Here is a 72,089-nt window from a genome sequence, read left to right on the forward strand (position 1 = left end):
TCCTAGCAGTAGCGCGCATGACCATTTGGATCGCGCGCCTCAAGTTGGTCCACGAAGGGACATCTGTTCCTGATCGGGATCTGATCGTTTACTTTAAACATTTGCTTAAAGTAAAGATCAGATGCGATTGGAAGAGGTTGCCTAGAGTGGAATTTGACAAGAGGTGGGTGCACAGCACTAGTTTGTGCATCCGTCGAGGAGCCAAGTTTCAATACGTGTTCCCTCCTTAGGCATGGCATGGGCGGTGCTGGGTCCTACGGAACCCATCCCGCCTAGGTTAGCATTATAAGTTCAGTAAAGTAACTCTTGACTGGTGGTACAAATGAGATCCTGTTCCTGATTTTATTTTTTGGTATTAGAGAACCTCTGAGTCTGCCCAACCCCCCTGCTCCTCATCTTTATTTTCTGATGCTCCCGGTCATCCCCCTACTCAGAGGTCACCTTCCTACCCCCTCCATCCGTTGCTTTATTTTCTCCCACCTCCATTAAGGCGACTTCCCCAAACCCCATTAGGGATGCTCTGCTTGTTTTCGGTTCCCCGGAAAACAGTGGGGGATCTAGCCACATAGAATAGTACAGGGGGGTCTTACTAACAACACATTAGTAGTTTTTTCCTTATTTTTTAAATGAACATTTTCATTAGTTTGTTCCCACTCCACGAACATTTTATGCCAATTAATTCAAGAACTCTTTCTAATGAAATCGAACTTTATTTTCTCACACATACACACACACACACAAAAAAAAAAAAAAAAAAAAAAAAATGCACACACAACATACAGAAATGAATATACAAATTGTACATAGTTAAATTTTACATTGAACGCTGGGGTTATTAGTTAGATTAGGATCCACAGAGTGATTGAGGTATTTTGGTAAATGTTGCCAGTCAAGAGTAAGACTTCAAAGTCTCATCTGTTACATAGTCAAAAAGACCCTGTACCCTCCCCCTCCCAATTTCTTGTAGGGCCTTGTGCCTAATTTTGTTGAATTGAATTTTTTGTACGTTTTTTTTTTATGTTCAATTTTTTCTTTCTCAATAAAATATATAAACAAGATCAAAGTGTAGTATCTGTTCTCTCAGTTACTAAACTTGACCCACCACCGGGCTTTCGGGCTAGGTTAAGGTGTTTTTTCGTACTAACCTTTGTTAGTTAGGACCGACCCCCTCCTTTGGGGAGTCAGGACCTAGAGGACCGACTCCACATTTGTGGGAGCTTGGACCCGGAAACCGATCCCCTCTTTTGGGAGACTGGAATCTCGGGACCAACACCACTATCGCTGGTAGTTGAGACCTTCTTTTTTCATTTGTTGTTTTTGCATGTTGTTTTTTCTTCGTTTCGGTCTCACTTCTCGAGACTGGGATGGTCTAATTTCTCAACACTTAATTGCCTGAGCAGCACTCTGACCTGCCAGGCCCAAACTTTGTCTATCTTCGCTGCTCTCCCAGTGGATCGAGCAGACAGGGTTCTCTTTCTCGCTTCTGTTGGGGTAAGTTAGTGGGTAGGGTGACGTGGGGTAGGGCGGGTGCTTCGTTTCTGCTCCCCTCTGTGGGCAGGGATGCCTATCCCCTCTCTCTCTTAATTGCGACGCGGCACTCTGACCCGCGCGCACCCACTGCGTCTTTCTTCTCTGCTCTCCCCCCTCAGGGGGGGATCTGAGCTGCTAACCCGACATCCCCGTGAGGGGAAGTCAAAAACTCTAATTTCTTCAAAGTCCGCTCCTCCCCCTCCTCCCCCTCCATTCCCCTGGGTTTTCTTTTCCCCCACTACACTTTGATCCGCGCCAGCGGCCAGTGCAACCGCCACGATGCCAGGCAGGAGGGGTACGTCACCCCAAATGCGCAGCATTTCAACTGCTAACGACTCCCTATGTGAGGGAGCTGATGCATCTCCCGGCGAGACGGCGCCAGGAAACAAGGTAGGGCCCCGGCGCGCGGCGACCTTGGAAGAAAGCGGGAGGGTAGGGCCGCAGCCCGCGGCGACCCCCCAAAAAGCACCTGCAACCGCTCCCCACGAGGGCAACCCAGCGGAAAAAGCTGCCGTTAACTCACTAGCTGGGGAAAGTGCAGAACCCAGCCAACCAGCTGCACCCCAGGACGGCAGAACCAAGGGAGGAAGACCGGGGAACCCATCCCCCGCTCCCCCAAAGGGCGACTCCCCAACAGAAAAGGAGGAAAACAGCACCGCGGACCAAACCGAGGCGCTGGATGAAGACGTAATAGCCTCCATCTGCTCACTATTCGGCGGGGAAGACAGTGATTGGCCCCCCAACACTCCCCAAGAGGACCAAATACGGAAAAGGGGTGGCTCTCCGGCCAGTGGTAACAAAAGCAAGTTGGAAGGAGAGACACCCTTGACAGTACCCACCAAGGCTCCAGCTGGGAACACGGCACCAGAAGGGGAGACACCTCCGTCCCCCAAGGGGACAGCCACCCAGCAAAGGAAGAAAATAAGAAAGGGGAGCGGCCCGGAGAGCAAACCAAGCCAGGACGAAACAACGCCTAAGACACAATGGCCTACTTTGCCTGGTAACGGCCCCGTTCCGAAACCAAAAATGCCCATGACCATGGAGAGCCCCACAACACCAGCTACGCACCCCAACCCGAGTCCAGCTGACACCCACCAGGATGGAGGACCGGCATGGGGCCCCAAAGAGCAGCAAGGGAAGTTGACGCCCGAAGACTACAGAGCACTCTTCGACTCCACTTACAAGGAGTATACCCAGGGGAACAACATCCAACCCCTCCCGGGTCAAGTGGAAGTTCTGGAGAAAAGAGTGCTCTCGCTGATAACTTCAGACACCAAGACAAGGGGTCTGACGGGCGTCAACAAGGACACCATGATGAACGTGTTGCTGGAGCAGAACATTCCCGCCAACTACATCTGTAGAAGGAGTTACGCACAGTGGGATGTTCTGCTCCCCACCTCCGAAGACGCAGTCAGGCTGTCCAGGACCTGCCATCAGAGCAGGAACATAAAGCTCCAACCCATCTATATGAACAAGAGGAGAGCAAATGTTTCTGCTCTAAACGTCCCCTGCTATATGGAGGCCAAACAACTGGGGGCTATCCTAAGCCAGTATGGAGACGTAGAGGAAGTCACCCCGGTCCGCGGATTAAGAAACATCATGACCGGGGACTACAAAGTACAGATGGTCCTGGACAAGGCTGGATTCTACGCCATCCCAGCCACACTCAAGTTCGGAGAGTGGACACTCTCCCTTATAGTGGAAGGGAGGAGGCCTCATTGCTGGCTGTGTACACAACAAGGGCATATGGCGAAGGACTGTCCAAAGAGGAATGGAGGGAAGAAGCCCACAAAAGCGGCGGGAACAAGCGTGACAACAAATCAAGCCGCTGCTCCCGCGCCGGCCGCAAATCCTCCAGAGGCACCGACAGGCTGGGTGACGGTCGTAAAGAAAGGCAAGATCAACAAACAGCCATCCTTGCAGACAGTCACCCAAGACCAAGAACAACCGAAGAGCGAGACGGAGAAAATGAACACACAGACACCCTCCTCCTCAAACAAGAGGAAACTACCAGAATCTGAGGAGGAGGCTGCGTCAGAGGCAGAGGAAGAGACAACAACAGTCTCTATGGCCCTGAGCGCAACAGAGATCAGGAGGGCCAGGAGGAGGAAAAGCCGCAAGACACTCGCAAACCCTCCTACCCCCACTGAGACTGAGAAGGACTCCCTCGCAACAACAACACAGGATGAGCCCCCTGTGATCCCAACACCCCAGCAACCCGAACAACCTTCCCCCTCTCCTATAAAGGCCCCAAGAAACTCTTCCCGCCCCTCATCCCGTGACAGGAGCCAAAAAGAAGAAAATGAGCAAGCTACCCCCTCCCCAAGCGCTCAGCCTCCCCATCAACCAAAAGAGGTCCCCTCCCCCACTCCCAAAGTCCGCACTGAACGGACCAAAAAGCTCCCCTTCCTGCCAGGAAGCAGGATTTGTGAAACAGACCCTCTCCAACCGGCTCCGGACCTTAAAGGACAACAGAAGGTCCGGTACAATAAACTCAAAAACTTTGAAAAAGTCGGTGGAGACCTAGTAACAGACCCCACTAAATTCAAGGACGCTCCCTTGTTGACCACTTTCGTTAGGGTCAACAAGGACGGTAGGACTGGAGGAATGTGGGCAATGATTAAGGCAGCGAAGAATGCGATCCCAGGCCAGCAGCTGGTGGATAGGGACCATCCTTCACTGACCAACATTTTCTTTAAATGTGAGGGTAGAATCCCCATGTATGTACACCCATCGCTATACAGGGCACTCAAACTAACCTTCCCCCTGGACGTGGGGGGCGTGGCCAAGGATGGATCACCTTCATCGGATTTACTTACCGGCAGCCTTGGCCAGGCCTGCCATGTCCTCACTGCCCAGGATTTCAGACCCGTCTGTGACAGTGCTTGAGGTAAGTGATCATGTCTTTGAACTTGGCTACATTGAATGTGAGGGGCATCAGGTGTCGAAGCAAGGCCTCGCGCGTTGTGAGAGACTTGGTGTCCCTCAAGGTAGATATTGCCGCTATCCAGGAGACCCACTTTGTTTGTGACGCGGATTGTCAGGTGCTGGTAAACGATTACGATGTCTACTCAGCATATGGCAATACCTATAGTCGTGGAATCTCCTTGCTAGTGAGTCGCACCCTGTCAGCGTCGGTGAATGTTATTCACGCAGGCGAGGACGGGCGGGCGCTTGTTGTTGATGTTGCTGTTAATTGTAGTGTTTTTCGGATTGTTGCTGTTTATGCTCCCAATGCTGCTGTAGAGAGGGCAACCTTTTTTCGACGGTTGGAGGGCTTCTTAGTGGATCCGGAACGGTTAGTTTTAATGGGGGATTGGAATGCAATCCTTGATCCCAAAATAGATAAGGTCGGGGGGACTAGCGGGTCGGCGTGGTGTGACAGCAGTCTGTCTGACCTGATGGCCTCGTGCGATCTCGTCGACAGATTTCGTCTGGATCATCCGGGGCGGGAGATGTGGACGTGGCATCCTGTAGTGCCTTCCCATCCAAGCACTTACTTGGATCGGATGTTAGTTAGAAGAGGCGATGTAGACTTCCTATCTTGCCCCACGTTCCACTTGCTAGGACACTCGGACCATAAACTTGTTATGGCCCGTTTGAGCTTAAGCGCTAGGCCTAAACTGGCCGGATACTGGAAGTTCAACAGCACCTTGTTGGAGCTGGAGGACTACCGGTTGAAGGTCACTGAGCTAATTCAGCGGGCTTTAGTGGGGGCGGTTACAGGGAGTAAGTGGTGGGTTAGTCTCAAGGCCAAAATTAGGCGCTTCTCTGTCCAGTATAGCCAACGCCTCGCGATAGATAAGGCTAAGGCAAAGAAGCGTTTAGAGGATAAGCTGACCCGGGCGGTGGAGGGGGGGGACCCCCTAGAGTTAGCACTAGCTAAACAAGATCTCAACCGCTTGGCTAGCGAGCGGTATGAAGGTCAAGTAGTTAGGGCTAGGTTAAAGAAAGTTTCTAACGAGGCTGTGAATGTTGACGCTGTTGAGCGTAAGGCTGCTTTAAGGCGCGGTTCGGATGGGTACATTCGTAAAGTACATAACCTGGAAGGACACCCCTTAGTATCGACTCGGGAGATCTGCGAGGGGTTTCGGGAGCATCTATCGGTGCGCTTCACCCAACTACCCGGACTCAGGGTTGATGAGTTTGGCAGCTATTTGGCTGACTCGCCCCGCTTCACGGCGGCTCGGGCGGCTAGCTGTGATGGTCTTATTACTGAACATGAGGTCATTACTGCGTTGAAGCAGGTCGGCTATAACAAATCCCCGGGGCTTGATGGTTTACCCTACGAGTTTTACTTGAGGCTGTCGCCCATGTTGGTCCCTATTCTGAAGGATATGTTCAACCATTGGTTTGCCCAGGGTTCCATCCCTGGACAGGTGACCAAGGGTGTGATCACATTGCTGAGGAAAGGTCAACGGCATGGTGGGAGGGAAAACTTTGATGATTTTAGGCCCTTGACTCTGCTAAACACAGAGTTAAAGATTTTGGCAAAGATTCTTGCGAATCGCTTGCAGGTTGTCATCACTGACTTGATCGAACCGGACCAGACTTATGCTGTGAAGGGGAGATCGATTCAAGACAATTTGCACTTGATACGCTCGATCATAGAGGGGACAGAAGACGACGCCGAAGCCGCGCTGATCAGTTTGGATCAGTCCAAGGCATTCGATAGGGTCGACCATCGGTTCCTAGGATCTGTGCTAGAGGCCGCCGGATTTAATCCGGGCTTCCGCAAGTGGATCTTTGTTCTGTATGACAGGCCGACGGTAGCGGTGCAGATCAACGGTAAGCTGTCGGAGTCATTCGCTGTCTCTCGGTCGGTGCGACAGGGTTGTCCGCTGTCGCCTCTGTTGTATGTCCTGGCGTTGGAACCCCTCCTTCGCAAGTTAAGGGACGAGGCGGCTACACCAGTCCTGCGCGGAATAGCTCTCCCTGGAGGCACACGAGCCAGGGTTTCCGCGTTCGCCGATGACGTCACCGTGTTCGTGTCTTGCCTCATGGACGTTCAAGCGGTGGTCGAGGCGCTCGCTCGATACGAAGAAGTAACAGGGGCCATCTTCAACCGTAGCAAGTCTGTTGGCCTGCGGTTGGGGGCCTGGACCGGGGTAAACTCGCTTCCAGGTATTTTCAGCTGGACCGATGGACCGGTCCGCATTCTCGGTGTCTGGTTTGGACCGGGACTTCAGCTGGAAAAGAATTGGTCGGAAGTACAGTCTAAGGTCAAATCGTCAGTAAAGACTTGGATTGGAAGGAAATTGTCCTTGAAGGGTCGGGCGGAGGCGTGTGCTACATACGTCTTTCCGCTCATCCTTTACCGTTTGTCTGTACTTCCTCTCCCTGCAGAACGACTAACCCGCTTACAAGGGCGCCTCGATTCACTTTTGTGGAACGAGGGTAAGCATTATGTCTGCAGAGAGGTCTGTGTTCAAAATCCGAGCGAGGGAGGCCTGGGTCAGCCCAGTCTCTTGTGTCATAGAAACGCCGAGAGATTGGCTTTCCTGGGTCGTTCGCTTGAAGGAGACGCTCCTTGGGTCCCTGTGGTTGAGAACTCGTTTCCCAATCTCAAACCCAACCCTTCGGTAGAAGGTCGTCGTAGACCGAAGGGGGAGTCCAAGTTCTTCTCCGAATGCCGAACCGCTCTTAGAGCTTTGCCGGGGACCAATGTCCTCGATCAGCCAAGGAAGAAACTGTATCGGGATTTAGTGGAGGGGACCGCGAAGGATCCACTTTGTAGGCGGATGGGATGGTCGATGGAGGTTGTCCGTTCTCAATGGCGTTGGGCGCCGGGACGGGAGATTCTGAATAACTCGGAATTCTCCCTGACTTGGCGACTGGTCCGAAATGCGCTGCCCCTCTTCGACGTACTTTTCCGGTATAAAGAACATACCAGCCGCTTCTGTCCGTGCTGTGACGAATGCGAGCCCGAAACAATCGAGCACGCATTTTTTAGTTGCAGCCGGATACAGCCCCTATTAAGGTACGTCGAGGGGGTAACAGCTCGCATCGATGCCGAGTGTCTGCTCGATCTCGACGTAGGAACTTTTGTGTACAACATGGAGCCGCCGTTCCCCAGGGAGGAAAGTTTGGTTTTCCTGGCGATCCTAGCAGTAGCGCGCATGACCATTTGGATCGCGCGCCTCAAGTTGGTCCACGAAGGGACATCTGTTCCTGATCGGGATCTGATCGTTTACTTTAAACATTTGCTTAAAGTAAAGATCAGATGCGATTGGAAGAGGTTGCCTAGAGTGGAATTTGACAAGAGGTGGGTGCACAGCACTAGTTTGTGCATCCGTCGAGGAGCCAAGTTTCAATACGTGTTCCCTCCTTAGGCATGGCATGGGCGGTGCTGGGTCCTACGGAACCCATCCCGCCTAGGTTAGCATTATAAGTTCAGTAAAGTAACTCTTGACTGGTGGTACAAATGAGATCCTGTTCCTGATTTTATTTTTTGGTATTAGAGAACCTCTGAGTCTGCCCAACCCCCCTGCTCCTCATCTTTATTTTCTGATGCTCCCGGTCATCCCCCTACTCAGAGGTCACCTTCCTACCCCCTCCATCCGTTGCTTTATTTTCTCCCACCTCCATTAAGGCGACTTCCCCAAACCCCATTAGGGATGCTCTGCTTGTTTTCGGTTCCCCGGAAAACAGTGGGGGATCTAGCCACATAGAATAGTACAGGGGGGTCTTACTAACAACACATTAGTAGTTTTTTCCTTATTTTTTTTTTTTTTTTTTTTTTTTTTTTTTTTTTTTAAATGAACATTTTCATTAGTTTTTTCCCACTCCACGAACATTTTATGCCAATTAATTCAAGAACTCTTTCTAATGAAATCGAACTTTATTTTCTCACACATACACACACACACACACAAAAAAAAAAAAAAAAAAAAAAAAAAAAAAAAAAAATGCACACACAACATACAGAAATGAATATACAAATTGTACATAGTTAAATTTTACATTGAACGCTGGGGTTATTAGTTAGATTAGGATCCACAGAGTGATTGAGGTATTTTGGTAAATGTTGCCAGTCAAGAGTAAGACTTCAAAGTCTCATCTCTTACATAGTCAAAAAGACCCTGTACCCTCCCCCTCCCAATTTCTTGTAGGGCCTTGTGCCTAATTTTGTTGAATTGAATTTTTTGTACGTTTTTTTTTTTTTATGTTCAATTTTTTCTTTCTCAATAAAATATATAAACAAGATCAAAGTGTAGTATCTGTTCCTTAGATGCTGCACTTCATTTTCTTGTTCTCTTTCGGTGGAGGAGAAATCCTTCACGACTGAGACAATTTTTATTTTTGTACCTTTTCTCCACGTTAAAAAACGACCCTGGTGTCTAATTCTGTCCCGTGGGGAGGCATAGTAAATAGGTACATTAGACTATTAGTTTACAAATTACAACTATTTAAGTGAAGCTACCTTTGCAAAATTTCAAAATGAAAAGAATCAGAATTTTATGTGTTAAAGCATTGATTTCTGATGGTAAAAAATACTTGGGATTTATTATTTGAACTTTACACCATCAAAAACAATGGTTAAGAGGTGCTAATTTTAAATAAGGCTGAATGGTCAGATTGCCCAAATTGGATAATTATTTTGAAAAACATCAAAATGAGTCACAAACTCATGTTGATCAATTGTAAATTGAAGCTATGTGAAATAATAAAGAAGTTAAAGATAATCACCATTTTGCATGGACATTTGTCAGTGAGAAAGCTGTGTTTAAAATCGGGTACTAATCAAAAATAACGCATTGACAATTCAGAGTATTGTTTGCAGCAACTGTTTCAATAACACAAAAAGGAGTTTTTGCATCAGTTTATGACAAGGGATGAAATGAGGATCCAGCACTTCATTCTAAAGACAAATTAACAGTTTGGTGTAAGATATCAGCAACTGAAAGCCATCCCAGGTGATTAAAGATATAAATATGAACCGGTTTTGGCCTCTATATTTTGGGATGCACAAGATATCTTGTCCAATTATTTTGAGAAAAGCACATCAATAGCAAATAAGGAAGATATCTTTCCAAGATGGACACAATAGAAGATAAACGTTTCATCAAGACAATGCACTATGTCACAAGTTGATCACAATGATGGTAAAATTATATGAATTGCTTCTACGCCCGCTCCCCAGATTTAGCCCCCAGCAACTACTGGCTGTTTGCAGAAATAAAAGAAATCGTTACAGAAATTTGACTCCAATGAAGGAACTGAGGCAGATTTAAGGCCAAAGAGAAATTGTTCTACAAAAAAGGGCATCAAATTGTCAAACTGGAGCATTGGAATCAGTGTATCACCCAAAAAGAAGACCATATTGATGAATAAAGTCAAACTTTGCTTAAAAATGGTGTTTTTTTCATTAGGGTTCAGAACTTAGTGATGTGTTATAATTCATATAATAAAAATCAAAACATGATTCTGTGCATGTACAACTTTGCTGAAAACAAACAGAAATATTTTAGTGTTTTTATGTTAAAGTTTATTAAAATAAAAAGGGGAGACTATTCACATTGTAAAAGCTATCATTTTTAACAACGTTGTTTAATTTGAGTTTTTTTTTTATGTTTTTCATTTACTTTGATAATTTGGTAATTGATTGAAAAGTCCAAATGTTTGTCATCGAGGTAGTTGGGAGTATTATTTTAAAATTGAAAAGTTCAAACTTATTTCCATCGTTTTGCTTTGTCGATTCGATCAATGATACGGTCACCATACATTTTTAGAGACGGTGGTAGATCATATGCTGCACCCATCAGTAACTCAAAGGGCATCCAAACTCGTGAAGGACCAAGAAATTTATTATCTGGTCCTGTCTGTAACATGTCCGTAACTACAATATTTACTTCTGCTGCAATAATATTTGTGGAGGGCGTTTGTAACTGAAGATTATTTGCTGCATCAAAATCAAATGGATCTTTATCACATTGTTTCCGGAGTTCTGCTTCCTGGAAAAAAAAAAAATTAATTAAGGTATAGCATTCAGAAACAATCTTTTTTAAAAAGAAATTTTATTTCACTAATATGGTGTTGTTCCAAAAGTAAAACCTCCTATTATTTTTAATTCAAAAAGTTGAAGAGCTATGAAGACAGGAGTGGTATCATAAAAACAAGCAACCTATTGTGCTCCAGAATTTATTTTTCTACATAGTCACCACCTTTCTTAATGCACTTTTGCCAATGATGAACAATGGTTGTGCATGGACATCTGGAGTGCGCTTTGTCATATGAGTGCTGTCCCAAAAGTAAAGCCTCCTATTTTTTTTTTAACTCAAAATGTTGAAGAGCTATGAAGCTACTAAGACAGGAATGGTACCATTAAAATGAACAACCTTTTATGTTCCAGAATTTATTTTTCTACATAGTTATCACCATTTTCAATCCATTTCTGCCAGGAATTCCATGACACATCTCTGCTTTTGACGCATGTTCAGGACAAGGGTTGCTTTCTTAGAGTCTCACACCATCAATATCTGCAATAGAGAGATGAAACTTTCAGGTCATCATTATAACAATGTAATTTGCAATTCCCATCTAATCCATTCAGGCAGAATAAAACAACAGGAGGCATTACTTTTGGAGTGCCGTTTATATGTTCCTATTTTTACTGGTGTCTTCTCGTGCATTTTCCCCCTTTATATATTATTCAGTTATCTACGTGTTTGAAGCAAACCAATATCCACAGAATTCATGGGTTGAATAAAATTATTTTTATGATTTTATATTTTTCATATGTGGCAAGAAGCATTTGATTTAGATGATTCAAAATTTCTTTTGAAATTGGTTTGCATTTCATTTAGCAAATACCCTTTATTAGAGAAATGACTAAAACAAATACATTGGTAACATAAACTCCTGACTCCTGACAAGCCAATAAATTATCACAATTGCACTAGTAATCTATTATATATCTACCATATAAAGACAAGTCAGTATGATATGGACCAAGATTGTTGTATTTGCTACAGAGATTAACATTTAAAGTAGCTTCATAATTCAGTTGTTAATGTAAAAAGTTATTATTCTTGATATTTTATGATGATTAATAAACGTTATCAACACACAGAAATTAAAATTATACATTTTTATTTTTAATACTCATATTGTGAAAGTATATAGTTCATAGACTCTGCTAACAAACATTTTTTTCTTACCTATCTCATATACTGTGTGAATGGCAGAAGGATGGTATGTATGTTATAAAAATCATTTTTAGATATCTGAGGTTTATTCAACCTAAATGTGACAAAGAAAACTGAAAAGCATCCAATATTTTTTCTCTTTGTTTTCTTAAGGGAGAGGGGGGACTTTTTGTTTATAAGTTGAAAAGATTTTGTGTGTATGAATGTTATGAACCTATATGTTAATTTGATAATTAAACATCAACTTATTACTTTCTTTTAATCAAATGTTTGGGTCTAATCAGAAATAATTTTTTAAATCCTACTTATAAATTATTATGATTAGATTATGTATATTTTTTAATTTTAAAAGAAGACCAGCATGTTTTTTGTTGCAGTGTTCAAGTGTTTTTTAATGAAGGAAATTTAAAGAATTGAATTAAAAAAATGAAAATGCCCGAAACAATAAAATATTAAAATCCTTGTGTCATTATTAATAATTATCTATTTTTTGTAAAGATTACCATCTATAAAAACGAAGAGAAATGCTATAAATCACAATTATTAAATTATTATTGAAAGATTATGAAAATCTCTACAAAAAAAAAAAAAGATGAATTACTAGATGCTGAATTTTAATTGGTCCAAATTGATAGGACATTTTTTCACATAATTTTACAAAGAATCAACAATTTAAAAAAAAAAATGACTCACTTCTAGATTTTGCAAAAAATAAAAACCAACAAAACATTCATAGCAAGTTAGGAATAACTTTCCAAAAGATTTCAAAAGAAAAATTACTTACCTTGAGAATTTGACAGAAATTGATTAACTCCAAAGAAACATGTTTCCAATATTCCGGTGAAAATTTAACTCTTTTCAACAGGATTTCTTTTGTTTTGACACACACAGCCATACAATCACACCATTTCATTCTACAGATTGCCATCTGACCTTGAATTTGAGCCATGTATCCACGAGGAATACCTTTAATTAAATTATCCCCTGAATAAAGTTTATGAGCAAGAACTTCAAATTCTGCCAGGCCTATTTGCCATGACAAACCACTTCCTTGGCAAACCAAAGCATCAGGAGAAGCACCAACATAGCCATATAACATACTACTTTCATGTGGAATCCAAAATCCAGTGTCATTTATCTTAAAACCCGTTAATAATTCATAGGCTTCCCTCACAATTTTACCAAGTCCACTTTGGTTTTCTGATGCATCATCATCTTGCTTATAGATTTCCTCGCCTGACACTAAAGAAACAAGAAAATCATAAGGCTTCCCTTTACCAAAGCCAAGAGCTTCTCCAAATTTGGAAACAGTCAAAGAAACTTTCTTGCGGGCCTCAAACCATTCTGCTGATCTTGGTTTTACTTTTATTTCCATTTTGAAAATTAGCAAAAATACTTTTTATTCTGAAAGAAAAGAGATTAAAAAAAATAATCAGTCAGAAAAATATGAAGAAAATGAAAGAAAATGTTTTACCTCAGATTTACATTCAGAGAAAGAACTGCAATATCAACAACATGGCTGTTAAATTAAACTATCATAAGCCGAGTTTAAATTGTGAATATGGTAACTGTAGGGAGTTTCCCTTCAACATCTCATATATTTTGGAGATTATTCTGATAAAATTTCGATGCAAAAAAATTAACTGTTTGTCTTCATAATTTTTTACAATTCTTTTTCTTATGTCATTAAGTTTGGTTTTTTTTTTTTCATAATTTTTTACAATTCTTTTTCTTATGTCATTAACAGTTTTTTTTTTTTATAATTTTTTACAATTCTTTTTCTTATGTCATTAACAGTTTTTTTTTTTATATAATTTTTTACAATTCTTTTTCTTATGTCATTAAGTTTTTTTTTCATAATTTTTTACAATTCTTTTTCTTATGTCATTAACAGTTTGTTTTTTTTTATAATTTTTTACAATTCTTTTTCTTATGTCATTAACAGTTTTTTTTTTATAATTTTTTACAATTCTTTTTCTTATGTCATTAAGTTTTTTTTTTATAATTTTTTACAATTCTTTTTCTTATGTCATTAAGTTTTTTTTTTATAATTTTTTACAATTCTTTTTCTTATGTCATTAACAGTTTGTTTTTTTTTATAATTTTTTACAATTCTTTTTCTTATGTCATTAAGTTTTTTTTTTATAATTTTTTACAATTCTTTTTCTTATGTCATTAAGTTTTTTTTTCATAATTTTTTACAATTCTTTTTCTTATGTCATTAACAGTTTGTTTTTTTTTATAATTTTTTACAATTCTTTTTCTTATGTCATTAAGTTTTTTTTTCATAATTTTTTACAATTCTTTTTCTTATGTCATTAAGTTTTTTTTTCATAATTTTTTACAATTCTTTTTCTTATGTCATTAACAGTTTGTTTTTTTTTATAATTTTTTACAATTCTTTTTCTTATGTCATTAAGTTTTTTTTTTATAATTTTTTACAATTCTTTTTCTTATGTCATTAAGTTTTTTTTTCATAATTTTTTACAATTCTTTTTCTTATGTCATTAACAGTTTGTTTTTTTTTATAAGTTTTTACAATTCTTTTTCTTATGTCATTAAGTTTTTTTTTCATAATTTTTTACAATTCTTTTTCTTATGTCATTAAGTTTTTTTTTCATAATTTTTTACAATTCTTTTTCTTATGTCATTAACAGTTTTTTTTTTATAATTTTTTACAATTCTTTTTCTTATGTCATTAAGTTTTTTTTTTATAATTTTTTACAATTCTTTTTCTTATGTCATTAACAGTTTGTTTTTTTTTATAATTTTTTACAATTCTTTTTCTTATGTCATTAAGTTTTTTTTTTATAATTTTTTACAATTCTTTTTCTTATGTCATTAAGTTTTTTTTTCATAATTTTTTACAATTCTTTTTCTTATGTCATTAACAGTTTGTTTTTTTTTATAATTTTTTACAATTCTTTTTCTTATGTCATTAAGTTTTTTTTTCATAATTTTTTACAATTCTTTTTCTTATGTCATTAAGTTTTTTTTTCATAATTTTTTACAATTCTTTTTCTTATGTCATTAACAGTTTGTTTTTTTTTATAATTTTTTACAATTCTTTTTCTTATGTCATTAAGTTTTTTTTTTATAATTTTTTACAATTCTTTTTCTTATGTCATTAAGTTTTTTTTCATAATTTTTTACAATTCTTTTTCTTATGTCATTAACAGTTTGTTTTTTTTTATAATTTTTTACAATTCTTTTTCTTATGTCATTAAGTTTTTTTTTTATAATTTTTTACAATTCTTTTTCTTATGTCATTAACAGTTTGTTTTTTTTTATAATTTTTTACAATTCTTTTTCTTATGTCATTAAGTTTTTTTTTTATAATTTTTTACAATTCTTTTTCTTATGTCATTAAGTTTTTTTTTCATAATTTTTTACAATTCTTTTTCTTATGTCATTAACAGTTTGTTTTTTTTTATAATTTTTTACAATTCTTTTTCTTATGTCATTAAGTTTTTTTTTCATAATTTTTTACAATTCTTTTTCTTATGTCATTAAGTTTTTTTTTCATAATTTTTTACAATTCTTTTTCTTATGTCATTAACAGTTTGTTTTTTTTTATAATTTTTTACAATTCTTTTTCTTATGTCATTAAGTTTTTTTTTTATAATTTTTTACAATTCTTTTTCTTATGTCATTAAGTTTTTTTTTCATAATTTTTTACAATTCTTTTTCTTATGTCATTAAGTTTTTTTTTCATAATTTTTTACAATTCTTTTTCTTATGTCATTAAGTTTTTTTTTTATAATTTTTTACAATTCTTTTTCTTATGTCATTAAGTTTTTTTTTCATAATTTTTTACAATTCTTTTTCTTATGTCATTAAGTTTTTTTTTCATAATTTTTTACAATTCTTTTTCTTATGTCATTAAGTTTTTTTTTTATAATTTTTTACAATTCTTTTTCTTATGTCATTAAGTTTTTTTTAAATAATTTTTTACAATTCTTTTTCTTATGTCATTAAGTTTTTTTTTATAATTTTTTACAATTCTTTTTCTTATGTCATTAAGTTTTTTTTTTATAATTTTTTACAATTCTTTTTCTTATGTCATTAACAGTTTGTTTTTTTTTATAATTTTTTACAATTCTTTTTCTTATGTCATTAAGTTTTTTTTTTATAATTTTTTACAATTCTTTTTCTTATGTCATTAACAGTTTGTTTTTTTTTATAATTTTTTACAATTCTTTTTCTTATGTCATTAAGTTTTTTTTTATAATTTTTTACAATTCTTTTTCTTATGTCATTAAGTTTTTTTTTTATAATTTTTTACAATTCTTTTTCTTATGTCATTAACAGTTTGTTTTTTTTTATAATTTTTTACAATTCTTTTTCTTATGTCATTAAGTTTTTTTTTTATAATTTTTTACAATTCTTTTTCTTATGTCATTAACAGTTTGTTTTTTTTTATAATTTTTTACAATTCTTTTTCTTATGTCATTAAGTTTTTTTTTTATAATTTTTTACAATTCTTTTTCTTATGTCATTAAGTTTTTTTTTCATAATTTTTTACAATTCTTTTTCTTATGTCATTAACAGTTTGTTTTTTTTTATAATTTTTTACAATTCTTTTTCTTATGTCATTAAGTTTTTTTTTTATAATTTTTTACAATTCTTTTTCTTATGTCATTAAGTTTTTTTTTCATAATTTTTTACAATTCTTTTTCTTATGTCATTAAGTTTTTTTTTCATAATTTTTTACAATTCTTTTTCTTATGTCATTAACAGTTTTTTTTTTTATAATTTTTTACAATTCTTTTTCTTATGTCATTAAGTTTTTTTTTCATAATTTTTTACAATTCTTTTTCTTATGTCATTAAGTTTTTTTTTCATAATTTTTTACAATTCTTTTTCTTATGTCATTAAGTTTTTTTTTCATAATTTTTTACAATTCTTTTTCTTATGTCATTAACAGTTTGTTTTTTTTTATAATTTTTTACAATTCTTTTTCTTATGTCATTAAGTTTTTTTTTTATAATTTTTTACAATTCTTTTTCTTATGTCATTAAGTTTTTTTTTCATAATTTTTTACAATTCTTTTTCTTATGTCATTAACAGTTTGTTTTTTTTTATAATTTTTTACAATTCTTTTTCTTATGTCATTAAGTTTTTTTTTTATAATTTTTTACAATTCTTTTTCTTATGTCATTAAGTTTTTTTTTCATAATTTTTTACAATTCTTTTTCTTATGTCATTAACAGTTTGTTTTTTTTTATAATTTTTTACAATTCTTTTTCTTATGTCATTAAGTTTTTTTTTATAATTTTTTACAATTCTTTTTCTTATGTCATTAAGTTTTTTTTTCATAATTTTTTACAATTCTTTTTCTTATGTCATTAAGTTTTTTTTTCATAATTTTTTACAATTCTTTTTCTTATGTCATTAACAGTTTTTTTTTTATAATTTTTTACAATTCTTTTTCTTATGTCATTAAGTTTTTTTTTTCATAATTTTTTACAATTCTTTTTCTTATGTCATTAAGTTTTTTTTTCATAATTTTTTACAATTCTTTTTCTTATGACATTAAGTTTTTTTTTCATAATTTTTTACAATTCGTTTTCTTATGTCATTAACAGTTTGTTTTTTTTTATAATTTTTTACAATTCTTTTTCTTATGTCATTAAGTTTTTTTTTTATAATTTTTTACAATTCTTTTTCTTATGTCATTAAGTTTTTTTTTCATAATTTTTTACAATTCTTTTTCTTATGTCATTAACAGTTTGTTTTTTTTTATAATTTTTTACAATTCTTTTTCTTATGTCATTAAGTTTTTTTTTATAATTTTTTACAATTCTTTTTCTTATGTCATTAAGTTTTTTTTTCATAATTTTTTACAATTCTTTTTCTTATGTCATTAAGTTTTTTTTTCATAATTTTTTACAATTCTTTTTCTTATGTCATTAACAGTTTGTTTTTTTTTATAATTTTTTACAATTCTTTTTCTTATGTCATTAAGTTTTTTTTTTCATAATTTTTTACAATTCTTTTTCTTATGTCATTAAGTTTTTTTTTCATAATTTTTTACAATTCTTTTTCTTATGACATTAAGTTTTTTTTTCATAATTTTTTACAATTCTTTTTCTTATGTCATTAAGTTTTTTTTTCATAATTTTTTACAATTCTTTTTCTTATGTCATTAACAGTTTGTTTTTTTTTATAATTTTTTACAATTCTTTTTCGTATGTCATTAAGTTTTTTTTTTATAATTTTTTACAATTCTTTTTCTTATGTCATTAAGTTTTTTTTTTATAATTTTTTACAATTCTTTTTCTTATGTCATTAAGTTTTTTTTTCATAATTTTTTACAATTCTTTTTCTTATGTCATTAAGTTTTTTTTTCATAATTTTTTACAATTCTTTTTCTTATGTCATTAACAGTTTGTTTTTTTTTATAATTTTTTACAATTCTTTTTCTTATGTCATTAAGTTTTTTTTTATAATTTTTTACAATTCTTTTTCTTATGTCATTAAGTTTTTTTTTCATAATTTTTTACAATTCTTTTTCTTATGTCATTAAGTTTTTTTTTCATAATTTTTTACAATTCTTTTTCTTATGTCATTAAGTTTTTTTTTCATAATTTTTTACAATTCTTTTTCTTATGTCATTAACAGTTTTTTTTTTTTATAATTTTTTACAATTCTTTTTCTTATGTCATTAAGTTTTTTTTTTCATAATTTTTTACAATTCTTTTTCTTATGTCATTAAGTTTTTTTTTCATAATTTTTTACAATTCTTTTTCTTATGACATTAAGTTTTTTTTTCATAATTTTTTACAATTCTTTTTCTTATGTCATTAAGTTTTTTTTTCATAATTTTTTACAATTCTTTTTCTTATGTCATTAACAGTTTGTTTTTTTTTATAATTTTTTACAATTCTTTTTCGTATGTCATTAAGTTTTTTTTTTATAATTTTTTACAATTCTTTTTCTTATGTCATTAAGTTTTTTTTTTATAATTTTTTACAATTCTTTTTCTTATGTCATTAAGTTTTTTTTTCATAATTTTTTACAATTCTTTTTCTTATGTCATTAAGTTTTTTTTTCATAATTTTTTACAATTCTTTTTCTTATGTCATTAACAGTTTGTTTTTTTTTATAATTTTTTACAATTCTTTTTCTTATGTCATTAAGTTTTTTTTTATAATTTTTTACAATTCTTTTTCTTATGTCATTAAGTTTTTTTTTCATAATTTTTTACAATTCTTTTTCTTATGTCATTAAGTTTTTTTTTCATAATTTTTTACAATTCTTTTTCTTATGTCATTAAGTTTTTTTTTCATAATTTTTTACAATTTTTTTCTTATGTCATTAAGTTTTTTTTTCATAATTTTTTACAATTCTTTTTCTTATGTCATTAACAGTTTGTTTTTTTTTATAATTTTTTACAATTCTTTTTCTTATGTCATTAAGTTTTTTTTTTATAATTTTTTACAATTCTTTTTCTTATGTCATTAAGTTTTTTTTTTATAATTTTTTACAATTCTTTTTCTTATGTCATTAAGTTTTTTTTTCATAATTTTTTACAATTCTTTTTCTTATGTCATTAACAGTTTTTTTTTTATAATTTTTTACAATTCTTTTTCTTATGTCATTAAGTTTTTTTTTCATAATTTTTTACAATTCTTTTTCTTATGTCATTAAGTTTTTTTTTTATAATTTTTTACAATTCTTTTTCTTATGTCATTAAGTTTTTTTTTCATAATTTTTTACAATTCTTTTTCTTATGTCATTAAGTTTTTTTTTCATAATTTTTTACAATTCTTTTTCTTATGTCATTAAGTTTTTTTTTCATAATTTTTTACAATTCTTTTTCTTATGACATTAAGTTTTTTTTATATTTTTTACAATTCTTTTTCTCATGTCATTAACAGATTTTTATATTTTTTACAATTCTTTTTCTTATGTCATTAACAGTTTTTTTTATAATTTTTTACAATTCTTTTTCTTATGTCATTTACAGTTTTTTTTATAATTTTTTACAATTCTTTTTCTTATGTCATTAACAGTTTTTTTTATAATTTTTAACAATTCTTTTTCTTATGTCATTAACAGTTTGTTTTTTTCATATTATTTTACAATTCTTTTTTTTATGTCATTAACAGTTTTTTTAATAATTTTTAACAATTCTTTTTCTTATGTCATTAACAGTTTTTTTTTAATAATTTTTAACAATTCTTTTTTTTATGTCATTAACAGTTTTTTTTATAATTTTTAACAATTCTTTTTCTTATGTCATTAACAGTTTGTTTTTTTTCATATTTTTTTACAATTCTTTTTCTTATGTCATTAACAGTTTTTTTTTTATAATTTTTTACAATTCTTTTTCTTATGTCATTAACAGTTTTTTTTTATAATTTCTTACAATTCTTTTTCTTATGTCATTAACAGTTTGTTTTTTTTCATATTTTTTTACAATTCTTTTTCTTATGTCATTAACAGTTTTTTTTTTTAATAATATTTTACAATTCTTTTTCTTATGTCATTAACAGTTTTTTTTTTCATATTTTTTTACAATTCTTTTTCTTATGTCATTAACAGTTTTTTTTATAATTTTTTACAATTCTTTTTCTTATGTCATTAACAGTTTTTTTTTTTAATAATATTTTACAATTCTTTTTCTTATGTCATTAACAGTTTGTTTTTTTTCATATTTTTTTACAATTCTTTTTCTTATGTCATTAACAGTTTTTTTTTTATAATTTTTTACAATTCTTTTTCTTATGTCATTAACAGTTTTTTTTTATAATTTCTTACAATTCTTTTTCTTATGTCATTAACAGTTTTTTTTTTCATATTTTTTTACAATTCTTTTTCTTATGTCATTAACAGTTTTTTTTCATAATTTTTTACAATTTTTTTCTTATGTCATTAAGTTTTTTTTTCATAATTTTTTACAATTCTTTTTCTTATGTCATTAACAGTTTGTTTTTTTTTCATATTTTTTTACAATTCTTTTTCTTATGTCATTAACAGTTTTTTTTTTAATAATATTTTACAATTCTTTTTCTTATGTCATTAACAGTTTTTTTTTCAGGTTACTTCATGTAAGGTTGTTATTTTTTGGTGACAAGCAAATTTTTTTGCTTAAAAAAGAATGTTGCTGTTTTTCAAATTAAGCATGCACAATATTGTCTATCACTATGCATATAAAAAATAATTGTCTATCACTATGCATATAAAAAATATTGTCTATCACTATGCATATAAAAAATATTGTCTATCACTATGCATATAAAAAATAATTGTCTATCACTATGCATATAAAAAAATATTGTCTATCACTATACATATCAAAATATATTGTCTATCACTATGCATATAAAAAAAAAATTTTCTATCACTATGCATATAAAAACTAATTGTCTATCACTATGCATATAAAAAAATATTGTCTATCACTATGCATATAAAAAATAATTGTCTATCACTATGCATATAAAAAATAATTGTCTATCACTATGCATATAAAAAATAATTGTCTATCACTATGCATATAAAAAATAATTGTCTATCACTATGCATATAAAAAATAATTGTCTATCACTATGCATATAAAAAATAATTGTCTATCACTATGCATATAAAAAATAATTGTCTATCACTATGCATATAAAAAATAATTGTCTATCACTATGCATATAAAAAATAATTGTCTATCACTATGCATATAAAAATATTGTCTATCACTATGCATATAAAAAATAATTGTCTATCACTATGCATATAAAAAATATTGTCTATCACTATGCATATAAAAAATATTGTCTATCATTATGCATATAAAAAATATTGTCTATCACTATGCATATAAAAAATAATTGTCTATCATTATGCATATAAAAAATATTGTCTATCACTATGCATATAAAAAATATTGTCTATCACTATGCATATAAAAAATAATTGTCTATCACTATGCATATAAAAAATATTGTCTATCATTATGCATATAAAAAATAATTGTCTATCACTATGCATATAAAAAATATTGTCTATCACTATGCATATAAAAAATAATTGTCTATCACTATGCATATAAAAAATATTGTCTATCACTATGCATATAAAAAATATTGTCTATCACTATGCATATAAAAAATAATTGTCTATCACTATGCATATAAAAAATAATTGTCTATCACTATGCATATAAAAAATATTGTCTATCACTATGCATATAAAAAATATTGTCTATCACTATGCATATAAAAAATATTGTCTATCACTATGCATATAAAAAATAATTGTCTATCACTATGCATATAAAAAATATTGTCTATCACTATGCATATAAAAAATATTGTCTATCACTATGCATATAAAAAATATTGTCTATCATTATGCATATAAAAAATATTGTCTATCACTATGCATATAAAAAATAATTGTCTATCACTATGCATATAAAAAATGATTGTCTATCACTATGCATATAAACAATAATTGTCTATCACTATGCATATAAAAAATATTGTCTATCATTATGCATATAAAAAATAATTGTCTATCACTATGCATATAAAAAATATTGTCTATCACTATGCATATAAAAAATATTGTCTATCACTATGCATATAAAAAATAATTGTCTATCACTATGCATATAAAAAATAATTGTCTATCACTATGCATATAAAAAATAATTGTCTATCACTATGCATATAAAAAATATTGTCTATCACTATGCATATAAAAAATATTGTCTATCATTATGCATATAAAAAATAATTGTCTATCACTATGCATATAAAAAATATTGTCTATCACTATGCATATAAAAAATATTGTCTATCATTATGCATATAAAAAATATTGTCTATCACTATGCATATAAAAAATATTGTCTATCACTATGCATATAAAAAATATTGTCTATCACTATGCATATAAAAAATAATTGTCTATCACTATGCATATAAAAAATATTGTCTATCACTCTGCATATAAAAAATATTGTCTATCACTATGCATATAAAAAATATTGTCTATCATTATGCATATAAAAAATATTGTCTATCACTATGCATATAAAAAATAATTGTCTATCACTATGCATATAAAAAATAATTGTCTATCACTATGCATATAAAAAATATTGTCTATCACTATGCATATAAAAAATATTGTCTATCATTATGCATATAAAAAATATTGTCTATCACTATGCATATAAAAAATATTGTCTATCACTATGCATATAAAAAATATTGTCTATCATTATGCATATAAAAAATATTGTCTATCACTATGCATATAAAAAATAATTGTCTATCACTATGCATATAAAAAATATTGTCTATCACTATGCATATAAAAAATATTGTCTATCACTATGCATATAAAAAATATTGTCTATCATTATGCATATAAAAAATATTGTCTATCACTATGCATATAAAAAATAATTGTCTATCACTATGCATATAAAAAATGATTGTCTATCACTATGCATATAAACAATAATTGTCTATCACTATGCATATAAAAAATATTGTCTATCATTATGCATATAAAAAATAATTGTCTATCACTATGCATATAAAAAATATTGTCTATCACTATGCATATAAAAAATATTGTCTATCACTATGCATATAAAAAATATTGTCTATCACTATGCATATAAAAAATAATTGTCTATCACTATGCATATAAAAAATATTGTCTATCACTATGCATATAAAAAATATTGTCTATCACTATGCATATAAAAAATATTGTCTATCACTATGCATATAAAAAATATTGTCTATCATTATGCATATAAAAAATAATTGTCTATCACTATGCATATAAAAAATATTGTCTATCACTATGCATATAAAAAATATTGTCTATCATTATGCATATAAAAAATATTGTCTATCACTATGCATATAAAAAATATTGTCTATCACTCTGCATATAAAATATTGTCTATCACTATGCATATAAAAAATAATTGTCTATCACTATGCATATAAAAAATATTGTCTATCACTATGCATATAAAAAATATTGTCTATCACTATGCATATAAAAAATATTGTCTATCATTATGCATATAAAAAATATTGTCTATCACTATGCATATAAAAAATAATTGTCTATCACTATGCATATAAAAAATGATTGTCTATCACTATGCATATAAACAATAATTGTCTATCACTATGCATATAAAAAATATTGTCTATCATTATGCATATAAAAAATAATTGTCTATCACTATGCATATAAAAAATATTGTCTATCACTATGCATATAAAAAATATTGTCTATCACTCTGCATATAAAATATTGTCTATCACTATGCATATAAAAAATATTGTCTATCACTATGCATATAAAAAATATTGTCTATCACTATGCATATAAAATATTGTCTATCACTATGCATATAAAAAATATTGTCTATCACTATGCATATAAAAAATATTGTCTATCACTATGCATATAAAAAATATTGTCTATCACTATGCATATAAAAAATATTGTCTATCACTATGCATATAAAAAATATTGTCTATCACTATGCATATAAAAAATAATTCTATCACTATGCATATAAAAAATATTGTCTATCACTATGCATATAAAAAATATTGTCTATCACTATGCATATAAAAAATATTGTCTATCATTATGCATATAAAAAATAATTGTCTATCACTATGCATATAAAAAATATTGTCTATCACTATGCATATATAAAATATTGTCTATCACTATGCATATAAAAAATAATTGTCTATCACTATGCATATAAAAAATATTGTCTATCACTATGCATATAAAAAATATTGTCTATCACTATGCATATAAAAAATATTGTCTATCACTATGCATATAAAAAATAATTCTATCACTATGCATATAAAAAATATTGTCTATCACTATGCATATAAAAAATATTGTCTATCACTATGCATATAAAAAATATTGTCTATCACTATGCATATAAAAAATAATTCTATCACTATGCATATAAAAAATATTGTCTATCACTATGCATATAAAAAATATTGTCTATCACTATGCATATAAAAAATAATTCTATCACTATGCATATAAAAAATATTGTCTATCACTATGCATATAAAAAATAATTGTCTATCACTATGCATATAAAAAATATTGTCTATCACTATGCATATAAAAAATATTGTCTATCACTATGCATATAAAAAATATTGTCTATCACTATGCATATAAAAAATATTGTCTATCACTATGCATATAAAAAATAATTCTATCACTATGCATATAAAAAATATTGTCTATCACTATGCATATAAAAAATATTGTCTATCACTATGCATATAAAAAATATTGTCTATCACTATGCATATAAAAAATATTGTCTATCACTATGCATATAAAAAATATTGTCTATCACTATGCATATAAAAAATAATTCTATCACTATGCATATAAAAAATATTGTCTATCACTATGCATATAAAAAATATTGTCTATCACTATGCATATAAAAAATATTGTCTATCACTATGCATATAAAAATATTGTCTATCACTATGCATATAAAAAATATTGTCTATCACTATGCATATAAAAAATAATTCTATCACTATGCATATAAAAAATATTGTCTATCACTATGCATATAAAAAATATTGTCTATCACTATGCATATAAAAAATATTGTCTATCACTATGCATATAAAAAATAATTCTATCACTATGCATATAAAAAATATTGTCTATCACTATGCATATAAAAAATATTGTCTATCACTATGCATATAAAAAATATTGTCTATCACTATGCATATAAAAAATAATTCTATCTAAAAGAAAAGGACAACTGATTAGTATGAGCTTAATATATAATTGTTTGTTGTTTTTCATAAAAAAATATCCACATTTCACAACCACATTGTTGGCTTTAATGGTGATCCTATCACCAAGTATTTAGTTTCTACGCAAAAAGTTAACATTTCTATTATATTGTCAATCGGGATACACGTGCATTCCTACAACAAAGTTTCTGAAGTCAGCTTATTCTATACCACAATTGATACTTTCGTGAACAGACTCACTGCATCTCAACTCACAATCTGGTTGGAATGAATGAGAGCATTGTTGATTATTTCCACAAAGTGAACTGAATTCTTAGCATATGATGGAGGTTTGTCTGTGATTATATCTACCAGGAATTGGTTCAATTGATGGCATGCTGAACCTTGGATGCTGACAATGAGCCTTAATGCAATATTATAACTGGTAGCTTGCTGTAATGCTGAATTAGCTGTTTGAATTTTGCAGGTAGTATTAGATCATTGATCTTACTGAGGATCTGTGACAGCTTCCTTTTTGTTTTCAAAGGCGGATTCTTACTGTAGACACCAGATCCTATTAGATTTGCCAATTTCTTGGAATATTTTGCTTTATCCATTAACACTGGTAGCATTATGATATTATCATCATTGCATAGTGACTTGATAGTCAATACACTTTCCATTTTTTAAATTTTGAAGGCTTTGAATTCTCAGGTGCTTTTTACTTTAGCTCATCTCCTTGTGCCTTGCATTTATATCCAAGGCTGTCTCCTCTATTGAAGCTATCATATCTAAGTATGGAGTCTGCTGGAGTGTTGCGATGAAGTTGAGACCTTTGATTAGCCCTGACTCCTCAGAGGGAGTTAGCTGAAGTTTATTTTTGTTGATAATGACTCTTGTTGGCAAATGGTGGACATGGAGTCTTACATTCTTGCTTTTCAGATTTTCCAATTTCTTTATTTGGTGAAATTTGATCTTCTTAAGTTTTTTCTTATATGATATATCCAATTATTTGTGAATGAAGATTTTGTCATCAGTGAGTGATATATTTTCCAGGAAGGAGGCGAAGTCATTTCACATTTTGGTTTGTAATTGATGCTTCTTCCATCAGCTATTGCGGAGTATGTCTTGGACGACGTTATGCCCTACTTGTCGTGATCCTTTGTGTTTTCCTGGAACTGACTGGTAGTTTCAAGGTTCAGTCTGGTAGCACTAGCTTAAGATCATAGCATCTTAAGAATGTGAGGCAGTTAGTCATTCTTGTCAGTTTTTGGTAGAGTTTTTCAAAGTATTTCCATTTTCGTATTTAAAAAAAAAGAAGTCATGACTAACAAATGTGTATATGAGATCCCATGTAAATTTGGAAAACTATACAAAGGTGAAACATGTCGTCCACTAAAAGTATGGTGAGAAGAACATTAAAAAGCCGTAGTGCGGGGAGAGATTGAAAAGTCAAGTATGGCTGATCCATACACAGAGGGAAAAAGGAAACTATCTACCTTTATGGGATGAAGTAAAAATCATAGACAAAAAAAGAACAGTGGAGAGTAAAATGACTCATATGTTGCGTGATAATTAAGTAGACATAGTATAGAAGTTAACACAAAATATGATGACATCCAGAAACAAAGTTTAAAGCTCCTAAAGTTCATACTAGAATTGTCCACAACCTGTAGCGTAATGAGCAAAGTACTTGGTAAAATTCAGTCGTACGTTACACTCTTCCAGTTCAGTCGTACGTTACACTCTTCTGGAGATTGAAGGTTCAAAATACAATTGCGTATTACTTAAGATTTCTATCCAGTAATGGCTGACAGAATGAGAGTATGCTACCCTATGGATTAAATAAAGTTCTGTGCAAAATTCTGTGCAGGTCCCGAGTTTGACAAAAAGATTCTTAAGTTCAATAAGATACACCTGAAGAAGATCGTAGGTTACATCGATCGAAACATTGTGAAAATAACACTCAACATGAAAACAGTAGTCTGGAGAATCCAAATGATATGAATTATGAATATTATTTTTTTTACTTAAAAAACATTACAAAACAATTATATATACATATTTACTTAAAATTATATATACATATTTACTTAAAAAACATTACAAAACAATTATATATACATATTTACTTAAAATTATATATACATATTTACTTAAAAAACATTACAAAACAATTATATATACATATTTACTTAAAAAAAACATTACAAAACAATTATATATACATATTTACTTAAAAAAACATTACAAAACAATTATATATACATATTTACTTAAAAAACATTACAAAACAATTATATATACATATTTACTTAAAAAACATTACAAAACAATTATATATACATATTTACTTAAAAAACATTACAAAACAATTATATATACATATTTACTTAAAATTATATATACATATTTACTTAAAAAACATTACAAAACAATTATATATACATATTTACTTAAAAAACATTACAAAACAATTATATATACAAGCTAAACAGAACAGCTTCTTTACATTTTTTTCTGTATCAACTGTATGTATAAAAAAAATAAAGCAAAAAAAATATTTGAATCAAGTAAAGAGACGTCTTTAATGTTTGAAAAATTCATCAGTATTTTTGGAAGGTAACAAAATAAAAGAAATAAACTAAAAAGAAAAAAATTGATTGTAACTGGCAGTTAGAAGCAGGAATACGGCTGATAGTAGTTAATTATTTGTTCATAATCTTTTTATTTTTTTTGTACTTCTGCAGTTTACAGACCATGCTGAAATAATACCTTTATTCATTTTCAACAAGGGGAGGGAGCTTTGTTAATTTTTCTGTGTTATGTAGTAGGTGGAACAGAAGAAATTATTTGTTATTTATCTGTCTATCAATCTATCTATATATCTATGTGTATCTATCGATCTTTTTATCTATTTATCGATCTAGCTGACTGGTGTGGTGAACAGGGAGGTGTGAGCTATGTTTTGATATATTACTAAAAAATGTCGAAGTCACATCAACCTCGGTGACCGATCAATTCCACTAGAAGAGTTTGATAGCTGACCCGGAAGTATGTGTATGTGATCATGTGTTCTAGTTAGCTGAGAAAATAGTCTGAGTTGAATTGAGAACATCAACAGAAGAAGATGGTCTGAAAGGGATCTACTCTCAAAAAGGGGAGTGTCTCAGACATGAGATGTGTAAGAACTAACCACCCAGGGAAAGATCATTGAATCGACCTACCACATAACATCTGTACTTTCACCCAATAATTTGGTTAAAATCAAGTCCCAAATGTCTTTGTTTACATTCTTCGTCAGTTGATCATTGTGCTTCACAATGAATGCCTTGGAAAAGTCACTTCTGATTAATGTTTACCAGTTTTAAAATAGGCAAACGAATTTGGCTGTTTTATTTGGGGTGGGGTACAGAATAACAGAACAGGCAGATGTGTACACCCCTTTTATAATTTTTTTTTCTTTGCATTTCTTTTTTTTTTTTCAATTTTTTCATTGGATTATTATCGATTGAACACTAATCTACCAGATTATCAAAAACAGTAAAAAAAGCCAATATTTGGACATTTGAAATGGGCACTCAGTTTTTAATTACTAAATCAATCCTCCATATTGGAAACATGAGAATATATATTTTTAATATTGGAAACCTGTTACAAAAAAAATCTTTGTTTAAACTTCATACCGCGTAATATTTGAATTTAATATCATTTAAAGCTTTTTAAAAATAATAATTTTTTTAGAATTCTGTTTTTTGTTGTAATTCAAATAATTATATTACTGAGAAAAAATTATTTTTTAATTATTTGATTTTTTCAGCTTTAAAAAAATGTTGAAATTTTTATGGACCTATATTTATTTTGTTTAGTTTTCATGACATGAAATATAGGGGGGAGTTAGAACACCTAAATAAAAAAATCCTCTATTATATTTAACGAAACCTACTTCTATTATGTAAGTTTATTTAATAATGACTAAATATCGAAAATTTCAGGAAAATATGACTATTATTTGATTTTTATAACATGGGTATGTTTACAGCTTTAAAAACATCACTACATAGGATCAGTGTTTTCAAGCGTCGATAATGTAAACACGATTTTAGTCTCGCATTTTCATTATTTTTGTAGGCTGTAAAAAGTTTTAAAAAATATATTAGCAGTTTATTTGAAGCTTCTTTTAAATGATAAAAAAGCTAGGATGATAATATTAAATTAAATTACAGTTACATATGCGGGGTGGGGACTGTGGCACATGTTGGAAGCATCTATAGAACGTTGTAATTAACAACTTTCAAATATTGACTTTTTTTGCTTTTGATAATCTGGTAGATTAGTGTCCACCGCTGGGAAAAGAAAAGAAAAAAAGAGAAAAGAATATAAGTGGGGCGCGCATTGTACACGTCCGCAACAGAATATTTTAAAATTGATAAACTTTAATAAGTGATTTTTCCAAAGCATTCATCAGCTGATGAAGAGTGTAAATCTGCCGAAGGTCAGAACTTGATTTGGCGGAATTGAGTTGTACAACCATCACCCCCTGCATAATTTGTATACTGATAGGTTTTTTGAAATTTTTTCACTGGATTATTATTGATTGGACACTAATTAACCAGATTATGAAAAAAAAAAAATGGAAAAAAAAATCATTTCGATATTTGAAAGGGGTGCTCACTTTTTAGTTATGTTCTAGTAAATCAGTCACCCATTTTGTAACCAATAAAAACGCGGGTATACCAAAACCATAGAAAGTAAAAATGACATGAGCCTACCGCATTTGTAAGTCAGAAATATTTTTTGTTTCTGAAAGAAAAAAGATAGAATGAACATGACTTGTTTTTTATTGTGTTTTTATGAAAATAAAGTTTCGAGTTTTTTTGTTTTTTTTTTTTAACTTATTTAGTTTTTGGTATTGAAAAGTGAGTTTGTGGGTGTTTTTTTTTTTTAATAATTTGTTTGGTACTCATGCACTTATTGATCGATGCTGAAATAATAACGTTATTTAAAAAGCCATTCTTAACATGAGGAGGGGAGGGTGTTTTGTACCTATTCTGTTCTTCAAACCTTACAATTGAATAAAAAAACGTATCATAAAACTAATTAAACTTGGAAATACGATTTAAAAAATAGCGTGGATCAGTAAGTGCATTAGCACCATTTGTTTTTATGAAAGGTGAGTTTGTGGGTGTTTCTTTACAATAATTTATCTGTTTTTATGAAAGGTGAGAGTTCTTTTCCAAAACTTTTTTTTAATTTTTTAAGTATTATAAATTTCACTAACATGCTAGAGAAATGTTTCATAATTTTCCATCTCGTTGTCAATTTTCATATTGTATGCCTCCCGATACATTGCTTCGTCAACATGGGATCATTTCATATCTCCCGAAGACACTTCCGTATTTAGAAAAAGAAAAAAAAATGGGTGACCGATTTACCAGAACATTGTAACTAAAAAGTGAGCATCCCCTTCAAATGTCGAAATGATTTTTTTTTTTCATCTGGTTAATTAGTGTCCAATCAATAATAATCCAGCGAAAAAAATTTCAAAAAACCTATCAGTATAGAAATTATGCATGGGAGTGATGGTTGTACAACTCCGCCCTTGATTTTAATCAACACTTAAAAAGATACTGTGTAAACTGAATTTAACTTAAAAATACCACAAAAAAATATACATACTGCATTTTTTGGCAGATCTGCTGTTTAGTTGTACAAATATTCTTGAACCAGGTAATCACTAAAAGGGACTCATAAAGGTCGACACCAGTATCTTAGCAAAACCTATTTTTTACATCTTTCACAAACTTTAAAATTGAAAATATAATCATGTGATTAAATTTAATTAAAATTAACCACTTTGTTTAACAAATTAAAAAAATAATGCAAGATGAAGTTTTAAAATGATTAAATATATTTTATTTTATAATTTAAAATTAAAAACATTGAACAATTAAATGAAAATTTGGGTACTTATGTATTTTTGGTGCCGTGCTGAAATAATAAGGTTATTATTTTTAAAAACATTCTTAGTGAGGTGAGGGTGTTTTGTAACTATTCTGTACTTCAACCTTACAATTTAAAAAAAAAAAAAAAAAAAAGTATTGTGAAACTTGAATTTAAACTGGAAACAAAAGAAAAACAAAAAACAAAACAAAAAAAACAACTATATAAAAATAGCGCGGTACAATCTGTCATCATATGCATCTGAGAACAATATCTACTGTAAAATTAAACAAAAATTTGGTGCTTATGCATTTTTGGTACCACGCTATTTTCAAATATTTTTTTCAGGTTAAATTAATATATATATATATATATATATATATTTTTTTTTAATTGTAAGATGGAATCACAGAATAGCTACAAAACACCTCTCCATGTAGCACAGTACCAAAAAATACAGAAGTACCCAAAATTTTATTTTTATTGTTCAATATTTTTAATGCTAAAATATAAAATAAAATATATTTAATCATTTTAAAACTTCATCTTGCATTATTTTTTTAAACAACGTGGTTAATTTAAATTAAAGTTTTCTAACATGATGATCACATTTTCAATAATTATGTGATTATATTTTACCCATTTAAAGTTTGTGAAACATGTCAAAAAAAAAAAAAAAACGCTTCTGCTAAGATACCGGTGTCGACCTTTAAGTGTCCCTTTTAGTGATTACCTGGTTTGAGGATATTTGTACAACTAAACGGCAAATCTGCCCCCCCCCCTTTTTTTTCGATCATGATTGACATTTTCAGTTAAAACCATATCAGGCATTTTTTGTACATTATGAAAACACAAATTTCATAAAATATAACTTTTGATGAAAGTGCATTGAGGGACCAACTAAAGATCTACCTTTAAGAAGTTGATTACAAGGAGGTTGAAAATAATAAAAAGCCTTTTGGAACCCTTCCCCTCTAAATTCCCCATGTTAAGAACGGCTTTCGGAATGGGTTTGTATTACTGTAAAATAAATATAGAAAAAATAAATGTTATCAAAGGCAAGATAAGTTACTTTTCTACCTAACTGAATATGTTTTTTTGTGTTTTTATTTAATGTAACATGTTTATTCAGCTCAAAAAACATACAGTGTTTACCGATGTATTGGAAAATTAAAAATAGTGCCCGACTCTCTCAGTAAGTTTAGAAAAAGGAATTAAAAAAAAAAGGTAAATGTTACCTTACGCCACACTAGAACACTGACCACTCTAATTTGATTTTTTAGGGGTATTCGAGGTCGCTGACAACGAATCTAATAATCAAAGTCGCTGCAAATTTACCGTTTGCATGGTATGAACCCCTAGACCTTGGGACTATTTTGTGCCATTTCACCACCTTCGGTAGTGTTTTTCTTACATAATACGTTCGTGTGCGAACAGGCGTAGTGTGGTGTTGTATCACATCGCGTAGGAATCTTTCAAATAAGAAAGTTAAAAAAAATATTTTTTTATAGACACCGCCAAAAATGGCCGAAAAATCAAGTTGTTGTTGCTTTTTAAAATGAAATTACATTTATTAAAATCCATTATTTCTGAGTAACTTTTTTTTTCCAGAAAGATAAAACCCTAAATTTTATCATATAGAAAGCAGAATAATGTAAAACTTTTTCTATTTTTAATTAAATTTTAAACGTTAAAATTTCCCCAAAAGTTAACTTGACATTTTTTGTCTTGCACAAAAACGTATATAAATAGTTAAAAAAAAAAAGAAAAAAAAGTTTTTGAAAGAATTAATTTGTTTATTTCTTGTCTAACTAAGATTTAGGGTGATTTTCTATGAGAATATGCAAAAATATTATAATATAACTACCTGGATTTCAAATAATTCCACTTATACATATAGACAACCAGTTACTTTGCGTCGATTTGAGACAATGTTTACATTTGTACTTAATAAAAAGCAAACTATGGAAGACCAAACAGGCCAAAAAATAATTATTTTTCAATGACAAAAATTTCAATGTATTATTAACGCGAAGGCTGGCCAGTACCAGATGTGTGACCATTTGTACGAGTTTGGTTTTTAATGTGTATGTTGTGGGGATCAGGCTCCCCAAATTGGGGGAGGGGGCAATTTAAAGCAGAATAAAAAAATTATTTCAGCGCGTAGTCGAAAGGCGGCAAACGTTTTCAAATGGGATCGAAAAAATGATGATATTTTTAACACAATATTTATCGATTTTTTTTTGTACCGATTCTTCAAAGCATTCCCTGTTTAATAATGGTCATGCATTATTCGGCTCGCTAAAAAAAAATTGTTAATTTATTTATCAAAGATTTTAAAATGACATTTTTCATATAAATATTAAAAAAAAAATTTTTTTGTTTTGCTTAACTTAAATTATTTTACTTAACATATTCACTGAATTTCACACTTCAAAACTCAAAAGCGGAATAATTAAGCACAATCGAATTTCTGATACTCAAACGTCAAAAAACAAGTTTTTTAAATTTTTTTTAATCTCATAGGCTCATAAGAGTACTGGTAGATGGACAAAAATCGGAGGCCTGCAATATAAATTCTGGAGTCCCTCAGGGGTTCAATCCTAGGCCCAACTCTCTTCCTGATCTACATCAATGACCTCCCTAAACACATACTTAAATCATTCGTTGACATCTATGCTGATGACACGACCATCTACGGCAACACATCAAAGGCTGTAAACGACAAAGTTCTCTCTGATTCTCTCTCCTCTGATCTCGAGTGCGTGGTTCAGTGGGGGAAGATGTGGCTGGTTACCTTTAATGCATCCAAAACCAAACTCCTATCCTTACATCATCAACGCTCTGATCCCCATCTGGTATCAATTGTGATGGATGGCTCTCGTCTGGGTGAGGCCCCGTGTTTTGACAAGCTTCTGGGTTTGACCTTTACTCCTGATCTGAAATGGAACACGTACATCAAGTCTGTTGACTAGGTCGCTGGAAAGATGGTGGGATCCTTCTACCGCTTCAGAAGATATCTCACTACTGATGCAATTCTCCATCTATATAAAAGCCAAGTACGTCCAAGGATGGAATACTGCTGCCATATCTGGGCAGGAGCTGCTAAAAACAGCCTATCCTGCCTTGACAGAGTACAAAATAGACTTCGTGGCTTAGTGGGGGATGCCCTTTTCTCTACCCTGCAACCTCTCTCCCACAGAAGAGACGTTGCAAGCCTATCCTTGTTTTATCGTTATTTCCATGGCAGGTGCTCGTCTGAACTCCAATCTCTGGTCCCCCCTCGTCAATCTTTCACGAAAAACACCCGTCTAGCTGAATCCACTGTGAAAAATTTCCCCTACTATATCTGTGCCTAAATCAAAACGCGGATTCCATGAACAAAGCTTCTTTCTTAGAACTGCACGCCTGTGGAACTCTGTTCCATCTGCCTGCTTCCCACCGGACTACAACTTGGATGTCTTCAAGTCCAATGTTAACAAATTCCTAATGAACCGCCCCCTTAAGTAAACACTTCATCAAATCTCCACACTAACGTAATGTACTTGCAATAACCCTTATCCCTGAGTGGCTTCCGGGCCTTGATAAGTGGTGATCACTGTAAAAAAAAAAAAAAAAAAAAAAAATCTATAATCCTGTCCCTTACAAGAAGACAATGTTTTGTTCAGTTTCAGATGATCATTTTAAGCATATTTGGAACTCCCTCAAAATAAGGGTGGAGTTGTAAGCAAAAAAATATATATATAAGTATATATATATATATAAATATCGTTTATGAAAAATAAGTACACTGTTATAAAGTTCGTCTTCTCTTAATAATCGCTGAAAATTTCGTATTGATTGGATAATTAGTCTAGTTTTTTTTTTTTTTTTTTTAACTCGTTTGCCCAAACTTACCGTGTCAAAGAGAGAGTCGGGCGCCATTTCTAACTTTCCAATCGGTAAACACTGTATGTTTTTTGAGCTGAATAAACATGTTACATTAAATAAAAACACTAAAAACATATCCAGTTGGGTAGAAAAGGAACTTACCTTTGACAACATTCATTTGTTATATATTTGTTTTTTGACAACTTTTTCGAATCTACGTGTATAGTAATACATTATTTTGGTATTATTATACAAACACCGTGACAGCGAATTAGTAAAATCTTTTACGTAGTATTCTGTTACGTTTCGGTGTGCTGAACACGAATCTGAAAACTGGGTTAGGGTTAGGGTTAGGGTACATTTTTTTCTACTAATTCGCTGTCACGGTATTTGTATAAATTTACCATTATTTTTATTTATGTTTTTATGTTCGGATATTTACAGACTTCCAAAAGTTAAAAATCGAGAAAAGCAAAAAAATTAAGCTCAAAAAAAAAAAAAAAAAAAAAAAAGGAAAATGTAAATTTAAAAACATCATTTTATTTTTTTTTTATTTGATAGTTTGGAATAATTACGAAATTTTTACAGAGAATTTTTAAAAATTAAACATAATTGAGATGTTTATCGTAAAATTGTATACAAAAAGATAAGATTTCGAAAATTAGCAAGAAAATACTAATAATCTAAATCAATCTTCACTTACAAAATTAGAAAATTTCATGAGTATAAAACAAAACATTACCGTGGTCATATTAGTTCATTTTCAGCGTGTACAAAATACAGGAAGTTCATAGAGTTATCTCCCTTCGCTGGCTTGCCAGATTAGCCTTTTTTTTTCTTTTTTTTTCTTTTTTTAAGTAGTTTAGTTTGACCTTTTTAAAAATTTTACCTGCAATTTTGATTTTGACTTTCTTCACAAAAAATTTATTTGATAGTAATTATTAAAGAAAATGATTTTTTAAAACTTTGGTCTTCAAATATTGTGTAGGCATTTTTTTAAATTTTGTGTTTTTTTTTTACTTTTTTACTTTGGGGTAATTGCGCCAAGTCTGGGGGGGGGGGTAATTGAGCCAACTAGCTAAAAGTGCTCTTTTTAGCAACAACGCATATAAAGAGCACTTTTTTTTTTTTTAGTTGGCGCAATTACCCCTGGATTTGGCGTAATTACCCCAAAGTACGGTATCCAATTTGAAAATTAGTTAAAATGTTACAAATAAGTATTCTTGAAGCAGTTTGGGTTCCAAAAGTTTTATTCATCTGAATTTCTAAATAGTTTCCCTTTAAGTCTTATATCCAAGATTTTGATAAACTTGTGAGATTTTCATCTGTATTTTTAATCTGCGTCAAAATTGGAATAAAGTACAATAAAACAGTATTTCGGAGAGCAGACAATTAACAAGGTAAGAGCAGTCAGTACTAGCCAAACAAAAAGTACAACTTTGTAAATCTTATAATATTAACGATAAACTCTCTAAGAGACTTATATACACGTTTATCAAATAGGTATTTAATAAGGTGGTAGGCAAGTAAACTCTAGAATATTTACTTTGTTTACCATAATTTATCACTAAAAATTAAATTAAACTTTAGGGGTCTGTTATTGGAATTTATTTATGTAGCTCCTCCTGCTAATGGTGCTTGTCCCTCTTATGCTCTGTGGATTAGCTAGCAGTGATCTCCTACCCCCACACCCTTAGGGGGCAGGTGTATTAAACTATAAAAACCTTGGGAGATCTTGTCTCGTCCTCTTTTTCGACCTCAGCTGGAGATTGGAACTTCTGGTGTGAAGCCCTTGACAGCAGTCACTAAAGACCACCCCACTTCTGTTTCACGTTACCTTTTGAATATTGTCTTCTTCCCGGACATCCCAAGATGGCGGTGAGAATTCAGCATTCAATTCCATTATACAACGAAGCAGAACTGTTAACCGTCCACACGAAAGGAGCCAGAATTGTGGGATGAGACCATTTGTTATCCGAACTCAGATAAGTTCTAGCAAACCACGTTTCGCAAATCTTTAATCATCTTCATCATTCTGTACAATAGTCCGTTTTCATTTTACATTATATTTCATTTTACTCACCCAGTAAAATTGCTTTAATATCAATTGCTTGGTTGTTTTCCCTTCTTCCAAATTGTCGTCACATTTCTGATAAGAACTTTTCTGCTGAGTTGTTGTTGCATTCTTACTTGTGAGAATTGAACTTTATTTCAGGGAAAATTAATGCCAACACTATACTAAATTTCAGAATGTGATTTCTAACCTGTGATCCTTTGGCCCTTAGCCTTATGCTGTAAATAAATAATTTTCTAATAAATAAATTAATTTTTTTTTTTTTTTCATTTTTTATTGTCAAGAAAAAATTTTAAAGAATCGGTTTAAGAATCAGAAATAAGGCTATAATTTTTCCAATTCCAAAAAGCTCCAATTTTTCTGATTCCTAATTCCGATTTATCATCCCAACAATGAAATGAAAAACTTGGGTTAAAAATAACAATTATTTTAGAATTTAGATTCAGGGATCAGTTTCGCATATAAGTTTGACATAACATAATCTCTTTACTTTCTGGCTAGAAAACGTTTGAATGATATCCAATCATTCTAGTTCTTAGATGCAAAGTATTCTTTTTTGGAGGGGGGGGGACTGAAGGTTAATGATAAAATTAACGGAGAGATTTGGGGAGATTGTTGCCACTTGCACTTTTGTGGTAGAGTCAAAGGAATTTTGTTATGCCCCCCCCCCAAAAAAAATACACATATAATTTATCTCAACTAAAAGAAATTGGGTTATGCACTCCTAAAATGCTATTTGGATAGATGATCATTCGAAATGGGTGATAAATTTATGCTAAATTTAGATCCAAAACTAATCTAAATTCTGAAATAATGTTCTTTTTCCAACAGATAATTGCCTATAAAAAGAAGAATCTTCTTTTTGGAGAGTGGAATTACAAATTTATCAAAAATTATTTAAATATAACATTTTCAAATATTTTATAAAGTCACTTTAAAATATGTAAACTATAGAATGTATTTATAATGTTCCTATTATAAATGTATTTATCTAAACCAAAATAAAGTTCCTCCAAAAAACATATATCCCATGATTTCAATTTCATTTTCATTACTTCACAGTTAAGAAAACAATAAGAAATTAATGTTAAAAGACAAAATATTTGGAAGCAAACGTATTCAATATATCATAAGAATTTTTTTTATATAGCACTAACAAACCACCTGGCATTGCCTGGTCATAAAATATGCTTAAGTTTGGTAGAGACCATTTCTCAGACAGACAAGGTCAGTTTTATATATATACTAGCAGACAACTAGGCGTTCATTGGTCATAAAATATGCTTAAACGTGATACTTGGACGAAGTATCGAATAAGGACCCTGAAAGTTGAGTGTCTCAAAAAAGACACTTTTCAATTCACATCGGTTGATTGCCAACACAAATGTCATTTGTAAAGAAACATACACAAACTGTGTTTGTTTTATTTGTTGATTTTAAAGATTACGAAAAGATTTGAAGAAAAGTCGAGAGATTATATTTTTTATGTAGGGTGTGTTTTTTTTTGTGAGGGGGGGCTTTCCATTTTGTTTAAAAAAGGAGAACTAAATTCTCATTCAGTATAGTAATTTTCCATGACAAGGGTTAAGGTACGTGTGTATGGCATGCAAATTCAAGACAGGGGATTTTAACACCTTTAAATGCACTTTACACTGGCAATGCTTTAAGTGCATCCGATAAAGAAGAGCGACTCCCCTCTTAGTCTATGGCAACTTTCAACTGAGTGATAGGTTATGATGTTGAGAAAAATGCTCTCAACTGCAGGGACTCACAGAGTGCCTTCAATTAAAGTAAAATTCAGAAAGACCAATCTCTTGGGATGTCTGTGACATTTCAGATCGGGCATCACAAGCCTCCCTTTTTCAGATGTTGAGTGTAGACCTGTCTGCAGACATACACCCCGTGCCAGAATTATATGCAAATCGATATTTTTGTTCTAACTGTTATATTATGAATAAGCGTATGGTGGCGAGAAGGAACTAGACAAACAATATAGATTTAAATTTTAAATGATTGATTTCTCAAGCATTTATTTATAAAAACAAACTTAGCGAGAAAGCAAAACAAACAAAGTGTTCGAAGTTCGTAAGGATGATGCGCGCAAGAGTGGGTTTAACGTCGGGAAGGAATCCGACGGAGCCGATAATTATCCCATGCTGGTTGACTTGCTGTGACTCTGGGCAACTTTGTTTGTTCCTCAGGCTGATTGCTGATGTACGTGGTTCACAGTACAGCGACGGCGGTGGGTACTGGTTGCTGATGGGCGAGGTTCATAGTATGGCGACGGCGGCGGCGGTGGGTACTGGTTTCAGATGGGGCGTGGTTACAGTACAGTGACGGCAGTGGGTACTGGTTGCTGATGTGCGAGGTTCATAGTACAGCGACGGCGGTGGGTACTGGTTGCTGATGGGCGTGGTTCAAAGTATGGCGACGGCGGTGGGTACTGGTTGCTGATGGGGCAAGGTTCACAGTATGGCGAAGGCGGTGGGTACTGGATTGTATGGGTGAGGTTCACCGTATGTTGACGGCGGATGTGGTGGGTAATGGTTGCAGATGGGGCGTGGTTCACAGTACGGCGACGGCGATGGGTACTGGTTTTTGATGAAGTGAAGTTCACAGTACGGCAATGGTGTGGTTGATTTATCGACTTTATTTACAGGATTTGCCAGGTGCTAAGAGTCCGTTTGGGAAGCTGTAGTTGGATAAATATTGATTTTTGATAGGTAAATTGCCTAAGTCTTGGTCCTCCCATGCAACACACTTCTGACACCTGTGTTATATTAGGAATAAGCGTATTGTGGCAAGAAGGAACCAGACAAACAATATAGATCTAAAATTTAAATGATTGATTTTGAAATCGTTTATTTATAAAAACAAACTTAATGAGATGGCAAAACAAACAAAGTATTCAAAGTTCATCAGGATGATGTGCACGAAAGTGGGTTTACTAGTTGACTCTGTTTATTGCTCAGGCGTTTTTATAGTCATGACGCAGACGTAGGTGAAGGCAAAAAGAGTTATGATTATTGGCTTGAGATTTGCTTTTTAAATTTGTTTATTTTATGTAGTTTAAAGCGTTGTAGGGTATCGTCTGTTTGGTATATGTATGTGTTATATCGATTTAAAGCTGAGGAATTTGTGAATGTAACCTAGTCGGTGTTGTATTATTGCAGTGTTTCGTGGAATAGTTATTTGCATTTATATGCTGCCTGAGTTGCGTTTACTGTGATGTTTGTGTTTTGTATTTTGGTTTTTCTTTTGTTGTTTGGCCTTATCTAGCAGTTTTATGGGCTACAAAGTTGCGGTGTATATCTAGTGAGTTCATTTGCATTGTGACAAACGGATTTTTCTTAGCGTCGCCATTATTGTCGCTGTCACAGCTGCTGCTGCTTTTCTGGTTTATTCATGTAAATATGGAGGGATATGCGGATATAACATAACTCCGATAGTTTTCAATGAAAATTTGTGAAACTTTGCACATTATACGGCAACACTAATGCATGTGCAGATATAAAATTTTAAGCTGATCTGCGCAATAGCAAGCAAATGGCAGCCATTTGGTGACTTGCAGTTTTTTTCAGTATGCCAACTTTATATGCAAGATGGGATGTAAATGTGCTTTAAGTCAAGCTGAGAAGTCTAAAATTGTTCAAAGGCGCCATAATAAGATTTCCACCTTATAAATGGCCAAAGAATTACACCGTGATCATTGTATAATCAAAAAATATTGTACTAACCCTCAACTTTGCAATGGACATTCTGACAAAGGGAAAATTCATAAGAAATCATATCTGTCACGTCGAACAATGAGCAAGATCAAGAGAGAAGTTCGCCATAACCCACTTGAAACTAGCAAATAAGTTTTTGAAAAAGCTGGCGTTCCTGATGTGCCGAAATCAACTCGTTGCCGTATCCTGAGGACGATTGCAAAATTTGGAAAGCTAGAGGTCTGCCCTCAAGTGAAGAATATCCACAAAAAAAGAGGATGGAGTGAGCAAGAGATCATAGGTGAAGGTGAATTTTCAAACTGTTTTGTTCACCGATGAGTGTCGAGCGACCCTTGATGGACCAGATGGATGGAGGGGAGGATGGTACTATAATGAGGGTCTATGTCTCTAAAGGATCAGGCATCAACAAGGAGGTGGTGGTGTGATGTTCTGGGCTGCAATCATTGGCAATGAGCTGGTAGGACCATTCAGAGTCACAGATGGAGTGAAAATTACCACCAAACTCTACATTGACTTCATTAAAGAACACTTGAAACCCTGGCACAAGAAGAAGAATTTGGCATTCCGGAAAAAGATGGTATTCACACATGATAATGTACTATCTCATTCTGCAAGGATAGCCACTGAATATTTGGAGAGAGTTTTTTGCCAGACATGGGAAAATAATGCGATGGTCAGCCTGTTCTTTAAATTTAAATCCCATTGAAAATCTGTGGAGCATCTTGAAACAAAATATTTACTCCGGAGGAAGGCAGTACAACTCCAAGGATGACCTCTGGAATGCTATTCTGACTGCTGCCAAAGACATTTCATCAGATGAAATCGAGAATTTGACATCTTCAATGGACGAAAGGCTTTTTGCTCTTGTCAATAAAAATGGCAATTATATAAGATATTGGTTGTACTATGAAACCATATTGAAGTTGTTTGTTCTTTATTATTATTGTTCTCAATTTACAAATTCCTAGAATAATCAATGTTTCAATGATTTTTAGCACTTCACCATATTTTAGCATTTGTTTGCATATAAAGTTGGTATGCTGAAAAAAAATGCAATCACCAAAATGGCTGCCAATTGTTTATTACTGTGCAGATTAGCTTAAAATTTTAGATCTGCACTTGTGTTAGTGTTGCCATATGACATGCTAAATTTCACAAATTTTCATTGAAAACTATCAGAGTTAGAACTAAAATATCGATTTGCATATAATGTTATCTAGGGGTTACATTAGAAGGGATGACGTATATTATATATTTGTTGTTGACTGTTCATTTTAAAGTTTTCATACTTGTGAGAGATAGGTATATTTAATACAGAGACAGAGACATTTACTAGGGGATGTATTATACTTTGAGAGAGGGATTAGATAGACAGAGAGATTGAGATTGACATTTACACAGTTTGACAGTTCCGGGAGTGTTTCTATAAATTTATATATCTTTCTTTAACACATATATTTTTGAGATGATGATTCTCAGTCTTTTATCATAATGAAGGACCATTCATTATTTCTTGATACTGAGAGGGAGGCACATTCTTAAGATGATAGAGACACATTCTTAGATGAGTTTATACACAAAGTTCTTATAATACAGATGAGTGGAACACAAGTCTTATAATATGACACTATTGGTGTCATGAATGCATGCAGCGAGGTGCATATTGCGGTGAGAGGGGGTGTTTGACCGGACGGAATGGGGTGAAGGAGTGCAGGGAAATGCAAAACCTTAGCTGGGAAAATAGGACCAACCGCCGATATGTCATTATGGGCCTGTTAAAGGCAAAGCAGATGGTATATTGTCTTAAAAAGGGAGACAGATTTGGAATTATCTACGATATGTCAAAAGAGATGGTCGTATTAGAAATGACATTAGATGATAAATGGCCACATACACAGTGCTGGACAAAGACAAACCCTTGGGGACTTCCAATAGATATCAGTATGAACAACCACCCCCCTCCCAGGAAAGGGAGAGAGAGAGGTGTTGAGTGGACAAGATGAAGGGTAAACTCTAAGAGGAAGAAAGAAAGGGTGTTTGTAACCACTCTCTGAAGGATAGGTGGGGAAAAGGGGTTGGATTTAGAAAAAGGAATTCTAAACAGAGTAGAGTCGTAGCCAGCAAACTGAACGGCTGGGCTGGTCAAGCGCTCCCGATTTGGGAGCCCTCAGGGCCTGATGTTATGATGTTAACTAGCCTGTGTTAATGGGAAATCTGTGACCTTACTGGTCTGGTCTTACATTGTTTCACTGCTATAGTCAGTCACCTCAATTTAGACAGTAGCTGTTATGAAGTAATGAAATTAATAAATAGTTTGTTATTGTTATAAACCGGAGTTCTGTTTGTTTGTGGTGAGGACTATTTATTTTGCAGCAAGCCACAAGGACCAGCGGAGTAATTGATGTACCCGGAGACTATCTACACAGGGTAGAAGACGATTCGATTGAGAGGAAAAGCGCCCAACGATTAAAACACAGTGGGTGAAGACAATTAACAGGCCAACTTGTGACGGGACAATGTACGATCGAAAGAACACCTGTCATAACTGATGGAATCTGATGAGATTAAGGACACCCGGTGTGGTTGATGCAGTATCGGTCTCGTTATAATAATACAAATTCTTGTTGAATGACATAGCATGAAGACGACAGTTACAAAAATATGGTGTTCGTTTATTCTATTCGACCGGTCAATGGCTTCGCATCAAGGAATTCAAAATCTCTACATTATTTCAACTTCTACCTTCGCTTCCAAGGCGGATGTCAGCTTTGTCTGGCCGACTCTGTCCGACCTCTGACTTCTCTCTTCTCCCCTGACTTACTGACTTTTTTTTTCTCTGCCAAGCTCTAATTATATTGAGAACTCATGTCGTCATTGCATGACCAACAACGTGCATATCGATCCCGTGGCCTGACATGCCTCCATGTCTAAACATGCATTGTTCCTCACATGTTTACAAAGACCAATTTCTCTAACCTAATTTTCGATTAAGCCATTTTACAAAAATGTTTTACATTTTCTATTGTTCGGATTTAGATAACCTCAATTTTAATTTCATTTCATTAACAAAAATAAAATTGCATCATCACATTCCTTTTTTCAATAACATTACTAACAACGCATTCCTTTCCAATAACATTCTGTATTATTTATTTTAACTTATGATCGGAATTCTCAATTCCAAATCTAGCTTCCCAGGTTCGAATTCTCGGCTATCCTATCTCATATTTACTCACTTACAAGAACAGGCGACTGTTCCTTAATAATAATTCTGGTACAGGATGTATGGTTTTCATCTCATCTCTTACAGAGAAGTGAGAGGAGCAGGCATATGAAAACCTACAGACAGAGGCAATACAAACAGTCGGTAAAGGATGAGCAGAAAGACCTAGATGGTGCATGCTTCAGTTCTTGAGTACTTCAAGGACAATTTCCTTCAAATCCAACATAAGATTCAATTGTACTTCCAACCAATTCTCTTCAAGTTGAAGACCCAGTCTGAACCAAAGTTTAAGAATTTGAACTGAGCCATTGGTCCAGCTGAAGTCATGTGGCCTCTCTACTCTAGGCTCCCAACCAAAGGCCAATAAACTTGCTACAGCCTCTGTGACTTCTTTATACTGAGTGCCTTAGTCACCACTTTAATGTCAATATAGCTCGACACACAGACAGTTTTATCATCTGCGAATGTGGAAACTCTCACTCACATTCTGCTAGGAAAAACAAATCTACTTGTTTGATTGCCTCGCCCCTTAACTTGCCGAGGAAAGGCTTCAATGCCATGACATAAAACAGAAGTGATAGCAGACAACCCTGACGTACCAACTGAGAAACCACAAACAACTTTGAAAGCCTACCATTTACTTGCACCGATACCATCAGTAGATAATACAGAATAGAGATTCACTTGTGGAAATCCAGACCAAAACCGACAACCTCTAGAACAGATCTCAGGAAACCATGAAAGCTTTGAACTTATCTAAATTGATCAGCACGGCTTCAGTGTCATCTTCTATTTCCTCTATGATCGTGCGAACTAAGTGCAAGTTGAATTGATCTTCTCTTCATAACATACTTTTATTCAAACTCAATCAAATAGCTGATAAGAACCAGCAAGAACTTATGCCAAAATCTTTAACTATGTATTTAACAGTTATGGGCCTATAACGATTGAAATCCTCTCCGCCATGCTGATTGTATTATTCACAAAAGCTTCTAATCTAAGCCTTAGTGTTTATCTACCACCTACTCCCTAACCCTAACCCCCACTACTGAATCTCTAGTAAGGAAGTTTAAGTATCTAGCTAACCTAGTCCTATTGCTTAAATTTAATTGGGCCATTACCATTTTATGGTCCAAATGACCTAACCGAGTGAATGTGGGACAAGAGAAAATCTATGTTGCCCTTTCTAACTAAGTACTTGAGCAGACGGGCAAACTAGTATTCCACGTCCACATCTCCCTCCCTGGGTGATCCAGACAGAATCTGTTGACCAAAGCAAATGAGGCTATCAGGTCAGACAGAACCCTCTGTACTCACCAACCTCATGTTTCTTGGGGTCTAGGATAGCATTCTCGTCCTCCATTAACACTACCTGCTCCGAACTCATGAGAAACACCTCTAACCACCAAAAAAAGGAAACCCTTTCAACAATGATGGTGCATAAACTGCAAAAATCCAAAACTTGCTATTTCTAATGGTAACATCGACCACGGCCAGCTGGCCCATCACATCCGTATGGACAAAACACACTGTCACAGACAGTGTGTGACTCACTAGCAAGGAGACACCACAACAGTAGGCATTGCCATGTACTGAAAGAAATGTTAAAATTGACCATCAACACACAGCAATCCCCTTAATATTAGAAGTGGGTTTCCTGTAGCACATCAATATATACATTAAGGGCCACCAGATTCTTCAGTATGTGAGCAGCTTTGCTTCAGAATCTCATGTCCCAGCACATATTAAAACTAGCCAAGTTAAAAGCCATGATTACTGATCTTACTCATGATTACTGATCTTACACACAGGACTGAAGTCCTCAAGAGTAAGGGCGTCAAATGCTTGTCCAAGACTGCCCTTCAGCAATTCGGATCTAATCTGTCCACTTCTCATTAGGCCTATTACATTCAGGGAGAAGGTGGTCTGAAAAAAGACGGATGAACATGAAATTGGACCCTTCATTCATATTTCACAGCTAATTTAGTGAATGATGGGTGCTCCTCGTCTACTAACTCATGCTTCAGAATTACCTCCTTTGCCACTGAAATCATCGTGTACATAGCCTTACTTCTATTCACCTTATTACGGTGGACAAATGTTATCAGCCTCCTGGAAGTTTTGGTGATTCTCTACCGCCTTCCCTTTTATATGAGTAAAGCTTTCCATTTACTTTATGTGTCATCTTTATCACACATTTAAGTTCATTTAGACCTATCCTCTCCTTGGGCAGGAACAGGAGCTTGCTAGTTTTTTCCTTTTTTGCTGATGGAAGAGAGAGATGCTTTTTTTTTTTTTTTGCTGGCTCAGCATCTATCTCTAGCTGAGTTTCAGAGAGTCCATATATGGAACGAAGTGTGAGAGTACCATGAGGATGGGGTGGTAAAAGTTTAGCTGGAGTCATGAATTTTCTTGTCGTTTTACTTTCTCTGCTCTCATTGAGAAATCGACTCTAAAACCTCTTAGTCTTTCTTTCCCACAAAATCTTTCTTGGAGTTCATATAATATATTAAATCTATTGCTCTTTCTTCTTCTTGCAAAATTGATTCTCTCTATCGTTCTAAACACTTTCTCACACCCACGGCTATTCTCTATCTCTACAAATCTATTATCAGACCATATATGGAGTACTGTAGTCATGTTTGGGCTGGTGAATCTGTGTCCCATTTGAAGGTTCTTGATAAATTGTATCTGTAATTTGATTGGCCCCACACTTTCTTCTTCACTGCAACCTTTCTCTCATAGACGTGATGTTGCTAGTCTCAGTCTTTTCTACAAATACTATTATGACATGTGTTCCTTAGAATTTTCTGATCTATTCTCTGCCTCCTTTGTTCCAGTTCATTTGACTCGTTGGTCTAGTGGTCTTCATCAATTCGTTGTTTTAATACCTCATTGTAATACAGCTTCCTATTCCAGTAATTTCTTTCCAAGGATTGCAAGGTTATAGAACTCTCTTCCTGCCCACTGCTTTTCTTCTACCTGCTTGGTCTTTTCAAACTAATTCTAAGCTAGCTTGTTAGCTCCTTACATCAAGTTGCTTTGTGCCTTGTCTTGAGCAGTGGCGTACCTATGTAAAATGGCGCCCATGGCAAAGTTTGAATGTGCGCCCCTTCTTAATAATTTATACCTTAGATATACCTAACTACTAATTTTAATTTTTGTCAAGCAATTTTTGCGCCCATGTCAGAGTGGTGCCCATGGCACGGGCCATGCCTGCCATACCCTAGATACGCCACTGGTCTTGAGCGATATGCATGGAAAAAAATATCGTCAACTATGGAAGAATATTTAAATTAGGAAATTATGTTATTATTATTATGGTGAGAGGTATTGTGGCCCTAAAAAAGGGTCATAAAGAAAGACGAGAACAACAGCCAGAATGAATATAGTGTGCAAGAAAGTGAATATAAAGGTTGTTGGTATTTACCAATTGTTGAGTTAGCCACTCTGTAGTCTTACGTTAGGTCGCCATATTTCCTTTGAGTGTATTAACTCTTGGAGTTTTATAATGATCAGAATAGTCCATTATGAATGAATAAGTTCTCATAACACTCCCCTTCCAAGCCTTTACTCTGCAACAGCTACTAATACCTTCTCCTTTTTTGTAATGCTTTTGATATGACAACACTCTCCCTTTATAGTAGGACGTTATTGCACATAAAAAAACTGTCCTGTATGTGCTGATCTTTATTTGTTGTTTTCTGTTTTGTAGAATTAAGTAAGTGTCGTTTTCTGCTTCGCATGTAATTTCACGTTGTGTGAGCGATTGGCATTTTTTAATGTTGTGAATTGAATAACACAATGCAACTAATGTGCTTTTTATTTATGCAGCTGTTTTTAAAAGTAGCGATTGATAGGATGATCCTTTCTTGTTTTGGCTTGAGATAAATTTTTATTATGTGATGAACTTGAGTTTTAAACACAAAGACCAGGAAAGAATGCAGCTCAGTATAAAAAAAATAATAAGATTGAACATTTCTGTATAAAGTCCACTATTTAAAAGCAGATGTATATCTTTCAGTAATTCAAAAATGCCTTCGGGGGGGGGGGGATAATCAGAAAAAAAAAAAAATTTACATTCTCCACTCTCCACTGTTTACAATAGCAGAACTGCTTGATCCATCAAAAGATGTAAAACGATCATTTAAGGAAACTCCGTGCCTTGTGCAAAAATGTCTGAACTGAAGTTTAAATATTGTGGCCCAATTTAAGGTTTCATATTTGTGGATCTGTTGTTCTGGATTCTTTTAGCGTTGTTCACACTGATTGTAATAATGTTTGTGGGATTCTCTCAGGACAGAACTTTTTTGCTAGGGTCTTTTCCTGTCTCTGTTTTGAATACTTTATGATGTTGTGCTTCCAAATTGACTGACAGTATTCTAGTTTGAGTTGGATTTTAATGAAACTCAATTTTAGTAGGGTGAATCTATTTTGAAAATTTTTATCACACCCATGCATTCGACTGTGAAGATACTTTAACAGAATTCCTGGAGCACGAGTCTGTCTGTTTCTGCTGTTGTGTAGGTCCTCTTGGTTTTCTTTTGACATAGATGGTAGGGGCTGCTCATTGACTGAATTCAACTTCCGATCTGATGCCGGTTTTTACAAATCTTTCATGCTCCTCCTTAATTTTCTTCAATAAGGTGAATGGTACATTTTTTTTTTTTTTTTTTGCCTGAATACTGGTTGCATATTATCTTTAAGTTCGAATCTAGCTGATATTTTTGTGTATTTTTCCAGACCAGCCGAGAAAACTCCAGGTAAACTTTCTTTAAATTCTGACTTAAGATTTTCCTCCTCTGTTGTTAGAGTTTCCACTTTTTGACAAAAAGTATTTATAGGCAAATCCCACAAATTGAATTGTTGAATCCAATCTATCCTCAAAAGATTTCTTGTATTTTTTAACATGAACATTTTAAATTTCTTTATTGTACCATTAAATGTAACATTAGTGATTAATTCATCTTCAAAATTTATTTTTGATCTAGTCACCGTTCTGGCTGTTTTGCAAATCTTGCATAGTAGGTTTATTTAATCTTTTCCATGTATGCAAATTTATGATAGATAAGTTTGATCCTGAATCTCACTGAAACTTCACATTTTTATTTAATACTAGCAGAAACCGTTAACTGACTTTGCCCAGTAGTAGCATCCATTCCCCCCTCATAAAAATTTAAAATATGGCTGTTGTTGTTTTTGTCGTTTGCTAACCCCCAACCTCCTCATGTTAAAAAATGGCTTCTGGGGGTGGGGTTGTCACAAAATTTGCTGGAAAGTTCAGGATATTTTTCAGGTTATAGTTCAGGGTAAAGTTCAGGGCAAGGTATTTTAGTCAGCAAGACTGGAGTCATGGTGACAAAATACTATCGAATTCTGTGCCTTTTAAAGGAAACTAAATTCTTGTACACTACCAAATATAAATATAAACGCTATTTAAGAAAGTGACCGTTTTAATTAAGCTAGAAAAGTAAAAAATATAAACAGAACGGTTTATTTAAATAACAAACAATTGTGAATCTGCTTCTTAAACTTTGAATAGGTTAAATTTAATCACGTTATTATTGAAAATGTAATCATACGAAAAGCTGAAATAATAATGTTATTATTCTGAAAGTCATTCTTTACGTGGGGAGGATGTTTAGTAACTAATATGTGCTTCAGCTTTACAATGTAAGAAAAAAGATTATCGTAAAACATGAATTTAATCTGAAAAAACTATTTCAAAATTGCGTAGTACCAAAAAATTCATAAGCACCAAGTTATGCTGGCATATGGTCGCATATGGTATTGTGCTCTGCCATCGCATGCATCCGAAATCAATATCTACTTTAACATTTGGTGCTTATTCATTTTTGTTACTGCGCTATTTGTAATTAGTGTTTTCAGGTTAAATTCAACTTTCACGCTATTTTTTTAAATTAAATCATAAGGTGGAAGAATATTTACAAAAGACTCCCCCCCCCCAATGTAAAAATAATTACCCAAAATTGTACTTTGTCTTGTTCAATGCTTTTAATTATGAATTATAAAATGTAGCACATTTACTCAGTGTAAAACTTCATGTGGCATTATTTCTTTTTTTGGTAAATATGAAGAATCTTTCCACCCTCGAAAAATCCTTTAAAATTACCACTTTTAAAGATTTTCAGGGATGCTGAAGACGAAAAAAAAAACATATAAAAATCTGGTATACTAGTAGTTTTCAAGAAAGGAAGTTTACAAAAGGGTTTAAACAAGTGGCTTTTTTTTTTTTTTGTAACAAAAACTGGAAACGTTATGTTAGGTATTAATTGGTTAATTTGGTTAGTAAGGTAGAAATGGTCGCAGTTTAATGTCGTGCCCGGGACAATTTACAATTACTTTATTTTTGGGTGTGATTTTAATTGTCCATGCTTCTCCTTTTGGGTTTCTGAAAAGAGATTTATTCATAATTAGATTCCAAAAAGTTTGGTTATAAAATGTCTTAATTTTATTCTTTTTATAGGTTTAGTGAAAATGTCGGCTATATTATTTTCAGACGTCACATGAATAAGAGTAATAGATTTTTTTCTTATTTCATCCCTTATAAAATGATATCTGATATCAATATGCTTCGACCTTTGATGAATCATAGAATTATTTGCTAATAAGATACTGCTCTGATTATCACAATGAATTACTATAGGTTTTTTACTTAGATCTGGTTTTAAAATAGATTTTAGAAGGGTGTTCAGAAAAATTGCCTCCTGCGCGGAATGAGTAAGAGCCACATATTCTGCTTCACAAGTTTTCCAAGAGATCATAGGTCCAGTCTTTGACAGTCTAAAACAATACCCTGCTATACTTTTTCTATCCTCAGAGTTAGCACAATCTGAATCCGAGAAGCCTTCTAAATTTAGACGATATGTGGATTTTTTAAATCTTAAAGTTTTGAGATAGCTTTGTTACAGTGTAACATATGTCAGGCGGTCATCAAGTAGATGAGGCTTCCTACCATTTCCCTGTATATTCGGTTATCTATGAATTTTTTTTCAGTCCCTATATTTTTATTTATGTCCATTTCGACGTGAGTTGAACGCGGCTTACAATCTTGCATTCCGAACTTGAGCAGAATTTTTTCAATGTATCGTGATTGGTTCATAGTTATAGTTTCATTTTCACAGGTAAATTTTATACCGAGGAACCATGACAGACGTCCAAGATCAGCCATTTTAAATTTTTTTATTTAATTCATTTTTAACATCTCTTAAAGTGTTGTCACATTTTGAGGCGAGTAATATATCGTCAACTCAAAAAAACAAACTCAACAATTTATTACCTACATTTTTGGTATACATGCACGCGTCTATGGGACATTGTTTGAATTCCTGTTCTATTAAATAATTATGGAGTGTTAAATTCCAATTGTGTGCACTTTGTTTTAGTCCATATAACGATTTATTTAATTTCCACACCCAATTTTTATTTTTCATTTTAAATCCCTCTGGAGGGTAAATGTAGATTTCACAGTCAATCGGAGCATTTAAATAAGCATTTTTTACATCCATTTGATGTATTTTTAAATTGTATTGAGTGGCAAGTTGTAATAAAATTCTAATTGTCGTTAAATTTGTCGTTGGTGAAAATGTTGCACAATATTCCACTCCAGGAATTTGTGAGAAACGTTTTGCTACAAATCTTGCTTTAAAAGTTTCACTGCCAGAAGCTGTGATTTTTTTGGAAAATTTTACCTGCCACAATTCGAATTTAGATTCCGATCCATCAAAGAAAAGATGGTGGCTGGGCGCATAACCTGTTAACTTTTGAGACATTGTGTTGAACAAAGATGGCGGCGTAGTTCAGATCAGTAACCAAGATGGCGACCAAGAATCAAATGCGGTCTGTCGCATAGTTAACCTCTTACGTTCTGAGATATTATGTTGAACAAAGATGGCGGCGTAGTTCAGATCAGTAACCAAGATGGCGGCGTAGTTCAGATCAGTAACCAAGATGGCGGCGAAGAATTAAATGCGGTCCGTGATGTAGCAAATGGCGAACTGATTGAATCCATCTTTGTTCAACACAATGTCTCAAAACTTAACATGAATAAATGTTAGTTTCTAAAAAGTGGGGGATCATTTTTCTATAATAACTTAACGTGAAATGAGCACTCACTTTATAGCCACATTTTTTTTTGGAGGGGGGAGGAGAATGAATGAACACAATTTAACATAAAATGAGTGCCTACTTTTTTTGTTTGGAGTTGGTGTACGTCAAACATTATTAATGCCTGATAGCCCCCCCCCTGCCCCCCAAAAAAGTTGGGTGCTCGGTTTACGGTAAATTGTGTTCCTTGTATGCTGATCTCCACCCTCAAACAAAAGGTGGCCATAAAGTGGGTACTCATTTTACGTTAAATTATAATATACAAGTGATCCCCGACTATTTTTTTTAAATTAACGGGATTTAATATTTGTGAAACTACTCATTTGCCGGAATTTTAAACATTATTTTCATTTTCAGCACCCCCAAAAACCATTTTAGGAATAACATTTCTTCATATATGTCAAACTACTTGTTTGCCAGAATTTCAAACGTGATTTTTGTTTTCAGCATCCCAGAAAATATAAAATTCGTAACTTTAAAGGATTGGTTGAAGGTGGCAAAACTCCTCATATTTACCCTTTTTTTTATTTGTTAAATAACGTGGTTAAGTGAAATTATAATTTAATGACATCTTCACATGTGTAATAATAGCATGATGTAATTTTATCCATTTATAGTTTATACATGGATAAAATGTATAGTTTATACATGGATAAAATGTATAGTTTATACATGGATAAAATGTATAGTTTATACATGGATAAAATGTATAGTTTATACATGGATAAAATGTATAGTTTATACATGGATAAAATTACATCACGCTATTATTACACATGTGAGGATGTCATTAAATTATAATTTCACTTAAACATCTAAAAACATGCAAACATATAAACCAAATCAGAAACTCGAAAACCAAATGAAACGAAATATCCCATGCATCCCTAGAAATACTATTGTGGTATCTTTATATTAAATGTTAACTACATCTTAGCATGCGAAATAATAGCCTGATTTAATTTTAGCCATTTATAGTTTGTGAAACAGTTATAATGTAAACAAATGTGAAAACTTAAAAATCGAATCGGCAATGTGGAAACAAAATGAGACGAAATGTTATTCTAAAGCATGCCTAATAACCGTTTAGTAAAACAAATTATTGCTTCATTATTTTTATTACTAAAATAAAATATAATTAATAATTATTTGTCACTGTAAATGAAATAAATATAAACTGCAATGGAAATATAAAATTCCAATTTCCATTTGGTAAAACAATACGACAAATAAGCAATAAACCAAGTAATTTGTTTCCTAGTAATAAGGATGGAAATAATTTAAAATGTAGTGCAAAGCAATTTTTTTTTCTCGAGATAACGAAGTTTGTAATTGGGATATTTAATATGTAATGATTCTACTCATGGAAGCCATGTTTGTGTTAATCTCTGTAGCATTCTTTTTTGAATGATGATTCGGTGAATCCAGAATGTCCGAATATGTAGATGTCAGCCAATGAGATTGTAAAGTATGGTATGAGGGAGAAATCATTATTTGAGTTGTGGTAAAGGGTTAAGAGTATGCAATGTGTAAGAAATTACTGGTCAGTTAATGATGGTTTAGACCCAGGAAAGTAGAAAAAAGTATAAATGCACTTGGTGTAGAATAGGGTTGTAAGAGGATTTATGGAAGAGGGGGGGAGAATTTGAGCTACTTCCTCTGTGGGCTATGACGATGAAGATGGAATAAATGTAATGTTTTAATATTACAGAATAATGTGTATGTAATGGCGTTCTATAGTTAAATAAGGTAATGGCTAATAGTGTAAACATAATAAATTTTTATGTGCAATCTGTTGTTATAAACTTACAGTATTTTTGTCCAAAGGGGAAAAACTGCGCCTCTTTTATTATAAACAAGATTTTCACCAGCATGTATTTACATACGTTTTTATCTTTTTCACTTTTTTTAGTGTTTCATACCCAACTTTTAATTTTGTTCTTTGCACTACAATAGGAACTTTTATATTTAATTTTGTCACAAGTCAAGCAAGTCTTTGTGCGATATGGGCAGTAATCTTCATTTTTTTTTTTTTTTGCTGTTGTTGTAGAAATCTTTCTCTGTTTGTTTTTTTTTGAGGGGGGGGTGCTGTTGTCGCAATAATTTTTCTTTGTTTTCTTTTTTTGTTTGTTTGTTTGTTTGCTTGCTGCTGTTGCAGTAGTCTTTCTTCATTTTTTTCCCCTGTTTTTGCAGTAATCTTTTTTTTCTTCTTTTTTGGAGGGGGGGGGGCTGTTGCAGCAATATTACTACGTTGTTTTTTGTTTGTTGTTTTTGCAGTAATCGTTTTGGGGGGGGGAGTGTTGAAGTAATCTTTCGTTTTTTTTTTGTTTTTTTTTCTTATGTTGCAGTAATCTTTCTTCGGTTTTTTTTTGCAGTAATTTTTCTTTTTTGGGACGTTGGGGCACTGTTGCAGTAATCTTTCTTCATTTTTTTGCTGCAAATACACTTGATATTTCCACATTTGTACCATAACACTTTCATTGTTTTTTATTTTTTATTTTAAAAAGAAGAAAAAAAATGAATATGGCTTTGGACTTGTAAAAGAAATTTACGATTTTCCCTATAGCTTTTTTTAACGATCAACATGTAGAATTTGAGGTCGAACGAGAAAAAAATCACACTTCTCTCTCTAAATCGAAGTTCATCTTTTTTTTCCTTGGCAGAAAAAGTTATAATCAATTTCTTTGTATCACATTTTATTTATTCTTTGAGCAAAGGAAAAAGAAAAGAAAAACAAAAAACGAGAAGGCATCTTATTTTAGTGCAGGGAATTGGTGCAACTTTCAGAGTTGGTGTAGCAAAGTGAGTGTTCAGTGCAACTTTCAGAGTTGGTGTAGCAAAGTGAGTGTTCAATGCAACTTTCAGAGTTGGTGTAGCAAAGTGAGTGTTCAGTGCAACTTTCAGAGTTCCTGGTCTTTAAAACGTTTAGTTGTTCGGGTTTTATTGTACCGACTCTCTGAATGATATGTTTTTAGTATTTTTGAACACTATTTTACTCGTTTGAATACTTTGTTACAAGTTGATCTTGTTGAGGTGGGTCCTTTGAATATGTAGCGACTGGTATATATGACCAGAACAAATCTTTAGCAGGGAGATTGCATAGCAATGTTTGAAGAACACATAAAGACACAACATCATAATTTGCCCATCCGCACACAAACGATAAAGGAACTATGTTGCATTTCACGCATAGTGATGCAACAAATAGTGATGCAACAAGTTCTAGAACATTGTGTACGCAAATCAAATCAGTCCAGGATGCAGTTCTATGCGTAAACAACATCGCTGCCGGGTTCCATCCTTGTGTGACGTTAAATCATGCATTGGTTAAGTTAAGCACGCGCCATGCACCTAAATTCTCAGCATGAAAAATCACCATCGAATGAGAATTAATTCTTTTCAGCAAGTTATTTCAAACTGCTGTTTTCATATGCAATGGACACATACACACATACACACATACAAACACACACACACATACACACACACACACATACACACACACACACACACACATACACACATGCAAACGCTTACATGTTTTAATGACCATTTTCTTTTCCCTCCAGAAAATAACCACGTGTGCCTTTTGTTCATAAAAATCAGTAATCATAAACTTTTTGCCTTTTCTATGAGACACTTATTAACAAAGATTATGTCTAATGAACATTTGTTGCAAAAACCCTTAACGTTGAAATAATTTGGAATGCTTTTGCTTAAACATGTTGTTATTTTATCTCAGTACAGCAATCTCGAGTTCTTTATCGAATGTCATTATTTTTCCAAAGTTGTCCACTCCTTTTACATTTATATGGATGTGGATGTGACTCAGTACAACCCTTTTGTAAATCTCATTAAATTTATCTTTAATGGTCCCGGCAATATTCTACCACTTTCGACTTATAGATATCTCTGCACCTGCAACCTTAATCTCTAAAATTGACGGATTCTGAATACAAATTGGTGAATGCCGACTCACATCCCACATATCCTACAAATACAACATTTTTAGTTCTTGTCGCCAGTTGTTGTGGAACAATAAGGTATTTTAAATTCGGCTTTTCAACGTGCGTTCTCGAATCCTTGTCAACAATTGTTATGGCCCTAGGAAAAGGTCATTAAGAAAGACACTAATAACAGATCATAAGGGCATATGTGTTAGGGTCTAAATTAAATTAACCTTTTGTTTTTTAGGACAAAACGAATCCCAGCATGTATACAACCTCGTAAATGTGGATTAACGGTATAAGGTGATTCGATACAGTTTTTGTTACATCAAGACAGACAGAGTTACATGCTTCTCCATGCTGGGCCCAACTCTCTTCCTGATCTACATTAATGATCTCCCAAAACACATACTAAAATCTTTCATTGACATCTATGCTGATGACATGACCATCTATGGCAACACATCAAAGGTGATGATGTTCTCTCTGATTCACTCTCCTCTGATCTTGAGCATGTGGTACAGTGGGGAAAGAGGTGGCTGGTTGCCTTTAATGCATCTAAGACCAAGGTCCTATCTCTACATCATAAACGCTCTGATCCCCATCTGGCATCAATTGAAATGGATGTCTCTCGTCTAAGGGAGGCCCCAGGCTTTGATAAGCTCCTGGGTTTGACCTTTACACCTGATCTTAAATGGAACACATACATCAAGTCTGTGGCCAAGGTCGCTGGGAAAATGGTAGGATCCTTCTACCGCTCCAGAAGATATCTCACTAATGATGCAATTCTCTATCTATATAAGAGCCAAGTACGTCCAAAGATGGAGTACTGCTGCCACATCTGGGCGGGGGCTGCTAAAAACAGCCTATCCTGCCTTGACAAAATAGACTCCGTGGTTTGGTGGGGGATGCCCTTTTCTCTACCCTGCAACCTCTTTCCCACAGAAGAAACGTAGCGAGTCTGTCATTGTTCTATCGTTATTTCCATGGCAGGTGCTCGTCTGAGCTCCATTCTCTGGTCCCCCCTCGCCAATCTTTTTCAAAAAACACCCGACTAGCTGAAACCACCATCAATAATTTTCCCCACCCCCTATCTGTGCCTAAATCAAAACGCAGATACCATGAACAAAGCTTCTTTCTTAGAACTACACGCCTGTGGAACTCTGTTCCGCTTGCCTGTTTCCCTCCCGACTTCAACCTGGATGTCTTCAAGTCCAACACAAACAAATTCCTGATGAACCGTCCCCCCCCCCAAGTAATGACACCTTACAAATTCTCCAATACTATTGCTACACTATCCCTTTGATTACTGTACACACAATAACCCTTATCCCTGAGTGGCCATTGGGCCTTGATAAGTGGTGAACTCCATGTAAAAAAAAAAAAAAATAGAATATTTTAACTTAATTTTATTTATGTTAAGTAAGGAGAATTGATTTGCCTCTATTTCATCATTAAAGAGGCAAAATATATCGCCAACACATCGAAAGTTTTATAAATCCAGATAATAATTGTTTCTCATAGAAACCCACAAAAATGTTTGCCATTATTGGTCCTAGGACTGAGCCCATGGATACCCTATCTATTTGTTTATAGATTTCATCATTTAAACTAAATTCAGCAGATCTAGTGGCAAATTTCAACAACTCAACAAATATACTTTTAGGAATGGGAGGAGGCAATAACTGGCTGCAATATAAAAATCAGCACAGATATTAATTGTTTCTAAAATAGGAACACAAGTGAATAGGTTACTTTATGAGTTTTAGGTAGGCCATATAACCTTGGGCAAATTCTACTAGCTATATTAGAAAGGAGTACACCACTTTTTACTGAACCAATTATTTTTGGAAGTTAGTTCTTAAGGAAGCTATTGCATCATGAGTTTCGACAGACCTCAGTTTGACAACAACCTCTGAACTTTTATCCGGTTTGGTTATTACTAAAGATTTATTTTATTGTAGAGTTTTAATGAAAGCAAAATGTTCTTTACACCACTTAAATTCTGAATGGATATGATGGTCTTGTTCCGTGCGTCACCAAATCACCAACAATCAGGTGTCATCACCATCATCTAGACTTACGGCGCATGAGTTCAAAATATTTTTAAAATCTCAACCATCATCCAATCAAATTAACCTTTTTGAGGGGATGAATGCTATATGTGAAAGACTGACGAATTAAAAATCAGTTTGAAATCAACCTTCAACAGGAAAAGATAATATCGGCTCAATAAGACATGAAATGAATCATTTTGTCATAAGAAGTTAAAACGCCAACTTGAAATCGGAAACTATCTTATCTCTGAAAGGTAAGGACAGGCCACAGGTGTACATTTGTTGTGGTGTGTGTGTCTCCTCACAAGGGCAGAATGCAATACAAGATTATCCATTGAAGACAGGGGATTTGACTTATTATTTGAGCATCCTGAATCTAACATATCCAAGGAAGGTATATTATTAAAGCATTGTGAATCCAACACAGTCAAGAAAGGCATAAGGCCATATAATTCAAGCATCGTGCATCCAACACATTCAAGGGAGTCACCATGATGTTATGAATGTCAGAATCGAACATCCAAGGACTTCCATAGGTGACCATTTATTTAAAGTCCATCATGCACTACGAATTTCAGCATTGACTCATTTTCCATTTTGAGTCATGTTCATACAAATTCTCCTCTAAAAATCTTCAAGACTATTAACATTCATTTAAAAAAAAACTTTTTTTTTTGCAAGCAAAAGGAATGTCTCTTAGGTTTGAGCCTGATTAATTCCTAGGATATTCTAGCATTTTACATCGCTCATAACTGCGTTATGATCGATGTAAAATTTCTGATAATACAACCTACTTTTGAACAAACGTGGAGCGTCCAAGCTTGCCAGGTCATAAAATACGCTTAAATATATTTTAGTTCATGCAGATTTCGTATTTATTATTACAGATCCAATTCTTTATCGAATATTATATTATGTACCTAACATATAGTAGTGATTTCCAAAAAAAAAAAACTTGGGTGCTATCAAAAACCAAAACATTTAGTGCTCCAGCCGCGTCGCCTACCAATGTAGCTATTGTGAGATAGGTAAGAAGAATTTAATATTAAACGACTTGAAGAAATGAACTGAATTTGAGCATGCGCAGAAAAAAAGACAAAATATATCAGCAAGTTGAAATGAACATTTTGCATTTCAACTTGCCGATATATGTCTGTATGATAAACCATCCTTGGTGTATGATTAGTACTGTTACTGTTAATTTCAGTATTATGTGACTAGTAGTTTAAGAGTTAAATATTTACACACAGACACACATACATCTACTGCTTTATTCATACATATATATATATGTATTGTCCCTCTCATTTTTCTCTCCCCTTTAATACATCATAATGTTGTTTTATTTTAGTATGTATAGTGTCCCTCGTATCTGTTTCCTCTTTAATTATAAATAAAATCCCTAGATTCAGCTTTTGAAGAGTAAGGGCGAAACCGGTCACCTGGCCCCTATTTTTTTCTTAATCATGAATATAAAAATAAATCTTCCCTTTGTAATATAAATATATATATATATATATATATATATATATATATATATATATATATATATATATATATATATATATACACACACACAGAGGGGGAGAAGAGACAAACAGACGGACAGAAAGACAAAAAGAGACTTTGCCCCAAAAATGTTTTCATGCTTCACCCTAAAAATATTTCAGTATCCTCAGATCGGTGTCAAAATAAAAATGAAGTAAATTGAAAAAAAAACTTAAAATTTGAAAATTAAAAAAATTATAGCTGAGAAGATGGAGTAACTCCATTGACATCTTTTCATGCATTATCCTTGTTCCAAGCCCCACCTCACAAATTTTTAAGCATATGTTTTTTGTTTGTTTGTTTGTTTGTTTGTTTGTTAGATGTTTTTTTACATTTACATTTTTTGTATCAAGTAGGAATATCATATGGATTACCACCACCATTTAACTAAATGGTTAAACTAAAATTAGGACACACATTTCTGAACCCTATAAAATTATATTTCCTGTTATCAAAACTTTACACAAAATCTTTAATAAAATAATTTTATTCTCTTAAATATTAGCTATAGATGCATTGATAATTTTCACTCACTAACTAGTCCCTCACTAAGTTTATAGTATATTTAGGAACAATATCTAGTAAAGAAAACCCTTAATACTAAAACACTTTGCATAAGTAAAACTGAAAATTCGTTCAAAAGTAAGTTGTAAATATTCCTTTGATAATCACATTAAGATGATTATATGAAGATGTATCATTTTTATTATTTTTAATATAACCCATCCAGTGATGATACTTCACAGAATCGAGCCATAAATATTCTATTTTGTACATATTCATCTATTCATCACAAATGGTCCAATCAGTTCAGACAAAATGGTACTCGATCCAGTGGACGTGTGGAGAGTCTAAACTGATACTAATAGGATAATCACACGCAGGAATATCCAATAATATTCGATTCTCTTACTGGCAACACCATCATTATTTCGTGACAATTATTTCTACTATAAGAAGTATCTAATAACATTAAAAACAAACTTGAACATTTCAAAAGGTAAAAACAAACAAACAAATTTAATACTTGCATTTTATTACACATTAATACAAAGAAACGATGAAGGTTAAATTAATAAAATAATTGTTCTTGTTTTATTGAGGTTGAGATTGCTTTTCGTTTTTATAATTATCCAGTTGGAGAATTGGTCGATCTTTCATTTACCTAGATCAATATAACAAGTAGAATAATAAATAGTTTTTCATTCAAAATAAAGAAAATCAAAAACACAAAGAAATGATACAAGCACATCCTCATATCATCTCTGCTATATTCTATATATATGCTGTAATATACTGAGATAAAGATGAAGTCAAAAATTAAAGGAAAGTTCACGTTATGCTTTTCTTGTTTATGCATTTTAACTGGAAACTGTCTATGGTGACCAAGAGGATGAAGCATCGTTTTGATTTAAATCTAAAACTAATATACAATAAATTATGTAAATGGCCAACAAAAAAGGGGTGGGGATTGTTTCCATCTCCTTTAAAAGAAAGAGTAAGGATGGTATTGTTCAGAAAGAAAAAGTAGGGATGGTATTGAAAGAAAGAGTAGGGATGGTATTGTTCATCAAGAAAGAGTAAGGATGGTATTGTTCAGAAGTGGATGATCACTTTAGATTGACTGTTTATGCAAAAGTAAAGTCTAAAATAATCGTTTTTATTTCTATTTATTGTCAATTTGTTGCAAGCTGTTTGCAATTGGCTAAAAAAAAAAAATAAATAAAGTCACACTTTTTTTCATGCTCTGAATTAGCATAGTCTAAAACCTATAAGGTCTTCTTTAACATAAAAGGTCTTCGTTTTAACCTTCCAGGAGACCAAACCTGACTTGTTGATCTTATGTGAAACTGACATTAATTCAACTGCTTCCTTAGCCAATTTTTTCATCAAAGGCTATTCTAACTTCACATCCAAACTCAATCCTCAAGATCGCCATGGACATGGAATATGTAACCACATTAGGGATAGCTTCCTCTGTGGTGGGGACATCTCCAAAGACCCCCAAACATTCCTACATAGCACTCACGAAACTGAATTTATATCTGCTCTCTACCGTCCCTACAATGATGGAGTTGCTATCCTTGAGAATATTGCTAAGCAAACTGATCATGTCCTGTCTGCTCATACCTCAGCCAACATTTATGTTGGTGGAGATTTCAATGTTCACAATGTTGAATGACTAGTCCATTCAAACAAAACAGATGATGAAGGGAGATTTTGTCATGATTTTCCTTGCTTATGACCTAACTCATATTGTTAACCAACCCACTTGGATACTCGATGCTGATGGATCTTTTTCTAACAACATGCCCTGAACTGTGCTCACCCTCAGTTCTATCTCCACTAGGATCTGCTGATCGAGTGATAACAAATCTGCATAGGGTATTTATAACTGACAGTGTCTATCTGCATGGTAACTTTGCAAAGGAAAGGACTGGAGAGTTCTACTACTAATTCACCATATTCTCTGCTGCTCAGGAAAGTCGAGGTCTGTTAGCTTCTAAGAGACCAGATTGCTAAAGGTTTATCTGCTCAAATTGAAAATTAAGAAAGGACAAGAAGGAAAAGTTCAAAATTGGTAATTTTCGCTAGGTACTGAGTTTTTCGTCAAAGTCTAGAGGAGTGTCGAAGATTTGTTATCCATAATCTTCTGAAGGTTGTCATCAACTTATCATCCTGAAGTATGGGTTGAAATGATGTAGGGGCAGAATATTTTTGGAAGAGTTCTCAAGGTTGGCTGGGTTTTCAGTAGTAAAATTCTCGAAGCTCCCCTGCGGAGAAGGAGGAGAGTTAGATTGATCATTCTGCCGTGGAGAGTTCGTTCAGATAGGGGCATCTATAGAATCTAGTTTTAGACATAACTGTGAACTGCTTCCTCACCTAGGGGTGCAATATGGCAAAGAGAAGATGATTTTCTTTTGAAGTTCATGAGGATTATAGTTGGAGGCAGTGGAAAGCAATGAACGTATTCATTCGTGTTATGTTTAGAACTTTTTCCTAGTTAGCAATAGGGAGATTGCTCGACCATAACACTAGGTTCACCATTTGCTAGATAATGCCATTTTATCTCTCTATCATATATATATATATATATATATATATATATATATATATATATATATATATATATATATATATATATATATATATATATATGGGGATAGTCACTACTTGACAGAAGAAGACCATATTTCCTTTTCTTTATTGTAGATTATTTATCCATTTCCATGTACTTTTTTAAAAACATTTTTTATTTTATCTTATAATTTATTTTTATTTAATTATTTTTTATAAAATAAAAGTAAAATAAAACAAATAAAATATTATTTTATTTGTTTTATTTTACTTTTATACATTTATACACATATATGTATATACATGTGGAGATGTGATCAAGATGCAGTTTCTATCTTCTGTGGAAACGAAGGTGACACTTTAGTCTAACTATGCTCTTACATAGTTTGTTGTAGAAATCACACTTATGCTGAGATGAGAGACGCCAACTGGTACTGCTTTACTGTGGAGATTCATATGATGTTTCAGACCTCCACTTGATTTACAGACCATAGAGCAAATAGAACATCTATGCTCCACAGTATTTTCTCTGTCTAAGAAAGACTTATTCCATGTGATCTCTAATGACATTAGCTACATTGGCTCCAGATAAAGTCATTTTACATCATAAATCACAAACTTGGTTCAACACAAATACTTCTGACAGTTCCGACAGATTTTTCTTCCTCATATCATGCTTAATTTTTGCATAGTCATATTTTTTCTTCTCAAAGCTATCACAACTGTGATAAATCATTGAGCGCCACTTTTCATAATCACAGGAAGCACTCTCCCAGCTAGACACGCAAAAATACTGAGAGCTTTTAAATTACTCTTGATGTTGTCCTTAAAGCATTTCTTTGGTTTGTGTTGTGGACGCTTTCCTTGTATAATTTCGCCATAAAACATGCGTTTGAGTAATCCCTCCTCATTCATCCTTGTCAAATGTCCAGCCCACATCATCTAATGACGTATAATCAATTTTTCGATGTATGCTATGTCAGGTCACATAAGGACATCCGTATCAGGTGTAAAAGAGTTCCATATGATGCCCAGAAATGTCTGCTGTACTCTCTCCATGACATTTATGTGTTTACCAGTTGTTCAAACTTCAGAAGAGTAAGGATGGTAAAATACAAGATTGATAGACACTAAGCTTTGTATGATGGGCTATACCTCTGTCAGACCATACTCGCCTCTCTAGGCTACCAAAAGCTTTAGTGGCATGCTGTATCCTGTAGTTGACCTCAGCAACCAGGGTTCCATCTCTGCCATACCCAGTGTCTCTTTTACAAGATTGGACATTTTTATATTAGAATCATTTATCAATGTTCGATAACAGGACTCAGAATTAATTAATAAAACGTGTTTGAATCTACAACAGTGTTAATATTTCTAGGACTAAAACCAGTACAGCCTTGCAAAAGAACCACATTTGAAACAACGCATTGTCCTACCTCGTCTGTTCGTTAGATTTGTCTTCTTTCTTAGATAGAATTTTTGTCCCCTTTTACTTCTGTTCTGATTGAAATTTACAGTTTCAATTTCCTCTTAAATATATATTGTCCAACTTGTCCGTAATTATTTTTAATACATCAGTTCGGCCAATGTCTGTGATGTCAAATGCATTCTTGTATGATTTGTGGCAATGACAAAAATACTGCTGGGCCGTGTTTTTTCTTAGGTAAATCCATGAAAATAGACCATATATGTATGTCCTGTTTCCACTCGGTGTACATTTCTTCACACTACAAAATAGGTGGCTGTTTCATAAATGACGCCATGTTTCTTTCAACATAAATTGAACAGATATAACATCTGTCACACGAAAGAATACCAATGTTAGTTCACTGAGTACATCCCACGACATAGGATAAACACGTGCTACTGTTGGCCAGACGCCATATTAAATATCTACTCGAGACAAGGGACATAACTAAATGTATAGAAGAAGGCCACTAAGTTCATTAACTCCAACTTCAACAAAAACCAACGCACACATACACAATGCCACGCTGCCAAATACTCACTGCTTTGTGATGTTGGAATGGAAGAAAGATAAAGTCTTATGACATCACAATATATTCTAACTTTGTGAAATTTTCTAGCTTTGTAGTCCTTGTAAAAAAACATGATTATCATTCAATGTCAAACTAATATATATGAGCCATCGGCACTAAACGGACATATAGAAACTGCTACAGAACATGTTACATGGAAACAAGAAAATTGAAATTGTATAACTGTAAGTTACCCCACTTCCTCAAAAAGTGACAACATCAACTGATACCATAGGAGGATCCAGCAAATTGGAAAGACAGAGGAGAGAAAGCATTAACCAGACCTCTACTGGATGAGTGTGAAGAGGACTGGGACCTTGGGAAGTTTATTGACACCTAAATTCTAGTGAAGACCAATAGTCATGACCAATAAGAAATCAGTGGTAAATAACTATTGCGATAATGCAAATAAATTTGCAAAGTTTACTGAAAAAGGTGTGAAGAGTACTGGTATGCTGGGGATACTCAGACTCCTGGGAATACCACAAGTTGTTCTCAAAGAAAAATCTTTGATGTTGACCTGTGTGAAAACTCCTAGTGAGTTACTAATAATTATTATCTGTATTGTTACGAAACTGTAACATTTTATAAAAAAAGAAAGAAAAGAAAAAAAAAGTTGCTTGGGGTTCGGTATATAAGGCGAACACAAAGGAAGGGTGATAACTCTTCCAGACCCATGAATTGTGCAGTAGACAGACAAAAACACAGTGAAAAGGAAAACGGAAAAGCAAACATTAATTCATCAGTATTTAAGTATACTGAGAGAGAAGATGCAGCGATGACCCCCAAAAAGCACAAAACAAGAATAACAGTTCGTAAGAGAGAAGGAGAGAGAGAAAACGAGGGGTAAACTTATAGTTCCTTTTCTTTTATGTATGTGGGATTTTAACTGTTCGTTTTTTTTTCTGTATCAGTTATGCCTTCTTCTATTCGATTAATTTTCTTCGCAATTTATTTCATATTTGTTATCCAACTTCACAGCAAAATTTGTATCAATAAATTTTCGCCCCTTCATTCATATTCTTCCCGTTTGCTGCTGTATTGGGATATATTAGAAATTAGCTATTTGTCCAGTTACATTATTTTCGCTGGCTGAAAAATACTTTTGTTTATTTCTTATTCTCTCTTCTGCTTTATTCCTCCTTTTCTTCTATTTTCTATATTATTCATGTCTCTCACTTGGAGACACAGTGGAACTCGCCATTTTCTTCCTCAGTCTGTCGTCTGCCTAACTCTTGTCATTTTCTAAGTGGCTCTTTTTATCAATCTTCTTCTTCTTCTTCTTCTTCTTCTTCTTCTTCTTTTTCTTCTTCTTCTTCTTCTTCTTCTTCTTCATAGCTTTACACGTGCTGCCTGTGCATCTCCTCTTTCTTTAAATATAGATTCTCTCTCTTTTTACATTTTTTTATGCGCACGTGTCTTCATGCTAACCAATAAACATTCTCTCTCTCTTTTAAATGTTTGTTCGTCCTCTTCTTTACAGATTCTCTCTTTCTTTCTTTCTTTCTTTATTTCTTTCTTTCTTTCTTTCTCTCTCTTTCCTTACATTTTTTCACGTTGACGATAAGTCAAAAAAATAACACCTGTTGTGGTCACAAATCATCGCTCCTTTGTTACTGTAAACAAAACATGCTTTTGCCTGATACTTTACACTCCCAGAAATACGCTATGATTACGTGTGCTAAAAATAGCAACGACCGTTTTCAAACAGCAAAGAGATGGAAAGCAGGATCTTTCACAAACTAAACAAAAACAAGGGACTATTATTTCAAACGTAAATTAAAATAAATATAGTTAATAAACACTGAAAACACTTTTAACTGTAAGCAGTATGGTATGAAATTAATTATAGTCATTTGTTTTTTAGCAACACCATCATTGGCCATAAAGCTAGCGGCTCTCAGCTCGGGGGCTAGGAAAACTCCCATTTCGACTTGAATCTCATCAAGTTAGCATTGTCGCCATAGGGACTAGGGGTGTCAAAACGCGATGGACACTCCACTCTCTACTTTCTGCCTTCTTTGTCTCCCTCTCACAGGCTACCACTCCAGTTCCTGAACTCCTGAACCTGCTTCATCTCTGGCTCACTTCCAGCGACTTCAGCTTACTCCTGTGGCTTCCAGTTAACTCCCGCAACTTCCAGCGACTCCAGCTTACTCCTGTGGCTTCCAGTTAACTCCCGCAACTTCCAGCGACTCCAGCTTACTCCTGTGGCTTCCAGTTAACTCCCGCAACTTCCAGCGACTCCAGCTTACTCCTGTGGCTTCCAGTTAACTCCCGCAACTTCCAGCGACTCCAGCTTACTCCTGTGGCTTCCAGTTAACTCCCGCAACTTCCAGCGACTCCAGCTTACTCCTGTGGCTTCCAGTTAACTCCCGCAACTTCCAGCGACTCCAGCTTACTCCTGTGGCTTCCAGTTAACTCCCGCAACTTCCAGCGACTCCAGCTTACTCCTGTGGCTTCCAGTTAACTCCCGCAACTTCCAGCGACTCCAGCTTACTCCTGTGGCTTCCAGTTAACTCCCGCAACTTCCAGCGACTCCAGCTTACTCCTGTGGCTTCCAGTTAACTCCCGCAACTTCCAGCGACTCCAGCTTACTCCTGTGGCTTCCAGTTAACTCCCGCAACTTCCAGCGACTCCAGCTTACTCCTGTGGCTTCCAGTTAACTCCCGCAACTTCCAGCGACTCCAGCTTACTCCTGTGGCTTCCAGTTAACTCCCGCAACTTCCAGCGACTCCAGCTTACTCCTGTGGCTTCCAGTTAACTCCCGCAACTTCCAGCGACTCCAGCTTACTCCTGCAGCACCTCCAACTCACTCCTGCAGTTTCCAGCGACTCCAGCTTCCTCCCACAGCTTCCAGCAACTCTAGCTCACTCCTGCAGTGCCTCCAGGTCACGCCTGCAGCTTCTAACGACTTCAGCTGACTCCTGCAGTGACTCTAACATCTCTAACTCACTCCTGCAGCTCCGGCACTTCCAGCCACCAGCTCCTATAGTCCACTAACGTCCAGCTACACATACCAGTGCCTACTGATGTCCAGCTATCAGTTCCTACTTAAAAAGACCCACGAATCTCAACTTCACAAAATGCTTGTTCTCACTTCAGCTGATTCTGAATCCATGGCCATACATTTTACCATTTATTTCTTGGAAAAAATAAAACACAATATTCTATCATCTTTAACATTTGTGTTTTTCATCCTTTTTTGCTATTGCCATTTCGTCTTTGCCTTATTAGTTGTACAGTCGATTGGCACCTTCACACTGCCTTTCACCCCTCTGCCACACACCCTTCCTCAGTTTAAAATTAAATCAAGATTTCCTTTATTTATGTACTTATTTATTTTTTCTCTTTTAAATCCATAATCCGATTTTGAGATTATGTGACATCCCTCAACCAAATTAGATGAAAAAAGGGTTACATGTGACCATTTTTCATGAAAATAAAAATGGGTGTCTGATACGGTTTTCATATGGATTTTGGTTTCTTCTCTTCCCCATGGCAAAATTAATGAGTCCTGCTTGATCAAGCACTAATTTAAGTGGAGTGGTCTCTAAGGATTTTTGCAGTAGGCTGCCTTCATCCTAATTTTCAGTGACTAAAGCGATAATTCTGGGTTATTGGTTCTACTTTGGAGCAAGGCACCCATGATATTTCTTGTAATTTTGCTCAATAAACACTAGGCTCAATTCTTTTAACTCTCAGTGTGTTGATGTGCAGACGTTTTACTTTTCTCATAAGCATGTTGTGTTTAATGACACATTCAAATAGTATTTTTTAAAAAATTAGTTTCAGGTACTATTTTCTTAAAGAGCGGGGTTACTTCATCATTGTTACGTATAACTAAATCCCCATCACTGCCCTCTCTAGCCCTCTCCCCTTTCTATATAACTCTCCTATAAATAGAGGAGGACTTCTCGTTGTAAAATGGCCAAAGCCATGCAATTTCTGTGCTCGCTGCAGTGACTCACTTCTGCGGGACCAGATTGTAGAAGATGTCCGTGACTAGTTAACTGAGCAGGATCTGCTAAAAATACAGAACCTTACTTTACAGAAGAGTGTAGAAATATGCAGAGTAACTGAAATGGTCTCAATCCACAGTCAAGGAATGGGACTAGATACAGCCCAGGTGATGAGGATACATGAAACCAGTTGAGTGAAGGAACCAGTCTCCAAAAGAGAATACCTATTTTGTGGTTTCCATTCTGCCAGATCTACAACTGATGTGCTAACAGCAATATCTCACTAGTGAACTCTCAATGTGGGCTTCATTTCCAGGGCAATTACTCTTGACATATCAAAAGCTTTTGATAGGGTATGGCACAAAGGTCTACTATATAAGATCTCCAGCTATTCCATAGCTGGAAATGTCTTCTCGATTATTAAATCATTTATCTCTGATAGGTTTATAAGAGTAGTGGTTGATGGGCAGAAATCAAAAGCTCTGGCATGTGTCATGGTTCCATCCTAAGCCCAACTCTCTTCCTAATTGTCATCAATGATCTCTAAAATCACATTCTTAGATCATTTGTAGACATTTATGCAGACAACACTACCATTTATGACAACACTTCATGGAAGTAAGAAGGACAGGTGAAGAAGTTCAAATTATAGTTTTATTTCGGATGGGTTAGTGAGGTTGGTATTGTCCTCTGTTAATTGTCAGGATGTGCCACTGACCATCAAGGAAGATAGTAGTAATGAAGATAGCAGTCCTTGTTTCTGTTGATCATATTGTTGATTACTTGATTGTTCCTATTGCCTATCCACGAGGGCAGAGTTAGACACAAGGTCGGTTTTTAATGTGGGGAAAATCCAGCTCCCCAAAAAGGGGCACTCTGGAGAGGAACAAAAATAAAAATATTTTCAGTTATGAAGAATGTCTCCTCCACTGACCGAGGACAGAAAAGGTAAAGTGTAGCATCAGAACAGATAGTACACTACTACACTATGATCTTGGTCCGAAGGCCAAGAATGCTGCTTGATTATTGAAAAAATGGTGACAACAGCAACGGCACTGCTGCTGATTGTTGAGGAAATATTGACAATGACGACCATGCTTCTGAGGCTTGGACACACACTGCTGCTGCTGTCAGTACCCGGTCAAATTTTTACTTTGCGTGCTGATGTAGTTTGAGACACAAGAGCCTTGGGCGGTAAGGAGTTATTTTTTTTTTATTTATTTCAGGTTGTGTTAGTTTCTGTGTATTGTCTCATGGTAAGAAGTTATCTGTTTAGGGAGTATGTTCACTTGTCCATTTCGGATTAATGCTGATAAATTTGTGGATATATTCAAGTAAAAATTATACTCACACAGTGTCCCTTGAATTAATTATTTGTACCAATACATGTTCTGGGAGACACATGAACATCACACTTCAAATATGATTGTTTTTAAGCCTAATAATCCTTTCTAGTATTTTTCTTGCAAAAATACATTGTGAATTATAGTGATAACGTGGAGAAAGAAAAAAAAAACGCCTTGACGCCCTCATATGTGTTAAATATGTCTGATTAGTTTATGTTTTGCGTGTGGAAATCTGGTGAGATATGCAATATAACAACTGCTTCGTCACCTAAGTTATTGTCGATCAGATATTCAATCACTACTTTAATTGGTACGTTCTCGTGACTGGCCTAACATCTAAATTATAATATCTCCCAACTTCTAGAATCTCATTCTTTATTAGTCTACACAAACCCGCGAATGTTGGAGATCCTAGAAAGTTATTTATTTGAATCATTTTACATCAAGGGTTTCCATTATCTAACACCCGTGTTCGTCTTTTGGATTTTATAAAAGAAAGAGTGATCTCGGCTTACAAATACTGACCAAATTTACCTTGTGATCATATTATTAGAAATTCAAAGAGACTAAACTTACCAATATTTTGGAGTTTTTAAGAATATTTTTTTAATTTGGGGTTAAAATCCAGATTAGGGTTCACAAAAAATTCCCAAATTCGATTTTTTTATACCCATTGATTTAAACAAGTCTGCCTTCAGGTTCTGTTGCATTTGATTTTTATCGATTGCATGGAATTCAGTGTTCATTTTGTGATGTGTCTTCATGTTAAATTTACTCTTCAATTTGGACTTTTGCGATCGAAATTGTGATCCGGTTTTCTTTGATTGGTTTGAATTCTTTTCTCGACTTTGTTGATTCACTTGAAATTTCAGGTGATTTTGTTTCTGTCGCAATTTGTAAGAATTGAAATTTTTACATTTGTCACTTCGAACAAGCCAGATATGCTTTTTGCCCCTGAAAAACAGCAAAAAATATAAAATATAAAATATTACCAATAAAAAAGTTATATTTTAGAAAACCAATTTCTTCTACTTCTATCTCATAACTACATTTAGTTTATAAGCGAGTACATAAATATTCAGAATATTGTCCTTGTGCGAAAATGTTTTCTATTCTAATATTTCTATGTAATAGATGTTTCCACTTGTGCGGAGATAATTGGTTGGATCTTGAATTTCTATTGTTTTTCGATGTTTTACATTTTTATCTCGATTTTTCTTGTTATGCACTGAATATTTGTTATGTACGATTTGTTATGAATATTTGTTATGTACTATTTGTTATGAATATTTGTTATGTACTATTTGTTATGAATATTTGTTATGTACTATTTGTTATGAATATTTGTTATTTACTATTTGTTATGAATATTTGTTATGTACTATTTGTTATGAATATTTGTTATGTACTATTTGTTATGAATATTTGTGATGTACTATTTGTTATGAATATTTGTTATGTACTATTTGTTATGAATATTTGTTATGTACTATTTGTTATGAATATTTGTTATGTACTATTTGTTATGAATATTTGTTATTTACTATTTGTTATGAATATTTGTTATGAATATTTGTTATGTACTATTTGTTATGAATATTTGTTATGTACCATTTGTTATGAATATTTGTTATTTACTATTTGTTATGAATATTTGTGATGTACTATTTGTTATG

At 33.4% G+C, this 72,089-nt stretch overlaps 1 protein-coding gene across 4 annotated transcripts; it reads right to left on the reverse strand.

Moving 5' to 3' along the window:
* Nucleotides 1-9,995: 9,995 nt before the first annotated feature.
* On the reverse strand, nucleotides 9,996-36,105 carry LOC145276848 (uncharacterized). Of its 4 annotated transcripts, XM_080128212.1 has the most exons (4): nucleotides 36,027-36,105; nucleotides 30,244-30,274; nucleotides 12,463-13,082; nucleotides 9,996-10,484 (listed from the first exon to the last, which is right to left on the reverse strand). In XM_080128212.1, the coding sequence occupies exons 3-4, from the start codon at nucleotides 13,051-13,053 to the stop codon at nucleotides 10,203-10,205; spliced, it is 873 nt and encodes a 290-aa protein (XP_079984338.1). In that variant the 5' UTR covers nucleotides 13,054-13,082; nucleotides 30,244-30,274; nucleotides 36,027-36,105; the 3' UTR covers nucleotides 9,996-10,202. The 4 variants fall into 4 exon arrangements, with proteins under 4 accessions (XP_079984338.1, XP_079984337.1, XP_079984340.1 ...); XM_080128211.1 differs by lacking the exon at nucleotides 30,244-30,274 and having other exon boundaries at nucleotides 36,027-36,093; XM_080128214.1 differs by lacking the exon at nucleotides 30,244-30,274 and having other exon boundaries at nucleotides 35,988-36,063.
* Between the last annotated feature and the right edge of the window lie 35,984 nt (nucleotides 36,106-72,089).

This window comes from Euprymna scolopes, chromosome 5, assembly GCF_053919585.1.
Source record: "Euprymna scolopes isolate OS-2025 chromosome 5, ASM5391958v1, whole genome shotgun sequence".
NCBI lineage: Eukaryota > Metazoa > Mollusca > Cephalopoda > Sepiida > Sepiolidae > Euprymna > Euprymna scolopes.

What these genes read in the sequence shown, in the direction of transcription:
- LOC145276848 (XM_080128212.1), bottom strand. Translation starts at nt 13,053, where the DNA reads ATGGAAATAAAAGTAAAACCAAGATCAGCAGAATGGTTTGAGGCCCGC. An exon ending in ATTTCTGTCAAATTCTCAAG is followed by an intron (nt 10,485 to 12,462) that starts GTAAGTAATTTT and finishes TTTTTTTTCCAG; the next exon opens with GAAGCAGAACTCCGGAAACA.